This window comes from Ascidiella aspersa, chromosome 7, assembly GCF_963924565.1.
Source record: "Ascidiella aspersa chromosome 7, kaAscAspe10.2, whole genome shotgun sequence".
Lineage (NCBI taxonomy): Eukaryota > Metazoa > Chordata > Ascidiacea > Phlebobranchia > Ascidiidae > Ascidiella > Ascidiella aspersa.
In genome coordinates, this window is record NC_139453.1 from 1138432 (window position 1) to 1210520 (window position 72089).

Here is a 72089-nt window from a genome sequence, read left to right on the forward strand (position 1 = left end):
CGAAATTGCACAAACTTTTCCCCGCGCGTATCAAATTTGACTTTTAATTACGTTGGCGTTTTGATGTAGTCTTCTCACACCAAAGGTGACGTGCGCATGACAACTATAAGCATAGGAACTTTTTCGTAGCATGAAACTCTCTAAAATCATTTTTTTCCAAATTAATTCGTTGATGTATTATTTAATGATAAACATTAACAAAAAGAGCATAAGAAATATGTTCGTATTTTATGTAGTGTGTGGAAAATGCGTCACGTCTCCTTGTAAATTTGAAGGTTTGCCAATTTAAACATTTTTTTCGCGCTACGCCCGTTGCTTCCTTGTTGTAGTGTAACTAGAATCATTTTCACTGCGTCAAACATTTGGGTTTGTCCCTGATTAAGAGTTATTATATTAAAGTGCTTAGAGGCCACAAGTTTTTATAAAAAAATTGTTAGCGGAAATTTAATACGGCCCGCCGAGAACTTGCTGAGTTTGGTCTGGTCCGCGACTTGGTAAAGGTTGTCGACCTCTGTCTTAAAATTTATATTGCCCTCTGAAAAATCCTTAGATGTGAGCCTTATAATATTGAGTTTCCTGTAACGATTGCGATGAGACGTCCGTCATTTTTTAGTGATTCGCGCCAAAAAAACATTACACACCTTGCCAGTAATTATTGCACTAAGAAAGCGCAATAGCGGACGCTTGTTGAAGGGGTTATGGCGGGGAATTGGTGGGGGCTGCAAGCTCCATATTGGTTGCTAAATCATATTTGTCATCCGAATGAGACAACACAAGTAGTAAAACTCAAGGCTTCTTTTCAGTTGTGTTACAGAACCCTTTCTCTTTAATAACGGATAACATGTAGACCTGTCTTAATGAATGGAAACACAATAAATTACTGTGTTTTTTTAGCAAAGCTATTTTATTAAAAAAAATCGAAGTATCTGGGTCGCGAGACCTCGGTACTAGCAATTTTGGGTCGCGCCAAAAAGTATTTGCGGACCCCTGTATTAGGCACATAAACTTGTTTTATATATTGATCGAAACTACAGATTTAAACTCTGTTATAACTTTGATTGCTCGGACCACGCCATGGTAAAAAATTACCGAGTAAAAGTTGGCAAAAGCAAACCATGGACGTCAAACCATTTTAAGAGAATGATAATATTGGCTTTTTAAACATGTTTGCTGGCCAAAGTGTAATAACATGCTTGTACGCATTATCTACGTAAATTTATTTATCAAATATATGTTTCGATCATTTCCCAAATACCATGACGCCATATTTGAACCCCTTTCGCATCAAAGGCAGAAGTTAAGTGGGGAATTTTTCGGCCCATATCTGTTTTTGCTTGCAGAAACAAGTAAAGAAAAAAAATATAAAATATATAATGTATAATATAAAATATACAATACAAAATACAAAATACAAAATATCAACAAAAAAAAATAAAAGGTAAAAAAAAAAGTAAAAAAAACACTAAGCCCTGAAAATATACCCCTTGACAAAATATACAACAACCGCACCCCCGTCTAGTTCTTTTTTGGTTTCCTATGGTTTCCTATGGTTTCCTATGGTTTCCTATGGTTTGTTTCAGACCGACTTTTGTCCGAAGCTTTATAGAAAAAGTAGACATCGTAAAACCTTTAAATTTTCAGACATGGCGTAGAGTGGTATGTAGGTGCTTTGTAAAAGTTTATGAGGCTGCACTCCCAGGGGCCTTTGCTTGGGGGGTAAAAACCTGAAATATTGCGTTTTAGCACTTTGTAGCTAACGACAGCCATCTAGCAGCAGAAAAACTTTCATACAGAATTCGTTCATATTCGCTTGCTTTGTCCAGCTCGCGTCGCGACGAGGCGGCTGCTGGCATCCCTGCTGCACCCTATTGTCCCGCGCGTGCAACATTTGTGTTGGAAGTGGCTTGCCTAGTAAAACTATGCACATGCGACTTGCCTTTCATAAAGAGGCCTCTCTAAGTAAAAAAACCTATTGCTCTTACAACACAAAATATTTTACCACCGCAAATTTAAATGCGAATCCTGCAGGCAGTGTACACATCTCTGTTAGCACATGTTGTAATTGTTGCACCATTCAAACATATCAACACCAGGTCTAAGCAAATATAATTATACAAGGGCCGCAACAACAAAAAGCTTAAGTTTAACGCATTCTTAACGACGACGTTACAAAGCTACGTCATAACATGGCGTCATAAATAAATAAATCTTGCGTTTATTGGATTTAAATTGGCAAAACTTTCAATATAAAACGTGGCTTATTAGGCACATAAACGTGTTTGCATATTGCTCAAAACTACAGATTTAAACTCTGTTTCAACAGTGATTGCTCAGACCAAGGCATGGTAAAAATTTACACAGTAAAAGTTGGAAAAAGTATAGCAAACCATAGACGTTAAATCATTTAGAGAGAATGAAAATATTAACTTTTTAAACATGCTAGCTGACCAAAATGTAATAACATGGCCGTAAGCATTATCTACGTAAATTTTTATTGATCAAATGTATGTTTCGATCATTTGCCAAAATCTACGCCATATTTGAACCCCCTTCGCTTCAAAGCCATAAGTTATTATATTATTATACACAACTTATAATTGTGTGTAGATATGTTGGATTGGAGTAACATACAGAACAGGTGCAAATAGCAAATATTCTCCAAATACGATGTTTCCAATATTCTCCAAATCGTATTTTATCGTATTGTCGCGGTAATACACAAAGAGGTAAGGCCGTGAATAAAGTTTCACCCACCGTACAATTAACGGAGGGAAGCATTTCGAGTAGGGATGTTCAAGGCAGAATATCGGCGACACATTTATAATGCTTGCTTTAAATGCGGCGTCAGCATTTTTTGGGGCGACCAATTACTTCGCGATAAGCTTCGCCTAATAATTAAGTGTCAATAGGGTGTATTTACCGCCGCAAGTTTAAATGCGAAATCTTAAGGCAGTCTACGCCTCTCTGTTAGCACCTGTTGTGCATCTTGCTCCAACCAGCATACCAACATCAGGCCTAAACTTATCTAGCAAAACTTTCGATTTAATAGTTTGCGTATTAGGCACGTAATAGTGTTTTTCATATTGTTTGAAACGACAGATTTAAAGCCTGTTTTAACAGTGATTGCTCGGACCAAGCTATGGTAAAAAATTACCTAGTGAAAGTTTGCAAAAGTATAGCAAACCATAGGCGTTAAACCATTTTTAGTCTTTAAGAGAATGATAATATTTGATTTTCAAACACGTAAGCTGGTCTAATTTTTTTATGTTTTTACATTTTCCTTTGTGGTTGTTATGTATTGTTAATACTACAGGCATTTTTGAGAGAAACAAAAACACTTTGGAGAACAAAAATAATTACAGGAGAAGTAATTTTGATTAATATTATGCCTTGGAGAACAGGCATATATGTACTAATTAAATTTTGTTTGTAATGTCAATTAAAAAAATTATGAAGAGAGTTAACACATGTTGGCCAACCTATGGCAAAGTATATATATGCCTTTGTAGAATTATAACTTACTGTCTGTTTGTGACATCCTTGGCTTTTTTGTCAGTGATGACACCACCAGGTTTTACCAAGTTACTATTCCTTGCTTAAATCTGCAAATATATATATTAGTACATTAGTAAATAAATATAGCATATTATGCGAACTAATAAAAAAAGCTGTTTCAGATAAAAATAATTAACAAAATAACAAATTATTTTTATATTATAATACTTTAATAAAAAGTAATTTAATTATCTTTAAGTTATCCACAAAAACTGAACAGTGTAATTAACATTTAGTTATACTCTGCAATAACCGCAAACAAGAACATTTTTCAAATCCTTGTAATATCAGACAGCTCCAGATTACTTATCACAGCTACAATAACCTCTCCATCCATCCAGTTGTAACATTACTGACACACCCAAGCATAGTTGTTAACCATTAACAAAGCTAGCTTGCACCACCAGCACATTTCAGTTGCTGCCTAAAAGCTGGATGCTGAGTAAAACAAACAGTCGCTGACTAGTTGTGAGACGGGAACTGTATCACACCAAGACTTGCACCATTACAACCACACTTTGGCAAACTAAGTGTAATCAATATTTCAGTTAAACACAAATATATAATTAAGTTACGAAAATATGTGACTGTAGCATATAGCCTACTTTTACGTCACTATACACGTGACCATTGCGAGCTTTTTTACAACAGATCTTGGTAAAATTTCTGATTGTTTGGCCTTCCTACAAAACTTATCTAAACATATAAAATAATGATTTATTATTTAATTTTATAAAAATGTTTTACTGAAAGGCTAATCAAAGTTACAAACAGTCCGTCCGTTTTGCCCCGCTTAGGGGTCCGTTTTGCCCCAACACTATCAATCGCATGAAAACCTGGTTTCTTTAAAATCGTTCAACTTGAAACGCCAAATGTTTCGGATTATTGAACACACCCTTACCTGCAAATTATTTAGCAAAAAAAGTTACTCCGTCTTTACTTGAACTTTACTAATAAACGCATCATTTTACTGCGCTATCCTTATATCAATATCCCCCAAACACATTTTCTCCCCTCCCTGGTTTGTGCGAAATCGAATCAGTCTGATTTTTGGCGACAAACCTTTTTTCGACGATAGTCACTGTTCAAAAAACAAATATTGACGCTGGCAATTTTCGTTAACAAGAAAGGTGAGGGGTCCGTTTGCCCCGGGGGTTCGTTTGCCCCGCTTTCCCCTAATTATTTTTTCCACAAAAAAACGCTTATTGTTTTAACCCTCTCTCCTCCTTGCCCTTAAACCAAAAAAAAAAACAATTTATTTTCCCCTATTAATAAAAAAACCTACAATCAAATAAACAAACTATGTATTTGATGACCCTGAAGCAATAAACAAAAAACAGTCTCCACCCGGGAGTAAATATTTCATTAACAAAACAGTATTTTTAATTTTTTTTTCAAATCTTTTTCAAAAAAATGCACCCCCAACCCTTGAGCATTATTTTGGTCTAAATTCGAATTAAGAACAACCAACAGTTTTTTCTTATACATCAACATTTGTATTAATTTGCCATAAAACCACCCGATTGTTGGGTTGTTAACAAATGACAAGGGGTTCGTAGTATCATTTTTATGGTTTACTAGCGATTTGATTTACATAAATAGCATATTTGCAAACACTACAAAAGGGAGATATTGCTAGATATTACTGTAGCTAGGTTGGCGTAGAAAGCTTCAAATAACTTAACGCCACTTTGCCGCATCACTTAACTTAAGCTGCTTGTTTGTGCACTGTTGTGCGTGACAACAGCAAGAAGCTTAAAAATTTAAATCGTTCTGACGTTTCCGGCCTTTTCATGCCCCTTAAACCATCATGTTGTTTATCAGAGATTATGTAAAAAATATGGCAACCCTAGTAAATAGTGTTTCACGACAGATTTGTTTTGTTTACTTGTGAATACAAAATCATTTATCATCTTCATTGTATAAATAGATGATTGCTTTTACCATTATATTCAAAATATTTTGCGGAGTTTCGACAATAACATTCCCTTAAACTGTGAGATTTTAGTTTAGAATTTATAGGAATAATTTTTATCGTATTTCGTATTTGTTTATTCAAAAAAAAAAAAAAATGCGCACACAATTTTAAGGTGACGTTATACATTCCGATGAACTGGTTATTCTGCGAAATCTAAAGGCTTATTGAAACATATTAAACATTTTTCTTAACTGCATATACAACATCCAATGGCCAGGGAGACGTTTAGGTTTTGTCGGTGTTTGTTTGGCATACTGGCTTCTGGCGTTTGAAAAAAATACAACGCTTTCAGGTACCCTGTTTAGCTGCAATCAAAGTGCCCCTTTGTCACTTTTTAGCGCGAGACAGCCTCCACAACATTTTGCTTTTAACCTATTGTGGCTATTAAAATTATAGTCGAAAAAGCTGTACACAATGTTAAACTTGTATACTTCAAACTTACAATAATTTATCTTATTCAATATTCGACTTTTGACGTAACTTATGCAAAGCCGTTTTAATGTTAATCCTGGTAATGAAGATTGTAATGTTTCTTTAAAGTGTGTGTTTTGGTTAAAAGTTAAAATATTTTGCTCTGTATATTTATAAAACATTTAGTGCAGGTTTTACTTGTAAGATTGCGGCAAACTCGTTTTTTTTAAACGAAATCACAGGCTTAACCCGTTAGATAGGTTCAGTTTCGTTGGGACTTGCTTATTACAGGGGCTGATTTCTGCCAGGTTTCGTCGTTAAACCTGTTGGTGCTTAACGAAATTTCTAGGACCACAAAAAAATTTGTGGCATTCTATTCAAAGACTGATTTAGTTTTATATTTGCCCATAATACTCTACCATTGCAAGCGAAAAATTTTGCAGTTTTTGTGTAATTAATTTTTCCAGTTAAAGCTAATTCTTGCGAATAATTTTGTTTTCATGGCAGTGTAGCAATAAATAAACGTTGTTATGTAATCGCAAGCGCGTAAAAGGTTCCGGTTCCGAATAAGCGTCACAGCCTAATTCCTTTCGTTCAGTATGTAATGCATTTTCGTACCCTGTCTGCATTGGAGGTCACTAGAACCACATCACTGCAGTTTGTACGCGACAATAAACAGAAATCATTTTGCGTTACGCGGTGTCTGTTTAGGGCGGTCAGGCATCACTTTCAAGATAATAGAGCCAAACAATTATTATTTTATTCCGCAACAGAGCAATAGAAACTAGACGGGGGTGCGGTTGTTGTATACTTTGTCAGGGGGTATATTTTCAGGGCTTAGTGTTTATTTTCAATTTTTACTTTATTTTATTTTTTTTATTTTTTTTTTTTAATATTTTGTATTATGTACTTTATATTATATATTTTGTTTTTTATTTTCCTTAACTTGTTTCTGCAAGCAAAAACAGATATGGGCCGAAAACTTCCCCACTTAACTTATGCCTTTTATGCGAAAGGGGTTCAAATATGGCGTAGAATTTGGGGAATGATCGAAACATATATTTGATAAATAGAATTTACGTAGATAATGCGTATGGTGATTTTATTAAATTTTGACCAGCTTACGTGTTTGAAAAGCAAATATTATTATTCTCTTAAAGACTAAAAATGGTTTAACGCTTTTGGTTTGCTATACTTTTGCAAACTTTTACTCGGTAATTTTTACCATGGCTTGGGCCGAGCAATCACTGTTGAAACAGGCTTTAAATCTGTAGTTTTAAACAATATGAAAAACACTATTATGTTCTCAATACGCAAACTATTAAATCGAAAGTTTTGCTAGATGTTGGTAGTATGCTGGTTGGAGCAAGATGCACGACAGGTGCTAACAGAGAGGCATAGACTGCCTTAAGATTTCGCATTTAAATTTGCGGCGGAAAATACACCCTATTTGACACTTAGGCGAAGCTTATCGCGAAGTAATTGGTCGCCCGAAAAAATGCTGACGCCGCATTTAAAGCAAGCATTATAAATGTGTCGCCGATATTCTGCCTTAAACATCCCTACTCGAAATGCTTCCCTCCGTTAATTGTACGGTGGGTGAAACTTTATTCACGGCCTTACCTCTTTGTGTATTACCGCGACAATACGATGAAATACGATTTGGAGAATATTGGAAACATCGTATTTGGAGAATATTTGCTATTTGCACCTGTTCTGTATGTTACTCCAATCCAACATATCTACACACAATTATAAGTTGTGTATAATAATATAATAACTTATGGCTTTGAAGCGAAGGGGGTTCAAATATGGCGTAGATTTTGGCAAATGATCGAAACATACATTTGATCAATAAAAATTTACGTAGATAATGCTTACGGCCATGTTATTACATTTTGGTCAGCTAGCATGTTTAAAAAGTCAATATTTTCATTCTCTCTAAATGATTTAACGTCTATGGTTTGCTATACTTTTTCCAACTTTTACTGTGTAAATTTTTACCATGCCTTGGTCTGAGCAATCACTGTTGAAACAGAGTTTAAATCTGTAGTTTTGAGCAATATGCAAACACGTTTATGTGCCTAATAAGCCACGTTTTATATTGAAAGTTTTGCCAATTTAAATCCAATAAACGCAAGATTTATTTATTTATGACGCCATGTTATGACGTAGCTTTGTAACGTCGTCGCAAGAATGCGTTAAACTTAAGCTTTTTGTTGTTGCGGCCCTTGTATAATTATATTTGTTTAGGCCTGGTGTTGGTATGTTGAATGGTGCAACAATTACAACAGGTGCTAACAGAGATGTGTACACTGCCTGTAGGATTCGCATTTAAATTTGCGGTGGTAAAATATTTTGTGTTGTAAGAGCAATAGGTTTTTTTACTTAGAGAGGCCTCTTTATGAAAGGCAAGTCGCATGTGCATAGTTTTACTAGGCAAGCCACTTCCAACACAAATGTTGCACGCGCGGGACAATAAGACGTAGCAGGGATGCCAGCAGCCGCCTCGTCGCGACGCGAGCTGTATAAAGCAAGTGATATGAAAGCATTCTGTATTGAAGTTTTTCTGCCGCTAGATAGTAGTAGATAGCTGTTATGAACTAAAACGATGACATAACACTTTTGTTTTTTGTCCCCCAATTGGAGGTGCCTAGGGGTGCAGCCTCATAAACCTCTACACAGCACCTTCATACCACTCTACGCCATGTCTGAAAATTTGAAAGTTCTACGATGTTCACTCTTTCTATAATGCTCTGGACAAAAATCGGTCTGAAACATGCCATAGCGGGGGTGCGGTTGTTGTATATTTTGTCAGGGGGTACATTTTCAGGGCTTAGTGTTTATTTTCAATTTTTACTTTATTTTATTTTTTAATATTTTGTATTGTGTACTTTACATTATATATTTTGTTTTTTATTTTCCTTAACTTGTTTCTGCAAGCAAAAACAGATATGGGCCGAAAACTTCCCCACTTAACTTATGCCTTTTATGCGAAAGGGGTTCAAATATGGCCTAGAATTTGGGGAATAATCGAAACATATATTTGATAAATAGAATTTACGTAGATTATACGTATGGACATTTTATTAAATTTTGACCAGCTTACGTGTTTGAAAAGCAAATATTATTATTCTCTTAAAGACTAAAAATGGTTTAACGCCTATGGTTTGCTATACTTTTGCAAACTTTTACTCGATAATTTTTTACCATGGCTTGGGCGGAGCAATCACTGTTAAAACAGGCTTTAAATCTGTAGTTTTAAACAATATGAAAAACACTATTATGTTCTCAATACGCAAACTATTAAATCGAAAGTTTTGCTAGATGTTTGGGCCTGATGTTGGTAGTATGCTGGTTGGAGCAAGATGCACGACAGGTGCTAACAGAGAGGCGTAGACTGCCTTAAGATTTCACATTTAAACTTGCGGCGGTAAATACACCCTATTGACACTTAATTATTAGGCGAAGATTATCGCAAAGTAATTGGTCGCCCGAAAAAATGCTGACGCCGCATTTAAAGCAAGCATTATAAATGTGTCGCCGATATTCTGCTTTGAACATCCCTACTCGCAATGCTTCCCTGCGTTAATTGCATGGTGATTGAAAGTTTATTCACGGCCTTACATCTCGATCAATATATAAAACAAGTTTATGTGCCTAATACAGGGGTCCGCAAATACGTTTTGGTGCGACCCAAAATTGCTAGTACCGTGGTCTCGCGACCCAAATACTTGGAATTTTTTTAATAAAATAGCTTTGCTAAAAAAAAAAACAGTAATTTATTGTGTTTCCATTCATTAAGACAGATCTACATGTTATGCGTTTTTAAAGAGTAAGGGTTCTGTAACACAACTGAAAAGAAGCCTTGAGTTTTACTACTTTTGGTGTCTCATTCGGATGACAAATATGATTTAGCAACCAATATGGGTTGCAGGCTTGCAGCCCCACCAATTCCCCGCCATAACCCCTTCAACAAGCGTCCGCTATTGCGCCTTCTTAGTGCAATAATTACTGGCAAGGTGTGTAATGTTTTTTTGGCGCGAATCACTAAAAAAATGTCCGACGTCTCATCGCAATCGTTTGAGGAAACTCAATATTATAAGGCTCACATCTAAGGATTTTTCAGAGGGCAATATTAGTTTTAAGACAGAGGTCAACAACCTTTACCAAGTCGCGGACCAGACCAAACTCAGCAAGTTCTCGGCGGGCCGTAATAAATTTCCGCTAACAATTTTTTTATAAAAACTTGTGGCCTCTAAGCACTTTAATATAATAACTCTTAATCAGGGACAAACCCAAATGTTTGACGCAGTGAAAATGAGTCTAGTTACATTACAACAAGGAAGCAACGGGCGTAGCGCGAAAAAAAATGTTTAAATTGGCAAACCTTTAAATTTACAAGGAGGCGTGACGCATTTTCCGCACACGAAATAAAATACGAACATATTTCTTATGCTCTTTTTGTTAATGTTTATCATTAAATAATACATCAGCGAATTAATTTGGAAAAAAATTGATTTTAGAAAGTTTCATGCTACGAAAAATGTCCTACTTATAGTTGTCATGCGCACGTCACCTTTGGTCTGAGAAGACTACATCAAAACGCCAATGTAATTAAAAGTCAAATTTGATACGCGCGGGGAAAAGTTGGTGCAATATATTGCGTTTTAGCTCTCTGTAGCTAACGACTGCCATCTATAGCAGCAGAAAAACTTCCATACAGAATTCGTTCATATTCGCTTGCTTAATGAATTATTTAGCACTCTACCGAAGATATTACGCAATAGGTAACATTTTTTGGTTTTATTTGAGTCACAATCACTTTTTTTAATTATTAACACAAGGCTTCAACAAACTTCACGCACATGGTACAATAATATGTAAAAGTGATTAGGGGTCCACAGGTTGGCAGTTAAACTTTGTTTTAACCACCGAAAAATTAGGTAGAGTTTGCAAAATTTCGCGTTTATTGCAACAGAATTATTTCACATCGTCGAAACAACACCCAGTAATATTAGAACTAGTAAATACCTAATTAACCTGGGCAACTCGGGGTATTTCGTATAATCAATAAGTATATTAATAACTGGCATAAACTAATACTTATTTCTTTAAACCGATATTAAAGCACCCTAATCCTATAACAGAAAATCATTCTTAGGCGTAATTTTCTTATACTAAAAAGTTTTGAAAGTTGGCGCTATTTTATAGATTTCTTGCACAAAAGGTGTTCTTCCGCGGTCGTTTCGAAGGCAACGGCCCGCTTGTCGCCCTAACAACGCTCGTCGCTGATTGGTCAGTTCTGCAAGCGTTGTTTGGGGCGTGTGAGTCGGCAATATTTTGATGCGATTGTGACGTCAAAGTACTGTGTGTTACGCCACAAAGACAACCCTTCCCATGCTCAGCCAAGAATTGGGTTCCAAGCTAGCACATTCATCGACAAACGTCAATAAAGGAACGTTATTTCGTCACAAAGAACAACAGCGATCCAATTGTTGCAATCCCAACGTCCCGAGCGCTTCTATTTTGTGTAGAGTGACATCAACTGACGCGCGGTGGCGGTTTATTCTGAGCGCGCGATTTCTTTGTTCGAAAAGTTAGATGCTAATTAAGGGGAGGGCGTTTTGAATGACATCCAGGATTGTTGCCGAATGCTGAAGGCGGGTCACACTTGCCACATGGTCGGAGTCTGTCGCTTTAACAAAAATGTTTCCCACTAATGGTTCAACAGAAATGCACCCTTTGGAACTAAGAAAACGATTAGAATAAAATCTCTAAAGTATTTTCTCACACAAATAGGCATGGAAAAATCCGGCTTAAAAATTATATTACCAATATAATTGTACAGAAAAATATTAAAAGTATACGAATTTAGTAAAATACATTAACATTCAAATGCAGCCTATATGGTGTTGGTAAGTTAAATTATATTTTTTCCTTCGTTTGCTTTAGCGAATGTAGTGACTACCAGTTATTAATAGTGGCACATTTTGGGGCTGCGAAGACGGTTAAAAATTACTCGAGTCCGACTCCGACCAAAAAACTAACCCCGGGTCCGACTCCGGCCAAATGTGCAATTCCGTCGAGTTCCGAGTCCGGCACAGACTCTCCAGCCTATATATTCCGCCAATTTGCGTAACTAAGTGATATTCAGCAAACCACAGATAGGGGTGTCATATGATTCATCCACCCACACTACATGGTTGGAAAATACCCACCATATGCTATTCGGCACTTAAAATTTAAAGTTGGCAGTCATATCAGTTTCAAAATTTGGTACTGCGCATGCGCACACTTGTTTTTAAGTGGTCTTACTCGAGTCCCGATTCCGATTCGCAGTCCTGGTTAGAAATGTCGTTATTTATCAATCTAGTATCAAGCGCTTTTATATAAAACCACTACAGTTACAATGTTTAGACGTGCTTTGAATTCAGAGTAATGTTAGAGGTATACAGCACAACCCGTACAACTGTTGGGGTTTCGAAGCAAGGAAATTGACCCCAAACAATATAACTTTTGGCGTACTTATAGTTCTCCCGGCCCCTTAAGAAGAAAAAAAATTACGAAAGAATGTTTACTTATAGCTGCGCCTCGGTACACGACAATTGCACTTGTACAACGGAGCCCATACGACAGAATTACGACCCCAGTAAGAAACTAGACGGGGGTGCGGTTGTTGTATATTTTGTCAGGGGGTATATTTTCAGGGCTTAGTGTTTATTTTCAATTTTTACTTTATTTTATTTTTTTTATTTTTTAATATTTTGTATTGTGTACTTTATATTATATATTTTGTTTTTTATTTTCCTTAACTTGTTTCTGCAAGCAAAAACAGATATGGGCCGAAAACTTCCCACTTAAAATATGCCTTTGATGCGAAAGGGGTTCAAATATGGCGTAGAATTTGGGGAATGATCGAAACATATATTAGATAAATAGAATTTACGTAGATAATGCGTATGATCATTTTATTAAATTTTGACCAGCTTACGTGTTTGAAAAGCAAATATTATTATTCTCTTAAAGACTAAAAATGGTTTAACGCCTATGGTTTGCTATACTTTTGCCAAATTTTACTCGGTAATTTTTTACCATGGCTTGGTTCGAGCAATCACTGTTAAAACAGGCTTTAAATCTGTAGTTTTAAACAATATGAAAATCACTAATATGTTCTCAATACGCAAACTATTAAATCGAAAGTTTGGTCGCCCAAAAAAAAACTAACGCCGCATTGAAAGCAAGCATTATAAATGAGTCGCCGATATTCTGCTTTGAACATATCTACTCGCAATGCTTCCCTCCGTTAATTGTACGGTGGGTGAAACTTTATTCACGGCCTTACCTCTTTGTGTATTACCGCGACAATACGATGAAATACGATTTGGAGAATATTGGAAAAATCGTATTTGGAGAATATTTTCTATTTGCACCTGTATAGTATGTTACTTCAATCCAACATGTCAACACACAATTTTAAGTTGTGTAGGCCTGGTGTTGATATGTTGGATTAGAGTTGCCACCAGATTTCGCATTTAAATTTGCGGCGGTAAAATAAGTTGTTTCTTAACAGCATTAAGTAATTTTACTAAAGAGAAGCCTCTTTTTAAAATGCAAGTCGCACGAGCCCAATTTTGGACCTGCCACTTCGCACAATGAAAGTCTCGCGCGCGGGACAATAAAGCGCAGCAGGCGGTGAGTCGCTTCGTCACTTCACAAGCTGGACAAAGCAAGCGAATATGAACGAATTTTGTATGAAAGTTTTTCTGCTGCTAGATGGCAGTCGTTATCTAGAAAGAGCTAAAACGCAATATTTCAGGTTTTTACCCCCCAAGCAAAGGTCCCTGGGGGTGCAGCCTCATAAACTTTTACAAAGCACCTACATACCACTCTACGCCATGTCTGAAAATTTGAAGGTTCTACGATGTCTACTTTTTCTATAAAGCTTCGGACAAAAATCGGTCTGAAACATACCATAGGAAACCATAGGAAACCATAGGAAACCAAAAAAGACCTAGACGGGGGTGCGGTTGTTGTATATTTTGTCAGGGGGTATATTTCCTGGGCTGAGTGTTTATTTTCAATTTTTATTTTTTATTTTTTATTTTTATTTTTTTCAATTTTTTTTTTCATATTCATTTTTAAATTTTTATTTTTTATATTTTATTTTATACTTTTTATTTTTAATATTTTGTATTTTGTATTTTGTATTGTGTATTTTATATTATATATTACATATTTTGTTTTTCATTTTCCTTAACTTGTTTCTGCAAGCATAAACAGATATGGGCCGAAAACTTCCCCACTTTGATGCGAAAGGGGTTCAAATATGGCGTAGTACTTGGGGAATGATCGAAACATATATTTGATAAATAGAATTTACGTAGATAATGTGTATGGCCACTTTATTACATTTTGGCCAGCTTACGTGTTTGAAAAGCAAATATTATCATTCTCCTAAAGACTTAAAATGGTTTAACGCCTATGGTTTGCAATACTTTTGCAAACTTTTACTCGGTAAATTTTTACCATGGCTTGGTCCGAGCAATCACTGTTAAAACAGACTTTCAAACGAAAGTTTTGCTAGTTGTTTAGGCCTGATATTGGTATGTTGGTTGGAGCAACATGCACAACAGGTGCTAACAGAGAGGCGTACACTGCCTTAAGATTTCGCATTTAAATTTGCGGCGGTAAATACACCCTATTGACACTTCATTATTAGGCGAATCTCATCGCAAAGTAATTGGTCGCCCCAAAAAATGCTGACGCCGCATTTAAAGCAAGCATTATAAATGTGTCGCCGATATTCTGCCTTGAACATCCCTACTCGAAATGCTTCCCTCCGTTAATTGTACGGTGGGTGAAACTTTATTCACGGCCTTACCTCTTTGTGTATTACCGCGACAATACGATGAAATTCGATTTGGAGAATATTGGAAAAATCGTATTTGGAGAATATTTGCTATTTGCACCTGTATAGTATGTTACTCCAATCCAACATATCAACACACAATTTTAAGTTGTGTAGGCCTGGTGTTGATATGTTGGATTAGAGTTGCCACCAGATTTCGCATTTAAATTTGCGGCGGTAAAATAAGTTGTTTCTTAACAGCATTAAGTAATTTTACTAAAGAGAAGCCTCGTTTTAAAATGCAAGTCGCATGAGCCCAGTTTATGACGTGCCACTTCACACAATAAAAGTCTCACGCGCGGGACAATAAAGCCCAGCAGGCGGTAAGTCGCTTCGTCACTTCACAAGCTGGACAAAGCAAGCGAATATGAACGAATTCTGTATGAAAGTTTTTCTGCTGCTAGATGGCAGTCGTTATCTAGAAAGAGCTAAAACGCAATATTTCAGGTTTTTGCCCCCCAAGCAAAGGCCCCTGGGGGTGCAGCCTCATAAACTTCTACAAAGCACTTACATATCACTCTACGCCATGTCTGAAAATTTGAAGGTTCTACGATGTCTACTTTTTCTATAAAGCTTCGGACAAAAATCGGTCTGAAACATACCATAGGAAACCATAGGAAACCATAGGAAACCAAAAAACAATAGACGGGGGTGCGGTTGTTGTTTATTTTGTCAGGGGGTATACTTTCAAGGTTTAGTGTTATTTTTTTTTAATTTTTAATTTTTTTTTTTTTCAATTTTTTTTTTTAATATTTTTGATTGACTTAATTATTTATTTTTATTTTTCAATATTTTCATTTTTTAATGTTTGTATTTTTATTATTTCTTTTTTTGATTTAGTTTTTTTTGATTTTTGTTTTGATTTTTAATTTTTTAATTTTTCATTTTTCATTTTTTATGTTTTATTTTTATTTTCATTTTTGTTTTTATTTAATACTTTTTATTTTTTAATATTTTGTATTGTGTATTTTGTTTTTCATTTTCCTTAACTTGTTTCTGCAAGCAAAAACAGATATGGGCCGAAAACTTCCCACTTAAAATATGCCTTTGATGCGAAAGGGGTTCAAATATGGCGTAGAATTTGGGGAATGATCGAAACATATATTTGATAAATAGAATTTACGTAGATATTGCGTATGGTCATTTTATTAAATTTTGACCAGCTTACGTGTTTGAAAAGCAAATATTATTATTCTCTTAAAGACTAAAAATGGTTTAACGCCTATGGTTTGCTATACTTTTGCAAACTTTTACTCGGTAATTTTTTACCATGGCTTGGGCCGAGCAATCACTGTTAAAACAGGCTTTAAATCTGTAGTTTTAAACAATATGTAAAACACTATTATGTTCTCAATACGCAAACTATTAAATCGAAAGTTTTGCTAGATGTTTAGGCCTGATGTTGGTAGTATGCTGGTTGGAGCAAGATGCACGACAGGTGCTAACAAAGAGGCGTAGACTGCCTTAAGATTTCGCATTTAAACTTGCGGCGGTAAATACACCCTATTGACACTTAATTATTAGGTGAAGATTATCGTGAAGTAGTTGGTCGCCCGTAAAAAAACTAACGCCGCATTGAACGCAAGCATTATAAATGAGTCGCCGATATTCTGCTTTGAACATCTCTACTCGCAATGCTTCCCTCCGTTAATTGTACGGTGGGTGAAACTTTATTCACGGCCTTACCTCTTTGTGTATTACCGCGACAATACGATGAAATACGATTTGGAGAATATTGGAAAAATCGTATTTGGAGAATATTTGCTATTTGCACCTGTATAGTATGTTACTCCAATCCAACATATCAACACACAATTTTAAGTTGTGTAGGCCTGGTGTTGATATGTTGGATTAGAGTTGCCACCAGATTTCGCATTTAAATTTGCGGCGGTAAAATAAGTTGTTTCTTAACAGCATTAAGTAATTTTACTAAAGAGAAGCCTCGTTTTAAAATGCAAGTCGCACGAGCATAGTTTAGGAAGTGCCACTTCGCACAATGAAAGTCTCACGCGCGGGACAATAAAGCCCAGCAGGCGGTAAGTCGCTTCGTCACTTCACAAGCTGGACAAAGCAAGCGAATATGAACGAATTTTGTATGAAAGTTTTTCTGCTGCTAGATGGCAGTTGTTAGCTACAAAGTGCTAAAACGCAATATTTCAGGTTTTTACCCCCCAAGCAAAGGCCCCTGGTGGTGCAGCCTCATAAACTTCTACAAAGCACCTACATACCACTCTACGCCATGTCTGAAAATTTGAAGGTTCTACAATGTCTACTTTTTCTATAAAGCTTCGGACAAAAATCGGTCTGAAACATACCATAGGAAACCATAGGAAACCATAGGAAACCATAGGAAACCAAAAAAGAACTAGACGGGGGTGCGGTTGTTGCATATTTTGTCAGGGGGTATATTTTCAGGGCTTAGTGTTTATTTTCAATTTTTACTTTATTTTAATTTTTATTTTTTTTATTTTTTTTTTAATATCTGTATTGTGTACTTTATATTATATATTTTGTGTTTCATTTTCCTTAACTTGTTTCTGCAAGCAAAAACAGATATGGGCCGAAAACTTCCCCACTTAACTTATGCCTTTGATGCGAAAAGGGTTCAAATATGGCGTAGATTTTTGGGAATGGTCGAAACATATATTTGATAAATAGAATTTACGTAGATAATGTGTATGGCCATTTTATTACATTTTGACCAGCTTACGTGTTTGAAAATCAAATATTATCATTCTCTTAAAGACTAAAAATGGTTTAACGCCTATGGTTTGCTATACTTTTGCAAACTTTCACTAGGTAATTTTTTACCATAGCTTGGTCCGAGCAATCACTGTTAAAACAGGCTTTAAATCTGTCGTTTCAAACAATATGAAAAACACTATTACGTGCCTAATACGCAAACTATTAAATCGAAAGTTTTGCTAGATAAGTTTAGGCCTGATGTTGGTATGCTGGTTGGAGCAAGATGCACAACAGGTGCTAACAGAGAGGCGTAGACTGCCTTAAGATTTCGCATTTAAACTTGCGGCGGTAAATACACCCTATTGACACTTAATTATTAGGCGAAGCTTATCGCGAAGTAATTGGTCGCCCCAAAAAATGCTGACGCCTCATTTAAAGCAAGCATTATAAATGTGTCGCCGATATTCTGCCTTGAACATCCCTACTCGAAATGCTTCCCTCCGTTAATTGTACGGTGGGTGAAACTTTATTCACGGCCTTACCTCTTTGTGTATTACCGCGACAATACGATGAAATACGATTTGGAGAATATTGGAAACATCGTATTTGGAGAATATTTGCTATTTGCACCTGTTCTGTATGTTACTCCAATCCAACATATCTACACACAATTATAAGTTGTGTATAATAATATAATAACTTATGGCTTTGAAGCGAAGGGGGTTCAAATATGGCGTAGATTTTGGCAAATGATCGAAACATACATTTGATCAATAATAATTTACGTAGATAATGCTTACGGCCATGTTATTACATTTTGGTCAGCTAGCATGTTTAAAAAGTCAATATTTTCATTCTCTCTAAATGATTTAACGTCTATGGTTTGCTATACTTTTTCCAACTTTTACTGTGTAAATTTTTACCATGCCTTGGTCTGAGCAATCACTGTTGAAACAGAGTTTAAATCTGTAGTTTTGAGCAATATGCAAACACGTTTATGTGCCTAATAAGCCACGTTTTATATTGAAAGTTTTGCCAATTTAAATCCATTAAACGCAATATTTATTTATTTATGACGCCATGTTATGACGTAGCTTTGTAACGTCGTCGTTAAGAATGCGTTAAACTTAAGCTTTTTGTTGTTGCGGCCCTTGTATAATTATATTTGCTTAGACCTGGTGTTGATATGTTTGAATGGTGCAACAATTACAACATGTGCTAACAGAGATGTGTACACTGCCTGTAGGATTCGCATTTAAATTTGCGGTGGTAAAATATTTTGTGTTGCAAGAGCAATAGGTTTTTTTTACTTAGAGAGGCCTCTTTATGAAAGGCAAGTCGCATGTGCATAGTTTTACTAGGCAAGCCACTTCCAACACAAATGTTGCACGCGCGGGACAATAGGGCGCAGCAGGGATGCCAGCAGCCGCCTCGTCGCGACGCGAGCTGGACAAAGCAAGCGAATATGAACGAATTCTGTATGAAAGTTTTTCTGCTGCTAGATGGCTGTCGTTAGCTACAAAGTGCTAAAACGCAATATTTCAGGTTTTTACCCCCCAAGCAAAGGCCCCTGGGAGTGCAGCCTCATAAACTTTTACAAAGCACCTACATACCACTGTACGCCATGTCTGAAAATTTGAAGGTTCTACGATGTCTACTTTTTCTATAAAGCTTCGGACAAAAGTCGGTCTGAAACAAACCATAGGAAACCATAGGAAACCAAAAAAGAACTAGACGGGGGTGCGGTTGTTGTATATTTTGTCAGGGGATATATTTTCAGGGCTTAGTGTTTATTTTCAATTTTTACTTTATTTTAATATTTTTTTTTTAATTTTTTTTTAATATTTTGTATTGTGTACTTTATATTGTATATTTTGTTTTTCATTTTCCTTAACTTGTTTCTGCAAGCAAAAACAGATATGGGCCGAAAACTTCCCCACTTAAAATATGCCTTTGATGCGAAAGGGGTTCAAATATGGCGTAGAATTTGGGGAATGATCGAAACATATATTTGATAAATAGAATTTACTTAGATAATGCATATGGCTATTTTATTAAATTTTGACCAGCTTACGTGTTTGAAAATCAAATATTATCATTCTCTTAAAGACTAAAAATGGTTTAACGCCTATGGTTTGCTATACTTTTGCAAACTTTCACTAGGGAATTTTTTACCATAGCTTGGTCCGAGCAATCACTATTAAAACAGGCTTTAAATCTGTCGTTTCAAACAATATGAAAAACACTATTACGTGCCTAATACGCAAACTATTAAATCGAAAGTTTTGCTAGATAAGTTTAGGCCTGATGTTGGTATGCTGGTTGGAGCAAGATGCACAACAGGTGCTAACAGAGAGGCGTAGACTGCCTTAAGATTTCGCATTTAAACTTGCGGCGGTAAATACACCCTATTGACACTTAATTATTAGGCGAAGCTTATCGCGAAGTAATTGGTCGCCCCAAAAAATGCTGACGCCGCATTTAAAGCAAGCATTATAAATGTGTCGCCGATATTCTGCCTTGAACATCCCTACTCGAAATGCTTCCCTACGTTAATTGTACGGTGGGTGAAACTTTATTCACGGCCTTACCTCTTTGTGTATTACCGCGACAATACGATGAAATACGATTTGGAGAATATTGGAAACATCGTATTTGGAGAATATTTGCTATTTGCACCTGTTCTGTATGTTACTCCAATCCAACATATCTACACACAATTATAAGTTGTGTATAATAATATAATAACTTATGGCTTTGAAGCGAAGGGGGTTCAAATATGGCGTAGATTTTGGCAAATGATCGAAACATACATTTGATCAATAAAAATTTACGTAGATAATGCTTACGGTCATGTTATTACATTTTGGTCAGCTAGCATGTTTAAAAAGTCAATATTTTCATTCTCTCTAAATGATTTAACGTCTATGGTTTGCTATACTTTTTCCAACTTTTACTGTGTAAATTTTTACCATGCCTTGGTCTGAGCAATCACTGTTGAAACAGAGTTTAAATCTGTAGTTTTGAGCAATATGCAAACACGTTTATGTGCCTAATAAGCCACGTTTTATATTGAAAGTTTTGCCAATTTAAATCCAATAAACGCAAGATTTATTTATTTATGACGCCATGTTATGACGTAGCTTTGTAACGTCGTCGTTAAGAATGCGTTAAACTTAAGCTTTTTGTTGTTGCGGCCCTTGTATAATTATATTTGCTTAGACCTGGTGTTGATATGTTTGAATGGTGCAACAATTACAACATGTGCTAACAGAGATGTGTACACTGCCTGTAGGATTCGCATTTAAATTTGCGGTGGTAAAATATTTTGTGTTGTAAGAGCAATAGGTTTTTTTACTTAGAGAGGCCTCTTTATGAAAGGCAAGTCGCATGTGCATAGTTTTACTAGGCAAGCCACTTCCAACACAAATGTTGCACGCGCGGGACAATAGGGCGCAGCAGGGATGCCAGCAGCCGCCTCATCGCGACGCGAGCTGGACAAAGCAAGCGAATATGAACGAATTCTGTATGAAAGTTTTTCTGCTGCTAGATGGCTGTCGTTAGCTACAAAGTGCTAAAACGCAATATTTCAGGTTTTTACCCCCCAAGCAAAGGCCCCTGGGAGTGCAGCCTCATAAACTTTTACAAAGCACCTACATACCACTGTACGCCATGTCTGAAAATTTGAAGGTTCTACGATGTCTACTTTTTCTATAAAGCTTCGGACAAAACTCGGTCTGAAACATACCATAGGAAACCATAGGAAATCATAGGAAACCATAGGAAACCATAGGAAACCATAGGAAACCATAGGAAACCATAGGAAACCAAAAAAGAACTAGACGGGGGTGCGGTTGTTGTATATTTTGTCAGGGGATATATTTTCAGGGCCTAGTGTTTATTTTCAATTTTTACTTTATTTTAATTTTTTTTTTTTTAATTTTTTTTTTAATATTTTGTATTGTGTACTTTATATTATATATTTTGTTTTCCATTTTCCTTAACTTGTTTCTGCAAGCAAAAACAGATATGGGCCGAAAACTTCCCCACTTAAAATATGCCTTTGATGCGAAAGGGGTTCAAATATGGCGTAGAATTTGGGGAATGATCGAAACATATATTTGATAAATAGAATTTACTTAGATAATGCATATGGCTATTTTATTAAATTTTGACCAGCTTACGTGTTTGAAAATCAAATATTATCATTCTCTTAAAGACTAAAAATGGTTTAACGCCTATGGTTTGCTATACTTTTGCAAACTTTCACTAGGTAATTTTTTACCATAGATTGGTCCGAGCAATCACTGTTAAAACAGGCTTTAAATCTGTCGTTTCAAACAATATGAAAAACACTATTACGTACCTAATACGCAAACTATTAAATCGAAAGTTTTGCTAGATAAGTTTAGGCCTGATGTTGGTATGCTGGTTGGAGCAAGATGCACAACAGGTGCTAACAGAGAGGCGTAGACTGCCTTAAGATTTCGCATTTAAACTTGCGGCGGTAAATACACCCTATTGACACTTAATTATTAGGCGAAGCTTATCGCGAAGTAATTGGTCGCCCCAAAAAATGCTGACGCCGCATTTAAAGCAAGCATTATAAATGTGTCGCCGATATTCTGCCTTGAACATCCCTACTCGAAATGCTTCCCTCCGTTAATTGTACGGTGGGTGAAACTTTATTCACGGCCTTACCTCTTTGTGTATTACCGCGACAATACGATGAAATACGATTTGGAGAATATTGGAAACATCGTATTTGGAGAATATTTGCTATTTGCACCTGTTCTGTATGTTACTCCAATCCAACATATCTACACACAATTATAAGTTGTGTATAATAATATAATAACTTATGGCTTTGAAGCGAAGGGGGTTCAAATATGGCGTAGATTTTGGCAAATGATCGAAACATACATTTGATCAATAAAAATTTACCTAGATAATGCTTACGGCCATGTTATTACATTTTGGTCAGCTAGCATGTTTAAAAAGTCAATATTTTCATTCTCTCTAAATGATTTAACGTCTATGGTTTGCTATACTTTTTCCAACTTTTACTGTGTAAATTTTTACCATGCCTTGGTCTGAGCAATCACTGTTGAAACAGAGTTTAAATCTGTAGTTTTTAGCAATATGCAAACACGTTTATGTGCCTAATAAGCCACGTTTTATATTGAAAGTTTTGCCAATTTAAATCCAATAAACGCAAGATTTATTTATTTATGACGCCATGTTATGACGTAGCTTTGTAACGTCGTCGTTAAGAATGCGTTAAACTTAAGCTTTTTGTTGTTGCGGCCCTTGTATAATTATATTTGCTTAGACCTGGTGTTGATATGTTTGAATGGTGCAACAATTACAACATGTGCTAACAGAGATGTGTACACTGCCTGTAGGATTCGCATTTAAATTTGCGGTGGTAAAATATTTTGTGTTGTAAGAGCAATAGGTTTTTTTACTTAGAGAGGCCTCTTTATGAAAGGCAAGTCGCATGTGCATAGTTTTACTAGGCAAGCCACTTCCAACACAAATGTTGCACGCGCGGGACAATAGGGCGCAGCAGGGATGCCAGCAGCCGCCTCGTCGCGACGCGAGCTGGACAAAGCAAGCGAATATGAACGAATTCTGTATGAAAGTTTTTCTGCTGCTAGATGGCTGTCGTTAGCTACAAAGTGCTAAAGCGCAATATTTCAGGTTTTTACCCCCCAAGCAAAGGCCCCTGGGAGTGCAGCCTCATAAACTTTTACAAAGCACCTACATACCACTCTACGCCATGTCTGAAAATTTGAAGGTTCTACGATGTCTACTTTTTCTATAAAGCTTCGGACAAAACTCGGTCTGAAACAAACCATAGGAAACCATAGGAAACCATAGGAAACCAAAAAAGAACTAGACGGGGGTGCGGTTGTTGTATATTTTGTCAGGGGATATATTTTCAGGGCTTGGTGTTTATTTTCAATTTTTACTTTATTTTAATTTTTTTTTTTTTAATTTTTTTTTTAATATTTTGTATTGTGTACTTTATATTATATATTTTGTTTTTCATTTTCCTTAACTTGTTTCTGCAAGCAAAAACAGATATGGGCCGAAAACTTCCCCACTTAAAATATGCCTTTGATGCGAAAGTGGTTCAAATATGGCGTAGAATTTGGGGAATGATCGAAACATATATTTGATAAATAGAATTTACTTAGATAATGCATATGGCTATTTTATTAAATTTTGACCAGCTTACGTGTTTGAAAATCAAATATTATCATTCTCCTAAAGACTAAAAATGGTAACGCCTATGGTTTGCTATACTTTTGCAAACTTTCACTAGGTAATTTTTTACCATAGCTTGGTCCGAGCAATCACTGTTAAAACAGGCTTTAAATCTGTCGTTTCAAACAATATGAAAAACACTATTACGTGCCTAATACGCAAACTATTAAATCGAAAGTTTTGCTAGATAAGTTTAGGCCTGATGTTGGTATGCTGGTTGGAGCAAGATGCACAACAGGTGCTAACAGAGAGGCGTAGACTGCCTTAAGATTTCGCATTTAAACTTGCGGCGGTAAATACACCCTATTGACACTTAACTATTAGGCGAAGCTTATCGCGAAGTAATTGGTCGCCCCAAAAAATGCTGACGCCGCATTTAAAGCAAGCATTATAAATGTGTCGCCGATATTCTGCCTTGAACATCCCTACTCGAAATGCTTCCCTCCGTTAATTGTACGGTGGGTGAAACTTTATTCACGGCCTTACCTCTTTGTGTATTACCGCGACAATACGATGAAATACGATTTGGAGAATATTGGAAACATCGTATTTGGAGAATATTTGCTATTTGCACCTGTTCTGTATGTTACTCCAATCCAACATATCTACACACAATTATAAGTTGTGTATAATAATATAATAACTTATGGCTTTGAAGCGAAGGGGGTTCAAATATGGCGTAGATTTTGGCAAATGATCGAAACATACATTTGATCAATAAAAATTTACGTAGATAATGCTTACGGCCATGTTATTACATTTTGGTAAGCTAGCATGTTTAAAAAGTCAATATTTTCATTCTCTCTAAATGATTTAACGTCTATGGTTTGCTATACTTTTTCCATCTTTTACTGTGTAAATTTTTACCATGCCTTGGTCTGAGCAATCACTGTTGAAACAGAGTTTAAATCTGTAGTTTTGAGCAATATGCAAACACGTTTATGTGCCTAATAAGCCACGTTTTATATTGAAAGTTTTGCCAATTTAAATCCAATAAACGCAAGATTTATTTATTTATGACGCCATGTTATGACGTAGCTTTGTAACGTCGTCGTTAAGAATGCGTTAAACTTAAGCTTTTTGTTGTTGCGGCCCTTGTATAATTATATTTGCTTAGACCTGGTGTTGATATGTTTGAATGGTGCAACAATTACAACATGTGCTAACAGAGATGTGTACACTGCCTGTAGGATTCGCATTTAAATTTGCGGTGGTAAAATATTTTGTGTTGTAAGAAAAATAGGTTTTTTTACTTAGAGAAGCCTCTTTATGAAAGGCAAGTCGCATGTGCATAGTTTTACTAGGCAAGCCATTTCCAACACAAATGTTGCACGCGCGGGACAATAGGGCGCAGCAGGGATGCCAGCAGCCGCCTCGTCGCGACGCGAGCTGGACAAAGCAAGCGAATATGAACGAATTCTGTATGAAAGTTTTTCTGCTGCTAGATGGCTGTCGTTAGCTACAAAGTGCTAAAACGCAATATTTCAGGTTTTTACCCCCCAAGCAAAGGCCCCTGGGAGTGCAGCCTCATAAACTTTTAAAAAGCACCTACATACCACTCTACGCCATGTCTGAAAATTTGAAGGTTCTACGATGTCTACTTTTTCTATAAAGCTTCGGACAAAACTCGGTCTGAAACATACCATAGGAAACCAAAAAAGAATAGCGGCAAAAACAATATATGTCCCGAAAATAAATTTTCGGCCCATATAATAACGGCAAAAACAAGATATGTCCCGAAAATAAATTTTCGGCCCATATAATAACGGCAAAAACAAGATATGTCCCGAAAATAAATTTTCGGCCCATATAATAACGGCAAAAACAAGATATGTCCCGAAAATAAATTTTCGGCCCATATAATAACGGCAAAAACAAGATATGTCCCGAAAATAAATTTTCGGCCCATATTATAACGGCAAAAACAAGATATGTCCCGAAAATAAATTTTCGGCCCATATAAATAGCGGCAAAAACAAGATATGTCCCGAAAATAAATTTTCGGCCCATATAATAACGGCAAAAACAAGATATGTCCCGAAAATAAATTTTCGGCCCATATAATTACTCACCCAGACTGCAGCTGCGATCTACACGTCATACGCTTGTGCGCCCAACTGTGACATAATGGATGAACGACGCTGATAAATTGCATTTTTATTTCAAAAATTAATTTTCCTAAAATTGCAAGACTGCAATTGACTTATTAGGCTGATATTACATTTGAAAAAATTGTTTTACATTTAAAAATCATTTTCTACTCATTGCCTTAATTAAACATTCGAACCAGAATGGGTAAGTTTGTTACAAAGGGCCGCATGAGATACACCGTTAAATTTTGTAAATCTTACAGAATCCTACTAGGGCTACAAGGTTATACAATTTTAGCTTTTAGTGTAGGCTACAATCCATAACATACCGTAGCCGCTACATACCGCAGTTCGTGTTTTTAGAGAGACGTGTTACATTTCAAAGAATTGATTAAATTGTGGTTTGCCTAGTGCATTAATAATAAAAATAAAAATACACAAATCTAAAGGCTTTTAAAATCATGATGGACAATTTTCATAATTGCATATAACAGTCAATTGCCCAAAAGACTTAAGTCAAGTCATTTGAAAGCAGTGACTTAAGTGCACTTAAATCAAGTCATTGACTACAATACTGGTTTATTCTGCATTGACTATTGATTTGAAATCCAGAATTCTAATTTAAACATTTGTTTAGCTTAAATTATTATTAAAAAAATATTGCTTTAAATGGGAAAAAATTGAAGACGACCTTTCAGCAATTTTGGCGATCATTGTTATTCCGATATGAGTACCGTTTCTAGTGGAGAAGAGTTAGAGTTAAGGATGAAGAGTAAGAGGAAAACAGTTATCTCAAAACGTGCTCACATTTTCACATTTTTTGCAGATTTTCGCATTAACATTTTTGCACACATTGTCCCAAAAAAAACTTTTGCATCCACGTCTCCTATATTCGGTATATTTAAATCGAGTTTACACAAAATCGTAAATGTATGTCTTAGCTGAAGTTACGGAACTAAATTTAACTACAACTCAATCAATATACAGGCGGGTTAGGGTTGGCAAATATGAAGCTTGTCTTTCACAGAACATTTCCTCATTTCATTCTTTGCTGGTAAAAACAAAACATCATGAGGGTCGAGCGAGAGGAAATTTATCCCTCGACAAGCCTATACAAAATATGCCATTTTTTTTGTTACAGTAAAGTACAAGTTGGCCTGTGCTCGGCTGCTACACAACAACCTCATTTAAGCATGGTTTCATCTAACTAACGCCTGGCTGATTTACGGTAACACATAACCTCGCCCATTTAATTATAGCGTTAACTGAACAGGTCGGCTTGTGGTTGACTGCCGCACTACAACCCAAGGCAGAGGCGTAGCTACGGGGCCGGTTGGGCAGATTTACCCCCGGGCGCCAAGTTATAGGGGTGCCAAAATGAGGCTTACAAATGCAAAAATGAGACTGTTTCTTCCTTAAATACAATTGTTTAAATGAAATTTGAAGTGTTTTTTCTATGAAGTAAGGTATATTATGTTAATGCAGGTGTGTCCAACATGAGGCACGCTTGCCAAATGTGGCACGCGACCTAATAAAAAATGGCACGCAAGCCCCCGAAATTACAGACAATTGCCAAAAAAGCTAGATTTGTTATACAACCGATTGTCGTTGTTTATTCACAATACAAAACAATCCCAGCAATTATGACAACAAACAATTAAAAAAGCCCTTTTAATATTAGAAAAAAAATAGTTGCTAAACTTTGACAGGGGAAGAAGTTATAAGATAAAAATTACGTTGAGTTAGACAACCCTGTGTTAATGTAATAGAAAATGTGGTTAAACATGGATGAGGGCTCATATTTAATAGTTTTTCCCCGGGCGCAAAATACCTGGCTACGCCTCTGATCCAGGGTTAATATTAACTATCTGTTTGTGCTCTCCAATCAGCACTAACCCAAACAAAATAACATTTGCCAAAGACATCTGCACACCGTCTGCGATTTTTCGTTCTACCATTTGTTTTTCGCCAATGACTAAACCTGCCTTTTATGTCTCAGCGCAGTGCATTTTAACCCGTCGGGTGGTATACGCACTTGTGAAACAAAATGGAATGCGGAAGACTAAGCTCGTGCGGATGAATGTGCGGATGAAAATGGTCCACGTGGAGGTGGAAATTTTCCAAAATGAAAAACGGTTCTTTTAGACTAAAAGTTGAAAAGCACTGTATTATCGTTTACATAGTTATTGTATGAAACTCACAACGCTCTAACTTTTGCAAATGAAGTTTTTTCTGTTTGAAAATAACTAGAAAATCTTTCGTGCGAATTAAATTTAAAAACATAAATTCCTTCTGTTTAGACCAGCGGTTCCCAAACTGTTTTTTAAAAACATTGCCTTGTGAACCCGTTGCAATTATTTTGACATTTCGCGGCCCTATTAAAATTCAAGGGTCAGTTGACCAATGTTTCTTACAGTGCACTATAGTGCAGTCTTAATACAACAACTTTTGCAATAAACTGTTTAACTAATGCGAACGATTCGCTGATAACACGTACTACAGCATAATAGATGCTTTATGATGTCACAAGAGACATTTAAAACACGCTATATGATCGAATAGTAAAGCATAACTGACAAGCAATAACGACAACATATAATGTTTGAATACAGACTAAATCACTGGTTTAGACCAACTTGGAATATAAATATATAATAAGGACAAACAAAACGTATTCTACAGCAAAATACATTCGCTAGATTTAAACTAAGTTTTTAGCAAATCGTAAATCTTTATGCTGCCATAGTTGAAAGTACGAAACCCAATTAACATAAATTAAATCAGCATACGGGCGAGTTATGGCTGACAAATACGAAGTTTGTCTTCCACAGAACAGTTCCTCATTGCCTTCTCTAAAGGAGAATATCCTATGGTCGAGCAAGCGCCAAACATTTTAGTCAAGCGAAACATCGGCTTCTTTTTTGTCACAGTGAGGTCACGTTCGGCTGTGCTTGACTGCTACACAAGAACTCCACTGAATTACACCAGCAGGCGAACTGGTTGGCTTGTTAATAAAAGTCTCAAAGTTGGATTGAATCCTACAGGAATCTGTATATCAATGAAACGTTTTAAACTTTTAAATAAATGAAATTCGCAAAACTGCCAACTGCCGGCGTTTCTCGGTGAGTTTCAATGAAATGAACAAATAAATTGTGAATAAAAAAATTATATATATAGAGGTTTATATAGAGATGAATTTGTAAAGTTACATCTAATGTCACTATGCTTCCAGGGGTGGTCAACACGTGGCTCGCGACCCGCATTCGGCTCTTCATCCAGTTATGTGCGGCTCTTAAGTTTATGTTGCACAATTTTTTTAAATGTTTGAATTTCGTTTGGTTAAGTTGTGGAATTTTGTCGGTTACCACTCAGACTATTTGCCTAAAGGTCATTATATTTTTAGTAGCACTTTTGAAACAAGTTTAACGCAAACAAGATGCCGAAATAATATTGATAAACCACAATATATCGAGAAATGTGTATTTTTTCATTCAATTCGTCGCGTTGTCTTCTAAATTAAAATTTGTCTATTTAACGAAATTAAGACACTTTTTTCGCGCTTTCTGCGATCACATTTTGGGAGTAAGTAAGAAATGGGGTGAAATGCTATTCTTCTCGTTCCATGTGTGTAAGGTGTGGCTCTTAGCGGTTAACCAAGTAACAAATGCGGCTCTTGGTATCTGAGTGGTTTGCCACACCACACCTAGAGCTTCATGACCGGTTAAGAAACGGTGTAGGGCGTTTAGCTCAGCAATGTACAAATGCGACTTGGCCCCGTCAGAACACTATGAGTGCTGTGCTGAAGAACGAGCCTATATCACGTCATTGGGGATTGCCTAATACTAAGAGCATCGCAACAATAAACTGGCTGGCCAACATCTGCCCCAAAATCTAGCTCTCGATATTGGAAAATAGTGGTCACACAAAACCGTATAACATAGATGTCAATAAGTTGTCAATCGAGCAAAGCTAAAAGATGCCTTTGTATCATTTAAGTTGCAAAAACTTTCATTTCCGATGGCGCGATGAGTCGCATGACGCCTTCGAAATAAAGCCTTTTCATCAAAATAGGTTATATCACACTAGAAATGTAATTTAATTTTGTTTGCAGTTACGTTGTTATAATTAGGCAGCAAAGGCAGTTTCGATGAGATGGCTTCGTGGCCCGCCACCGCGTTTGCTGCGCTCCAACGCGTCATAAGCTCTGTAACAAAACACTTGAGTCACGCTGACATGGCAGTCAAAAACAACACAGATCCACATCGATTCGCAACCTTGGATTCCACGAAGCGGGCGTAAAACTAAACGCCATTTATCCAATGGTATCTGAAATTATTACAGTGTCAACATTTTTCCAGTCGCGGCCCAAATTCAAACTGAAAAATGTCTCGGTGAACTGTAATGCATTAAAGATTAAATGGAATTTTTATGTGAAAACATACAGTTTTTAGGCTTTTTAAAAGAAAACTGTCAATCAGAAGCGGACCTAGAATTGTATTACAAATGAAAATAGGTCCAATTAGATTCAACAAAATCGTTTGCCCAACGTTTCGTATTTTTGGTGTAAAATTTAATTCCACACGGCTTCGCTTTGATCACAATGTAAAGGTGTGAAACATACTTTGGGAAACGCAGCTTTGATCTCATTTGTGGTATGGTTTGAATGGGACCCTTAAACGTTCAATGTTATCACGTTAACAGCTTTATCTCACGCAGCAATATTTTACCAACACGAACTCAAAATGTCAACTGTTAGTTCTTTAGTTTAGCGTTTAGCAATCCGTACTTTGTTAAACAGTAGCCATAATGAGTCTGGCATTGCGTATTTCCGCAATAACGTGTTTGGCTCATGTTAACGAAGGTGGGAGCCTATAGTTCCTTTGGCGTCTCGATTAGTCATTGTGAATCTGACCAAATAGAACAACAGTTGCGGTAAACAGGTTAAACAGATAACGGTTGCGGTAATTTTTAGGGCTTATTTTCATTGGTGGTGCATTAATTGGGTGATCGTTTTTTTTGTTAATATTAAGCAAAAATCATTTGTTTCAGTCCTATCAACCCCGCACCCTAACAAATCTCCTTTGATAGACAAATACACCCCCCGAAACTTTTCCTTGACTTGTTTCTGCAAGCAAAAACAGATATGAGCTGAAAATGTCCCGCTTTTACTTACGACGTAGATTCAAAAGGGGTAGTTTGCGTGACAACAGCAGCCAGCAGTTCCTTAAAAACTTAACAACGTTATAATATCTCTGAACTTTTTTTGTGCCACTTAAAAATTAAGTTTTATGCCCCTTTAACCATAACTTCTCACAGAAACTGTAAGATTAGTCTAAAATTCATTCGACTGTTCCATACTGTATTCCGTGTTTGTTTATTCAGACATAAATTAGATCGCTCACACAATTTTAAGGTGGCGTTGTACATTTCGAAGAACTCGTTATACTGCGAAATCTAAACGCTCATGGAAACACATATTAAACAAACTACATATAATTGCATGTAACAACCGATGTACAGAGCGACGTTTAAGTTTTGTGTGTATTAATTGTTGGCATACTGGCTTCTTAAGTTTTAAAGCGGAATACACCGCTTTGGCGTAATCTGTTTCGCTACTATATCGCAGTGCCTCTTTGTCAGGTATTAGCGCATGACAGCCTCCGCAACGTTTTCCTTTTGACCTATAATGGCTATCGAATAGTCCCAAAAGCTGTACACAATGTTCTAAAGTTGAAGCCTACTACTACACACTTACAATTGATCTTGTCCAATTTTGGACTTTTAACGTAAATTTTGCTTAGCTTTTACGTTATAATAATCCTGGTACTAGAGAATGTAAATTTCTTTGAAGAGTGTATTTTGGGTAAATGGGAAATGTTTTTTCTTTGTAGTTATATTTAGTGCACTTAGTGCATGTTTCTCTTGTAAGATTGCGGCAAACTGGTTTATTCCTTTCAAAACAAGAACACAGACCCAACCCTAACTCGTTATATAGGTTCTGTTTCGTTAGGACTTGTTTACTACAGGGACTGATATCCACCAGGTTTCGTCGTTAAACCTGTTGGTGCTTAACGAAATGTCCGGCACTACAAAAAATTGCGGCAATATTTTAAAATACTTAATTTCCTTTTACAACTGCCCATTATGTTTTACCATTGCAAGCGAAACGTTCTGCAGTTTTTGTGTAATTATTTTTTTCAGTTAAAATTCAAAGTTTAAATAAATGCAAATCCTTGCAAATAATTTTTTCATGGCGGTGTAGTGATAAACAACCATTGTTGTGTACGTCAAACGTTTGTGCGCCCAAATGTGACATAATGGATGAACAACACTGATAAATTGTATTTTTATTTTAAAAATAATTTGCCTAAAATGCAAAGACAGCAATTGACATATAAGGCTGATATTACGTTTGAAAAAAATGATTTTACATTCATTTGAAAATTATTCCACTTCATGCCTTAATTAAACACTTTAACCAGAATGGGCAAGTTTGTTACAAAGGGCCGCATGAGATACAAAGTTGAATTTTGTAAATCTTATGGAATTGCGCAACGATTCCCTTGAAACGAGCTAAATCATACTGCGGCTAAAAGTTTATACAATGTTAGTTTTTAGTGTAGAATCCATAACATACCGTAGCCGCTACATATCATAGTACGTGTTTTTCAGAATGACGTGGTACAATTTAAAGATTTGGTTATATTGTGGTTTGTCTAATGTATTAATGATAAAAATATAAATGCACAAATCTAAAGGCTAATGCACAAATCTTAAGGTTAAATAAAAAACATAAAAGAATTCGAGCAAAAACAAGATCCCGAAAAATAAATTTTCGGCCCATATAATTAATAGAAAATTTATTTAAATTTTTGATTTACATATCTTATTGAATATGGTCTTCAAATTCCTTGGTGTGTTTTGTGCATGGAAACATTTTTAAACAGTACCATGAAACATGCTCCTTTAAAACAACACCTAGCAAATGCTCATCCAAGTATGAAGAGCAAACACTGGTCCTTTTTTGAGTCAAAACTGTGCAGTCTTAAAAGACAAAAACTAGACCAAACTGGTTAGATTTGCACGCGCACACACACAAGCACGCATCTGTTGCGCATGCGCTTGTCACAGAGGTGTGTGTGTGGGGGTTTTGTTTTGTGTGTAACATGGAGAAAGGATAGTGCTGGATCGCCGCTGACCCTATACAAAGGTAATTTCCACATTTCGGTCAAAGTTCACAAACCAACTGAACGTTTCCCACTTTAAACTAATGCTAAAAGTAAAATATTTTTTACCGTGAAAATTTCCATAAAAGACGTAATTTTATTTTATCTTTCGTTTCGTCCGATATGAAACTGAAAACCTAGTTTGAATACATTAAAGGAGATGTCGGAATGGCCTGGTGAAAAAAGAACATTTTTTACACATTTGAAATTTTTATTACTTTTAGTTTTTATTACCGGTACCTGCAAAAATTCTAGTAACGTCGTTTGTGACTGTTCCGGCCCACGTGCTTAAGAGATTCATATTTACGGGAGGAGAAAAAAAGCCTTTACATGTTGAATTTGATTATTTTTTAGCTTAGTATTGACGTCATTTGGTCGGATCTCACGATCGTGCTTTAGACTAAAACATCAGATGTTGGGATCAATCACAAAACATCACACATCGCTAGAGTTTGCAAAACCACCACAAACCACTTACACAGAGGTTCTTAAACCTTTTTTACACAGCAGACCCGAAAATATTTTGTTGCCTCGCGTGGACCACGGTAAGCGAAAACATTTCAACAATGACGTCATAAATTTACGTCGCAATACAAATAGACTTCATAAATTTGCTGACTTCGATCAAAAAATGTGTAAGTGAAATTGATTAAAATCCATTCAGTAATAAAACGTTTTATTTTAGTTAAACTTTTTTTGGAAAAAATGATTACTTTTTAAATATGATCTTGTAGCGAACCTATCGATGAGCATCCACGTTCATCGAAGCGTGCAGATCGCCTTTTTTCCTATTTCGCAATTGTACATTTATAAACGCGTGTTTGTGCTTTTGCTACCTCTTTACCTTAACTTAACCATGTCGCAGCTACGCAATAAAGCACCAACCGCTTTACTGGTGACCCCGCGTCTTCAAAACGTTTTTTGAAGGTCAAAAGAAGAAATTGAACAACTGGAGTCTAAGCAAAGTTAGTTGAATGACTATCGCCTGTTCTACAAAGCTTCCCACGTTCTGGGAAACACAGATATGATTTTGGCTGCTTGGCTCGACACAACGCAATCGAAGAGCGCTTGCTTTCGGCATCTGCGCTTTCCCGATAGGAACGCGCAACGCAGCAGCTAATCAGCGTGCCTTCACTTTGGGACAACCGAGACGCAATGCTCTTCGCTTTAGTTGTTTATTCTTTCCCGGCAGGAACGGCAGCGCAACTATTTAACTTTACTAACTGGACAATCAAGAGGCAGCGTTCATTTCTTCCATTTTCTACCCGTTCCCGGTAGGAACTTGAAGCGCGACTTTTTTGTTTATAAACACGTTTCCTCGGGCGAACAGAAACACTTGTTTCACGAGAGTAGATGCCCGCTCTACTTGAAACGTTTTCTCGTTGGCACACTCGTCCCTGGTGGCTACAACACATGCCGGAGGATATTCGATTGGCAAGGCCGCTGAAGAAAGCTGCTGCTTTCACGCTCGTCTTGAACGTCGCACCAATCCACAGGGTTCCGTTCTTAAGACCGCTTATGGAAGCTAGCCTACCTGCGTTTGGTACTAGCTGTTCCTCGCTCGTCTCGAACGTCGCACAAACCCTTCACAAAGGATCCGTTCCCAAGACAGCCTATGCAAGCTCGCCAACTATTTTCGCCGTCGATGCAACCCGCAATATTCACTACGTCACCGACATGGTGTAGTTGAGAGCGAATTAAACTCGCCCACATGCATATAGTCGCTTGACCATGGCCAATGTTCTCAAAAGTGACTAACGAAGCAACCCGACGAACTTCCCTGCAACCTACGCAACTTCACACGTGCCCGCTTCTGGAGGGGGGTTCTGTAGCGAACCTATCGATGAGCATCCACATTCATCGAAGCGTGCAGATCGCCTTTTTTCCTATTTCGCAATTGTACATTTATAAACGCGTGTTTGTGCTTTTGCTACCTCTTTACCTTAACTTAACCATGTCGCAGCTACGCAATAAAGCACCAACCGCTTTAATCTAACGTTATAGGCCTTTAAAAAACCCCTAAAACTTGTTCACGGACCCCCAAGAAGTTTATGTTTAAGAACCCCTACATTGTCTGTTTATCACAGAACGAGGAGGTCGCCAGTCCAAAGCTCGAGCGATCGCCATGCAAAGACGAATATTCCGTCTAGTGGCAAGCAACCTCGCCTGCTGGCTACCTGTCACTGTCCTGGCACTTGTCAAGCTGGCAGGTGTCAGCATGTCACAGCAGGTCTACGCTGCCGCTGCCATCATCTTGTTGCCAGTCACCAGCGCCCTTGACCCGCTGCTCTACTCCGACTTGCCACAGCTGTGCAGTCGCACTTTGTGGACTTCCCCTGCCCTGAGCAAGTCGACAACCGCAACAAACACTTGAAGTTCATTGTTTGTGGTATTGATAGTATTGATATTTAATAATACTTGACCCAGCCACACCCAAACGCTAACCCGCACCCTAACCCGAATATTGTGCGTTGATTTAACAATTGTGGTAGGATTGTAGCGCCGGTAATAGTTGTCCTGCTACTAAGTCATGGAATTCACATTTGTATATACTGTGGTCTAGCTCTGCTGAAGTAATATTGACCAAAGATTAGGTCACACTAGTCGTAAGATATGACTCATAACCTCACCGCAGGCAGATTTTCTAGCCTTGTCTTGCCTTACACTAGAATCGTGATTAGGCCAACTTATTTCGGTAATGGTTTTTCCGAAGGCGCCCGGTATATTGTTGTTCTGCTTCGTGTATTTATTTAAAGTTTGTGAATGCGCCTGATCAAAGTTTGTTTCTCTGTATTATTCCTGTCTTATTATGCGAGTTAAATGGTGCATTGTGACATCATAGTGGTGCGTTGTGTTTATGACAATGGTTTTCAAAGCGAATCGTTTGAGTTTTTTGTTTTCTGTGAGAAGTTTAACGTTATAGCGGTGTATGACCATGATCTAGCCACTTCACTGATTGGCTGCGTTGCTTTTATAAGTCAAGACGATTTTTCAGCCTTCAGGCGAATTAAACAGCAGCAATTTTTGTGATATTAATCTATGCGTTTTTGTCACTTAACTAATATTAAAAGTGTTGCCCAAAAAATGTTAAACAATTCCGCAACGAATATTGTCAAAAACTAGTTCTGGAGATAGATCTAAAAATTTTAGACGTGTGTTGTAAAATAAGCTTGGATCATTATATTGGCAATTATTTGTTTTCTCTCTCTTAAAAGTTTGATCTCCACTTGTGCTGCAATTACAGTGTAATAAGGCTCTATTAAGCCAAATTTTTGTCGTAAGTAAGCTTAATTTAAAACCCACGTCACCCGATCATCGCTTGAAATAAACACAAGTGACGCTATACGTCATTTCATGCACCGATAGTTTGTTGCAAACGTGGCTCCCGCTAAGTTTCGTTGGCCTGTATAGCTTGTTTACTTGTTTGTCTAGTTTACTTGTTTTGTTTACTTGTTAGTCTACCCCTTGATTTCCAATGATACCCGTTTCGTAATCCTAGCTACGTTAATGTGGAATATTTATCGCCTACTTGTCTTTAACTTCTGCGAAAGAAACATGGAAATAGACTCATACACGCTTGCTGACAATTTTCCCGAAGCTTGATTTGTTGTTAATGTTCCCATCCTATTATAAAAATAATTAACCACTTGTGTGGCCTAATTGTGAACATAAAGTCGAAACATCAAGAAAGTTGTAAATCCAAATCGAAAAATAATCTTACTTAAAAAATTACGACCAGGCCACAACCTGGCACTTGGTGGCGCTGGTGAGAAAAAGCTAAGAAAGTATGAATTTTTCGTCAAATATTTTGTTATTTTATGCACCGACCAAAACAGTATTAGTCGCTGGTTTTGCTACTAAATTCTAAAGGTTTTTTTATATGCCGAGTCCACCTCACAATTTTGTTTAATTTACTACATATAAGTGTTTTAGGGCAGGGTTTCCCAAACTGTGGTCCGCGACGACTGCACAGGTGGTCCGTGGCGATATGACAAGAAATTTAAAACTTACACATATACGTTGTACAGCAGGGGCGACAACCTACGGCCCGCGAATGTAATTTATCCGACCCGCAGCCTCTTTGACAAACTACACGAGTCCATTTCTCATACTTTTTGCCCATTCTAACTACGTAAGTGCGAAAACGTTCGCGCTTTGCGTTAACGATTATACAACAAGTTTGTTTACGTTATGATGCTGTCATTTGAGCTAGATTAGCGCTTCTTGCGCTGTGGAAGACTGACTGACTGCCAGGTGCCAAAGTGCGTCGCGTACAAACGGAAAACGTTTTTAAAAATATTGGACATACATTTTTAATTTTTATTTTTGAAATGTAATAAAAACTTGCAAGAAATGCCGGTATATCCCAAAAAAAATCGCGGTCGCTCGCCAGGTGCGCCCGGACTTAAATAGGTTAACATACACTCAACTAGATAAACTATTAAGGTTATCGCGTTTTTTCAAAGTAGTTTTATTACACTTTTTAATATCAATAACGACATGTGGTCTCTCGAATTTTGAACCAAACAAACGCCTTTTTTCGCGTTTTGCGCCAACACTTCACTGCCTTCTTAAAAGTAACTAAACACGATTTTAAGTGCAAAAACATATTCGAAGCCCGCCTGATTTACACTTGTTCTAACATTTTAATAACATAATTCTTAGAATTGTGAGGCCCGCAAAGCCCTTGAGTTTGGTTTTAGTTTAAGTAGAGGAAAGCAATCTCATCCGTCCTATTGATGTTGTCAGTTTTTGTAAATATATAAGATTTGGTTTTATTTATTTTTTGCTTTGTATTGCGGTCCGCGAAAAAACAGATTCACAAATAGTGGTCGGTGGTCCATAAAAGTTTGGGAAACCCTGTTTTAGGGGACGTAATTAGGGGTAAATAGTGGGTTTAGAACATTTTAGCCGTTTTAGCTTAGATACCCTGAACACACGGCAATTAGTTGGTCACTCCGGCTTATAGGGAGTCTACAAATAGTAGCCGATAAATTCGCTGGTTTAAGGAATTGTTGCAAGTGTACATGCATGGGTGGTGGGGATCCCCCTGTAACACAACTCTAAGTAACCACATAAATGCAAAATATAAGGTTTAAGGCGGTCAAACGAAAATAAGTGTTGGTTGCAACTATTTATGTTACAACCTGCACCTCGTAGCGATACCGCCAAGCAATGCACTTGCCCGTATGGAAAATACCTGAACAGAAACGGTCGCTGCGTTTCGATTCTGGGATCTTATGTAGGATACGGCTGCCAGAACCGCTATTGCTCAGGTTACTGAGGTTTGGCAATAAAAAGTGAAAAAGGTAAATAATTTCGCTTTGTATTCGTCATCGTCTTATGTTTACGACTTGGTTTATCGCGCGAGATGAGATTAACGTAAGATATATGTTTCCTGTTTTAAGCGATGGTAGGCGACGGCTTAGCGTTAAATTTGAAAATATTCAGACGGAGATGTTAAAACGGTTTGCTATTTTCGAATGCCAAAACCAACGTTAAATTTTCGAGGTTTAACGTGACGCAAATGAAATTGTTTATTGGCGTAATTTCCTTAAAGACCAGTTGGCTTATCTGTTTTGATTACGCATGATCTGCCTAAGTCAGCGGTTTCCATCCGGGCGCTGCGGCAACCTGGGCTGCCATTTCTAACGCTCAAGGAGGACAAATGTTAGTAAAATTTGAACGTGTTAATACAGACACAAACAAAATATAATATACTAAAAAGTTATAAAATCTGCAAAACACAAAGTACAACACAAAAAAGGTAGATCCAAACACCGGAAAGCAAAATGATCTGGCGAAATTGCGTCTTTGCTGCTTCATTAAACTTTGCTTTGCATGAGTGATGGAGTGGGAGGCACAGGAACGGTGTTCCCTCTGCTGCACACTGATCTGTTGCAGTGAGCAATCTACGCCGTTAGAATTGTCCAGCATTGTCTCCACCTTAGCACCTGAGTTCCTGTGCCGACTCCTGTTGGAGTAAATATACATTAAACAAGAAACACAGTGTGGAGCATAATGGCTGGAGGTCGTAGTAAGACGTGGAAGAAATACCAAAGAATATTCGTGATAAGTAGGGCCATTTTTATTTCAACATAAAAAAAAAATTTTAACTTATTTTTGTCAAATTTTAACTTTATTTTAACCTAACGAAATTGCTTGTTTGTAGAGGCCACAGTTCTTCCTTGAATTGATGCCAGTTAACCAAACATAATATTTTGTCGATTTCAGACTCAAACGTAATATTTTGTCGCAAAGTCAAGGTGTTTTATGGATTATAAAAAGTGCATCGGGTTTTCTGGCGATATATTTAGCTTGCTTATTTTTGTATTACAGAATGTCAGTAGGCTATTCCTAAAATCCAAACTGTTGATATTCGAAAAGACCACGTTTATGAAGAGGAAGTGTTTTATAAGAAATATTTAAATAAATAAAAAATGTACAATTTGCGATAAAAGTTACTGCTGATCCATGTGGTCATTGTGATATTTTCCTGCTTTTATGGGTTAATATGGTTTAATTGTGTCGCATCTCCTGATTTACAATGCTTCCACGACAATTTTTACAAAAATTACTCTCAAGAAACAAAAAAACTTTGTCAAAAGCCATAATTTGACAAATTTTGACAAATTTATTAAAAGGTTTTAACTTTATTGGAAGTTTTAACTTTATTTTGACCTATAAACTTCTTAGAAACAGTCCCCTAGGTGCTGAAAACAACTTTATTCTTCAATTCGTGGACAGACGAGGTCCTTAACATTTTTTAACTTTATTGACTTTTGCGGGCCCTAGTGGTGAGGTAACATTTTGTTCAAATAACATCGTCTATAAACAATTGCGGCAAACATTCACAAAATGTTACCTACTTTTGTATGTTATTCAATATTCAAGCAACAAATTACTTTTGCTTTATTACCAAATCAAAATGCTTGTTTAAATGAACCTGGATGTAATTTCAAATGAACTTCAAGTATTAAATAACGATGTTAAGTTCGGCTTGTGTGCGCCAGTGAGTGGATATTACGTTGAAGGAGAACTTACAAATATTCTCACATGCCATCGTCAGCTTAATCCCACCAGCTCAGAAGCTTGCTTATGTCTTTTTCCTGCGTTTTGGTTGTTGGCAATCTGGGACGGTGCATGTCATAAGAGCAGTATTGTCCCACTGATCCTCATTAAATATTGCAACATTTGCGTCTTTGTTCCGGTTCTGACGTTGATTACGCAACTTCATGTGAAAATTGGCTCTCTTCATCGGAAGATTGGCTTTCTTCATCGGAAGATTGGCTTTCTTCATCGGAAGATTGGCTTTCTTCATCGGAAGATTCGTATCCCTCATATTGCTGTAAATACAATTTGTAACAACAACTTAAAACCGGATTCACAAAGTGATTTACTTGCCTCACAGGGGAGCAAATATACCGAGGCGGGAAATTGCAATTAAGGGGTCAAATAACCCAATAAACTTGTTATTTAGGATGTGGACCAAAACCGATAAGAAATGCTTTTTTACAATGTGTAGCGAGTTTTAAAGATGGAGATTTGAGTCGTAGTACAGAATCTGTTTCAGTTAAAGATGACATTGTTACACCAACACCGGGTATTAGCGCAGACAGCGAACAGCGATCAACTGCGCAAAACTCGGCGTTTTTAACGAGACAAAAAGAAGGCTTTGTTTAGTAATGTGGGTTGTGTACTGTCCTTCTTCAATCCCAATTTTTTGTTTGGGGCTGCCATGAAATCTTTAAAAAACCTGTTGTTCTCGAGCGAACTCGTGCGCAAATGTGCAGCTGAAATCAATCTAATCGCGCGTACGTTTTTATAATATAGGGGCCCTCTGATGCAACATTGTGCCAAAATATAAAATCTTCGCCACACAAACTTTTTAAAATACAGTGAAAGTACGGCAATCACGCGGCCCACAACTATATGATATAACTGAAATAATAATGGATCCGCGGTTCACTAAAATGACCAAGGCCACATTTGGGACGCGGCCCACAGTTTGCCGGCCACTGGTGTAGTGCATACAGTGGGGTACAGACGGGAAATACCCCGGATATCAAACCCAGGGGCATCAAAATTACACAAACGACCAGCGTTGTCGGTAAACCATTGTTTTCACCCCCAACATCAGTTAAGTCACTGTGAGAATACAAAAAGTGGAAGACAACTCACTGTTATTAATATAATAAATTTGTAACAATTTATACCCATTCATAAATCTAAAGTTGCTAACTTTTTAAGCTTAATAACTGTTTATAGCTTGGGGGATTTTGTTTGTTAACAATTCTTATTAAAGTACAGATAGCGCTTCATTAAGTAGAATTGAATGTTATTACAACGACAAACATCTTAAAGTCTACGGTCCAACCGAATTGAACCTGATTAAACTTACTACTTAAGTTCTGTTTGTTCACTTACAAAGTATTGCTGTATTTGTTCGACGCCGCTATGCTTAATGACTGGTTCACAATGGAAAGGTGTTACGTCACAGTCAGTTAAACAAGTGACGTCACGCGTATGTATTTGTTCCAACACAATGCCACTTATATTTGTGAGCTACCTTGAGCAGAGAATCCACATCATGATAATCGATGCCGCATCCAAATAACCCCAGATCTTGTACATTGTGGGCACAAGTTCGGAGGAAAGCGAGTCCTTGCGATCCCAACTCGTTGTAGCTTAGAGGCAAATACCTCATCTACATAAGCAAAACATAATGTTAGATACAAGCACGTGTTTGGCTGCATTTGGGTTTCTAACTAGAAACAGATCGTATAATATCAGCCCGTAATATCGGCACTTGTCCGATGCTGATATAATAAAAATGTTGCTGAGGCTTCCAAAGAAAATTCGTGCCAATTAAAATTACATAAAATCAAGGAATTTAATTTGAAAATAGCCAGCTAAATGTTTGGCTGCCATCAGAGCCACCAAAATGGCGACAGGTACGGGGTCTGCTGGTCTGCCCAGTTTATGGAACCAACCAAATCACAATAAAATAATTGGAAGTTTAAGTTTAATTTTACAAATGATTCCACGAATTCGTCGCAAATGTTAAAAGTGAACACAATTTATAATTAAAACAAAACATTTATAGGACGTATACTTTTACCCTGTTGTGTGTTTTGGACTGATTTTAGTGATTCATTTTATTGTTTGATTAACACGTTTATTAGGAATATACGGTGTTGTAATAACTAAAGTTAATGACTAGCTTTGACTTTAGTCTTTTGGACAAATGACTTGGATTGAAACAGAGTGTTTTATTAAGCATTATTTTTTTAAATATAATTTTTACTTCATACTACTCATACTCGGACGAGTTACCAGTTTTACAAGGACATGGCTTGCTATAATTGCAACTTAACTAGGACTTTTTTGTTTACTCTAAAAGATTTGCTGCCGCTTTCGGTCAATAGAATAAAATAAATCACTTATTTCTTGAACTTAAAGATTCGACTTAGGTTGCTTCACGAATGACTAGAATGACTAGATTTTTTCTCTTTAAATGAACGCCAGCTGGTTTGTATTGCGGCAGGAGCGCGTAGGAACAACAATCCCATTACATTTTGTTTACCTATTCCCTGAATGACGTAATTAACATGTAGTGACGTCACACTTTCAACAACCGCAACTCTGTTTTATATTTTACCGGTCGATCCATTCGTGAGATGGCGTCAGTCAGAGGTTGCAGATCGGATCCAGCGATTTCGCAATTCCTCAACATCAGCTTGTTTATGTTGCTTACACTTGTTGCCAGGCAACTCAACCCACGTGACCCCAACTTGTTCCAACTCAGGTTCAAATGCTCCATCTATGAAACAAGAAAGTTGAGTTATTACACACTCGCCCTCTACAGATGCGCCACGTTGTCTGAAAATAACCACGACATTTTGAGTTGATGACGTCATGATTTATTGTTCCTTAATTAATGGAAATAAAAACATTTAATGAATGCGTCGCTATTTACTTTTAACCGATACATTCCATCTAACCATAAAATTATAAACAAATAATTTTCTCATTTATAAACATTCCAGTTTTTCCAAGTAACGAGTAACTAGGATAAGTTAATAACAGGATACAAAAGTAAAAGATGCATTTTTAGACCTTGCTGAAAACATAAGACATGTTACACATATATCGTCGTAAACATAAAAAAAAAACTTAAAAATAATGCATATGGCAGACTAATAATCGTTTAATTGTAGGTTAGGAAAACAGAAAGGCGGTGCCGAAATTCCAGCGATTAAATAAAACATTAAATGTGTGAAATTCAATAAAAATTGTTGATTTCCAAGTAAATGTTTGGCTGCCATAAGAGCGGCCGAGAGTGGCGACAGGTACGGGGTCTGCTGGTCTGCCCAATTTATGGAACAAACTAAATCACAATAAAATAACTGAAGGTTTACGTTATATTTTACTAGTTTGTATTTTTTGAACTGATTATTTGATTTTTTTCTCAATTTAAATGAACACCAACTGGTTTGTATTGTGGCGGGATCGCGTAGGAACAACACTCCCATAAAGTTTTGTTTAGCTAATGACGTAATAAATGTAGTGACGTCACACTTTCAACAACCACAACTCTGTTTAATATTTTACCGGTCGATCCATTCGTGAGATGGCGTCAGTCAGAGGTTGCAGATCGGATCCAGCGATTTCGCAATCCTCCAACTCCAGCTGGTTTATGTTGCTTACACTTGTTGCCAGGCAATTCAACCCACGTGACCCCAACTTGTTTTTACCCAGGTACAAAAGCTCCATCTATAAAACAAGAAAGTTGAGTTATTACGCACTTGCCCTTTACAGATGCGCCACGTTGTCTGAAAATAAGAACAACATTTTTATATAATTAAGATACCACTTTATCTTAATAGTAAAAACGACATTCAATGACGCCATGGTCTATTTTTCACAATTGCTGGATATAAAGAGATTTGTTGAGTTTCATCGAGAGTGGCGACAGGTACGGGGTCTGCTGGTCTGCCAAGTTTATGGAACCAACTAAATCACAACAAAATAGTTGGAGGCTTACGTTATATGTTACGCTATATTTGGTGGATTTGTCGCAAATGTAAGAAACGTTCAGCTGCTGAGACGTAAATAAATGTTGGGTCATTTTGATGCCTGATAATTAATTTGTGTTGATTTACGGGAAATATCAACAGGAATTCCAAACTAACAAAGTCACTTTGACCGTAGATGAACACAATTCATGCTTTTGCAAAATAAATTATTATTGGACATCGGATTTTACTATTTTGTACGTTTTGGAACTCATTATTTTATTAAAATGACACCAGCTGGTTTGTATTGTGGCGGAAACGCGGAGAAACAGCATTGCCAGATAACAATTGCTGACACATAAACTGAATGACGTAATTAACATGTAGTGACGTCACACTTCCAACAACCGCAAATACTCTGTTTAATATTTTACCGGTCGATCCATTCGTGAGATGGCGTCAGTCAGAGGTTGCAGATCGGATCCAGCGATTTCGCAATCATTCAACACCAGCTGGTTTATGTTGCTTACACTTGTTGCCAGGCAACTCAACCCACGTGACCCCAACTTGTTTCTACTCAAGTCCAAAAGCTCCATCTATAAAACAAGAAAGTTGAGTTATTACACACTCGCCCTCTACAGATGAGCCACGTTGTCTTAAAATAACCACGACATTTTGAGTTGATGACGTCATGATTAATCTTCCTAATTAATGGAAATAAAGAGATTTATTGAATGCGTCGCTATTCACTTTCAACTGACACATTATATCTTCACATAAAATTGTAAACAAACAATTTTCGTATTTTACGTATTATAGTTTTCCCATGTAACGAGCAACTAAGATAAGCTAATAACAGGATACAAAAGTAAAAGATGCATTTTTATACCTTACTGAAAACATAAGACATTTTACATTTTACACATATAGCGTCGTAAACATAAAATAACTTTAAAACGACTGCAAATGGCATACTAATAATTGTTCAATTGTAGGTTAGGAAAACAGGAAGGTGGTGCCGAAATTCCAGCGACTAAATAAAACATTAAATGTGTGAAATTCATTATAAATTGTTGATTTTCAAGTAAATGTTTGGCTGCCATCAGAGCCACCAAAATGGCGATAGGTACGGGGTCTGCTGGCCTGCCCAGTTTATAGAACCCAACTAAATCACAACAAAATAATTCGAGGTTTACGTTATATTTAAAAAAAAAATTTCATGAATTTGTCGCAATTGTAAGAACGTGTAGTTACTGAGACCTAAACAAATGTTGGGTTATTTAAAGCATGATAATTTGTTTGTGTTGATTTTCGGGGAAATAAATAGAGCTCTAAACTAAAAACAACAATTTGTTTTCACACAACCTTAATGACGTAATTAACATGTAGTGACGTCACACTTCCAACAACCGCAAATACTCTGTTTAATATTTTACCGGTCGATCCATTCGTGAGATGGCGTCAGTCAGAGGTTGCAGATCGGATCCAGCGATTTCGCAATCCCACAACACCAGCTTGTTTATGTTGCTTACACTTGTTGCCAGGCAACTCAACCCACGTGACCCCAACTTGTTGTTCCGACTCAGGTCCAAAAGCTCCATCTATAAAACAAGAAAGTTGAGTTATTACACACTCGCCCTCTACAGATGAGCCACGTTGTCTTAAAATAACCACGACATTTTGAGTTGATGACGTCATGATTAATCTTCCTAATTAATGGAAATAAAGAGATTTATTGAATGCGTCGCTATTCACTTTCAACTGACACATTATATCTTCACATAAAATTGTAAACAAACAATTTTCGTATTTTACGTATTATAGTTTTCCCATGTAACGAGCAACTAGGATAAGTTAATAACAGGATACAAAAGTAAAAGATGCATTTTTATACCTTACTGAAAACATAAGACATTTTACATTTTACACATATAGCGTCGTAAACATAAAATAACTTTAAAACGACTGCAAATGGCATACTAATAATTGTTCAATTGTAGGTTAGGAAAACAGGAAGGTGGTGCCGAAATTCCAGCGACTAAATAAAACATTAAATGTGTGAAATTCATTATAAATTGTTGATTTTCAAGTAAATGTTTGGCTGCCATCAGAGCCACCAAAATGGCGACAGGTACGGGGTCTGCTGGTCTGTCCAGTTCAGTTTATGGAACCAACTAAATCACAATAAAATAACTGGAGGTTTACGTTATATTTAAAAAAAAAATTCATGAATTTGTCACAATTGTAAGAAAGTGTAGTTACTGAGACCTAAACAAATGTTGGTTTATTTAAAGCATGATAATTTGTTTGTGCTGATTTTCGGGGGCAATAAATAGAGCTCTAAACTAAAAATAACAATTTGTTTTCACACAACCTTAATGACGTAATTAATGCAGTGACGTCACAGTTCCAACAACCGCAACTCTGTTTAATATTTTACCGGTTGATCCATTCGTGAGATGGCGTCAGTCAGAGGTTGCAGATCGGATCCAGCGATTTCGCATTCCCCCAACCTCAGCTGGTTTATGTTGCTTACACTTGTTGCCAGGCAACTCAACTCACGTGACACCAACTTGTTTTCACTCAAGTCCAAAAGCTCTATCTATAAAACAAGAAAGTTGAGTTATTACACACTCGCCCTCTACAGAGGCGCCACGTTGTCTGAAAATAACCACGACATTTTGAGTTGATGACGTCATGATTCATTTTTCTCAATTGATAGAAATAAAAACATTTAACAAGAAAGTAAATTAAATATCTTTATAAAACAATCAGCAATAAATATACGTGTTCTACACGACCACTATTCAAAGTATAAATCGTCGCGAATTAAGTTTACTTTATTAATATCGTGCTCGCACAAGCAAAATATCATATTTATACGTAAAAGCTCGATTTTTTAACTTATCTGGCCAAAATTATCTTTAACTTTAAAAAATATATTTTTTACATTTCAAGATAGAATAACTGCATTTCCGCAAATACAAATACATTCCGATGGAAGAGTGAAGTCATTGCTAAGGCCAATTAAGCAAAAAAAATAAATTAATAATTGCAATTAATCTTCGGTGTAGGCTATTACACAAAAAAATATTTTGCCTTACAAAGTCTTATTATCTTGTTTTTTTAATGAACTTTTTGTATATTTCTTTCTTTAAAAATAGAAATTCACGTTGCAAAACACGGAAAAAGTTATTAGGTCAAAAAAACACCATGTAAACATTGAGCTCTTTCAATAGAGGATAACAAAACATTGCTTGTACTACCCTTTAATAAGTTGAAAAGACGATTTAGTTTGAGTAAATATTTTTTTACATTATTAATATTTCAGATTACGTCACTGGAATTCATTCATGCGTAACTGGCACGTATTGCGTTGGACAAACCTTGTGATTGGTGTGCGCCATTGTATCCATAAACATTTCCAAACCGTTGCCGGTAAATGTGACCGAGCCGTAACCCCCGATGCTGATGACCAGCTCCCTTTGTGTTGCTCGAAGCACGTGACAGAGACTGGACACTTCGTTGGGAACAATCGTTCCACCCTTTATATGAAGCTTTCCAGGGAGGGAATCAGCCAGAGACCTGGTGATGCCTTCATCACTGGATTCCTGTGCTAAACTGCAAAGCTTAAACAATTGGGAGTTAAAGCTGTAATCACCACATGTTGAAAGTTGGGACCCAAGCGAAGTGATTAGATCTTTAAGCAAACTTTTCTTCCTGGCAACATCAGCAGAAGAGATTTTAAATATGGGCTTTAGCTTACGATGGACTTCCGTGTTCAGCAACCCGAAAAGAAATCGTAGAACCATCTCCCACTCATCACTTTCCATGCTTTGAAGCTGTTTAGAAAAAGTGTCAAGGTCTGTATCGAACATCAGATGGAGTGCTGCAAAAAATTCATGCCAAAGGAGGTGGATAAAGAAGAAAACTTTGTCCCCCTCCAGTATTTTGAGGTCAGGGTCTATGGAAGAAACTTGCATGTTGATAAAATCTTCCAACCCAGTAGCATCAAGATTAGCTTTGGCAAAATCATCCATGTCAAAGTTAACCTTGTCATTGAGCATTCCGATAACAGCCAAGTGCGAAAGTTTATGTAAAATATTTGGGTTATTTTCAAACTTTGGGGAGCGAATGCAAGTGTTAACAAAGGAGGCAAAAACATCAGTAAGAGTGAATGAGCTATCATTTGTACAATATTTTATGATGTATGGTGCGATGGTTTTGGCAAACATTGGAATAAAACACAAAGCATTAGCTGATGGGTTTTGTTCGAGTAACTTTTTAATTTTTTCATAATCCTTGTGGCTCGGATAAATCTTTCTGAAGTACCAATCTTGGGAGCTTTCATTAAAGCCAATTACCCGTACTGGAAAGTGGGGCTTGCAACTTGGGTGTAGCTTGTGATAAGCCCCCGGTCGTGAAGCAAGGAGCTTGTGAGCATTTGGAAGAATGTCGCCTCGTAGAAGGTTTTGGAGAATGACAACTGGCTTAGCGCTATCGTACAAACCGATCACTGGAGCATTCAATGAAAGGCCTTTAAACCTACATTCGTCCATACCATCCATTACAATATATACGTTATTGGATTTGGAAATTCTGGCCAAAAGTTGATTCTCTAAACCTGCTTCACTCTTCCAGTTCAGATTGGAATTTCTGGTTGAGGTTGTAAGAAATTCAAGAACACTCATAACCTTATCATTATCTAATTCCTTAAGATATAGAAATGCCAAATATGAACTATCGTGAGCTGTTATTGCATCTCTGACATGCTTTTTTAATATGTCTCTACTATGCTTGAAATACTGCTTAGCAAATGTAGTTTTGCCAATTCCAGCGGAACCAATCAAAGTAATAATGTTTCCATACCTTGTAACATAATCTTCAGAAGCAGCTTTGTTGCTGAATTTCTTACTTTTAGCCTCTTCAACTGCATTTTTCTTTGCAGTATCACCCAGTTTATCCACTGTAACCCTGGTAGAGTTTGATGTTATGCTGGGAATCAATCCTTTTGCACCAAACATCTCCGGTGTTGATTGACGCTCCACTATTGCCTCAAGTTCACACAGATCAGTCGGCAGAGATCCAATGATCTTCTCAGCATATTCATTGAGGGCTTCTCTTAAGGCTGCATCTGGAAACACAAAATAACATTCTCTGTAAACTGTTTTCAAACAATAACAAGTAAATTTATAAAGCGAGTTTGAATTTAACACTTGTTTACTACATGAATGCTTGTACAATTATGGTTCAATATTATTAATAAGCTAAAACACTGTGAGTCGAACCAGGGGTAAATCTATTGAGCTCAGGCAAACACAAACCGACCAGATGCCATTAGTTGTTGGCACAAATCACCATAATGTTTGTCTTTCAACACTCTGTTAACCTAACGTCACTTTCAATATCTTGCTAGCAATGCTGGGAAAAACACAGAACATGGCTGCTTTGTTGCAAACTTTTTTAATGCTGTTATTACACAATTTCTAATTGGCGAGCTCAAACTGAATAACTTGTTGTTTAGCGCTAATTTTATTTGTTGTTAGAGTAACCACTCACACATATAACATCTGTTTACCAGTATAGTAATGTTGCAAAATGGATAGCATATATATGCCTAGGTATGCCAGCAGTAATATGTTGTGGCACAGTGAATAAACAAAACTTTGTTTTTCATAAAAAATGTGATTACAGGAGTTTTGTTGGCATTTTTGTTTCACTGCTAGGTTATAGGTTCATGTTATAAGTCCTGGACCACTTAGTCTTAGAACTGACAAAAAAATAGAACATTTCACCCATAAGACAATGAAGTTAAAGTGTTATTAATTATATATTTTTTCACTATTTTTCTTAATTTCTGACTTGCTCGTGTATCAGTGTTTTCTAAATGTATCGACTTAAATATGATAGATATTTAAAAAATGGAAAGTATAAATGCCTGGCAGTGATATGTCATAACACAGATAACCAAAATGCAATTTGGTTTCGAAAAAACATGATTAAAGAAGTTGGTGATTGCCGATTGGCTTTTTGTTTCACCGATACTTTATAGGTTTATGTTACATGTCCTGGACCACTTGGAATTGATAAAAATACCATAAAACGATGAAGTTAAAGTGCTTTAAATTGTGATACTTTTTCACATATTTATAAGTAACATTATTTAACAGTGAAGATTTGCAATATGTCAAAACATATCTTCATTATATTAAACTGTGGTTTAAACCACAATGTCCATATCCAGTGGATGCTTGCCACAATCCCACCTCACCTATTAACTAATGTTTTAAACACAGTAAAGTATCTATGACTCACCTGCCTCTGCAATGGAGCATTCATCAGGTTTGCCGACAGCTAGAAATATACAATACCAAGGTTTATAAAACGTCATTAACCACATAAACATTACAGGCCAATCTTATGTGTTTACAAATGTTAGTGACTGTTCAGGTTTAAAAGGTTATGTTTGCTGATTGTGCAACTAGATTATGTGAACTACATACACTAAACACCATATAAGAGTTAACAGAAACATTAATACAGTTTACTCAGCTCTTAGCAGTGCTGATTAGCAATTTTGCTTTAAATATGTAAAAATCTAAGTTAAAATTGGCTGATATATCTGAATGCACAATGCCAAATACATGAATTAATATTAAGTAAATCATAAGCATACAATTTTTTTGTTTTTCAATCCGTTATATGTGTGACACAGTGCATCACTTTACTCACCATTAGGTTGGTTACTGATGTGGACATCATTGGCGAATATACTGTTATTGATGTTGGCGTTATCTGAATGAACAACAAGCTTAGCAGATTAGGATTTATTTATTGTTGCAAGTTTTCAACTACAAGTCAATAGAACAATACAAACAGGAATTTTGCTTCCTAGACAAAGTTACATTCGAAAGATGGCATACAGAACTGCTAGTCATTCTCAATGTTTGACCTTAGCACATACTTCTAAACAAGTTGGTTACCACCAATCCATTTTACTTTATTGTTGAGCAACAATAAGACTGGTCAACAAACTTTCACTGTTTTTGTAAATAAGAATGTGAGTATTTCATCTTAGATGTATTTCTCATGTTGATTCCGAATATACCTTTAGTTTTTCTCTAGCATATCACATTTGTAAGATATCGACGAATTTTAATTTTCCGAAAAAAAGCGCTTTGAAAAAAACACACAGCTGTCATACATGGCCTTAAAAACGTCTGACAAATAATTTTTTATACACATATCTCGATTCACCACAATAGTATTTCTCTGATGCAATTTTTAACTATTCCCCTTCATAAAATCCTTGGTGACGGGGTTTTATAGCTTCAAATGTTGTTTTTGTTTGTCACTAACTGAAACCAGGTTTTCTGGAAATAAGTTTAACTAAGTGTTCAAAAATACAGTGTTCAAAGAATGCACTTTGAGTCTATATGCTAAGCTAAGAATTTTGTACAGTGGGTTATGAGAAAGAGACATTTTCTTTTCTTTTATTAAAAGCAGGCAGTCGGGGAATACGCCGTGCACAAAATTTAATGGATTTTAAAGTGGTGTCTGATAGTTCTTGGGTCTGTGTGGGATGGCCATGGTTGCTTTCAAAGATGGCGTCACAAAGTTTTGTCGTAACATAACCGAACAAATGCTAAGCTAAGCAGACTATCAACACCGACTGGAAAAAGATGCAATTTGCATTTTTTAAATAGTTAGCACACAGTCACTAAATGCCAGCCAAGCATGTAGTTCCACAATTATATATTGTGCATCCTTTTGAATTTTACTAATATTTTGTTTCATCAAGATTCCTATTGTTTGGCTTTGCTTAGTAGTGAAAACTTTTTGTAGAGGAATGCTAAACATAGAACCCCACTTTTCTATTCCTATAGCAAAAATATTTCTAAGGGGTATAACGTCTGTGATATTAGCCACTTAAAGTTCCTTATAGGCTGATAGTCTCTTAGTGATGCCAAGAAGGACCATCTACTGTAGGTTGTCTAAGTTTTATTTCCGTTGTCTTATTACCTCATCAATCTTAAGCAAACTGTTGTGTTTTAATCCTAATACAAGCAGTTGTGACTTTTATTTAGAAAAACATTCATCTATAGTCTGTTTAATTTTAATTGATTTTGAACTTATGTTTTTTTCTATTAACTCCGTTCATCAACATCTTCAACTTTATCAGGGACAATTCAAGACTTCCATGAGAAGGAAGTGAAACATGCATTGGGGCATTATGTGTGGTACAGGTCTTCTTGATAAATCTAACAGCCCAAGTACAATTGTCTAACTTTTATCTAAAGTGATTCATTCCTTTCTTTAGTCACACAAATTTAAAAAGGATTAGCAACAACATTACTGATTAAAATCTGGCATTACTGAACATTTATTCGTTTTGTTCTGCTGTAGTGCTATGAGAACTTGTTTAAACAACATTTATGTTCAGCTCAGGAGGTGATTTCACATCTGGAGTTAACTACTTAATAACAAAAAACATTAATAAAACATCTTTTCTATGCTGCTTTTTTAGAAATATCAGTAAAAAAACAGATAAAATGATGTGTGAGTCACATTATGGTTCGATAAGGTCACAGTGCGCAATGTGCCTATATTAATAATACAGCAAAACGTCGAAAAAATAAAATGTGAATATTTCAAAAACCTGATATACTAGAAAAAAAAATGGCATTTTCAGAATCAGTGTTGAAAACACATAAAGACTCAATCTATTACATATCGTTTAAAATTTGCTGTAGACCAGTGTAATTCACCTCTTGCTTGAAAAGCCACTCCTCCAGATTGATCGGAGATTTCATTTCGGGTTTTTGAGGTTCCAGCTCCTAGTTGAAACATTAATTAACTTCTACACACCAATGAATTTGATATATTTTTGTCAACTTTTTGTAATGATTGTGCGTTAACTTTAAGGGATACAATATTTTGGCAAGTTGGTTGCTGATGCCAATAACACAAAGCTAAATATTGAACAGGTAATTATATTGGTGTTCAATGGCAATGTTGGAATATGATTCCAAGATTTTATACAGGTTTTCAGAAATCAAAGTGAATTTAACAAATTATTTTGGTTGTTTTGAGGCATTCTGGCTGTAGATTAGATTGTAATAAGTTGTAGAAGTTCTAATCAAGCTCATACAAAGGTAGGGATCATTAATACCTCTCCAGTGAGAAAATTCAAAGTGACAATATAAATAAAACACAAGTTACTTACTGCTGCTGTCGTTTGACATCTTCAAGTCTGTCTTTTTGACGCCAATATCTTCTCAAGTTTTATTGAATTTACTTACTAAGGTAACTTGGCTCTGTTTAGGGCACATAATATAATTCTTTAATCCCTATAGCTTCACATTTAAGTTAAATTTGTTAAATATATAATGTATCATAAACCACTTGAATGTGTTTGCTTGCAAACCATGTTTAACCTAAAAGGCGCTGATCTAGAAGCCTACCACAAGGCACATTATTAGGGTAAGGGTTTGGGTTAGGGTGGGTCAAGTATTATTATTAAGTAATTAATTTAACAATACTTGACCCAGCCACACCCAAATGCTAACTTGCACCCTAACCCAAATATTGTGCATTGATTTAATAATTGTGGTAGGATCCTAGACCAGCGCCACTTAAACTCTAGGTGGAAATTCGACTTTTAAAATTGTTTATTTAAATATATTGATTGCGTAATTGCAGACTATAGTAACCTAATGCTTTATCTATTAGTCTTATTCAGTTTTCAATTAAACCACGGAAGCCAAAAAAATAAATCAAACAAGAATTGCAACCACCTTTCTAAACTAAACACTTTAGTTCCCTTTTTTACGGGTCATTGTTGTAGCATTTATCATGCAATATTACTTGATATTGCCTAGTTCGACGTCACTATACACGTGACCGTTGTTCACTGACGCGTGACCTAACGCCGAATTGTGCGTTTTCAGCGTTTCGCATTCATTCTATTTTATACGTCTTACTAATAGCGGGTTGAATCATCGCTCTGTTTATCGTGTGTTTCTGAGATTTGTGAATATACTCTAAGAGCAACTATCTACTGAGTGGATTGTCTTTGCTTAGAGTACAAGAAGTTAAGGACAGGTATTCTAGCGGCCTGCTCCTTTGGAGTCGGATTAAGAACTTGTAAGAGACTAGGCGGCCATCGGCTCTCGTCTTCAGAGCCAGCAGCCTTCTTACCCCTAACTAAACACCCCGATTCGCCACAATTGATTTTTAACTTGCGCATTTTTAAACAGACAAACGACATAGAAACAACTCTTTATGTGTCGTTGGTCAGACGCAAATAATCCCTTCAACACTTAACTTAATTGAAAAAAGTATGACCTAAAGTGTGAACTGTTTGGCTCTTCCAGAACAGGTCATATTCTGAGAAACTTTGAACTAAATATTTCACTAACTGCGCCGAACGTGAAACACTGACCATCGCATATCATCTGACTTAAATGAAATTAAAACTAAACAGACTGTATCGCCAATTCAACGTGCATGTTGTCAGATGGTGTAGTTGGATTACGATTAGAAAATAGATTAATAACGCCTTTAGCGATTTTAACTCGCAGCACAACACGCCTCGTATGAAGGGTTAGGGCTGCTTTTGAACCACATACTCGGTATAACTCGACTCATTCAAGTATAAGTTTTAGCGCCATCCTTAAGCAAAAAAGTCAACCGCTTTTTAATGGAATATTATATTGTCTTTTTAATATGGTCAAGATCAGGGTTGGGCAATTGTCTTTAACAAGTGGCTCACAAGAGAGATCAGAAAATATCTAGGGGGGTTGGCTTAAAAAAGGGATTTCTGATTCATTTTAAAAAAGTTGTAAACATCCTTCTTTTGACAAGTTGGTTAGAGTAGGAATAGTTCAATAAAATATCTTAAAATCAAGACAAAATCGCAAAGGCTTATTTTTATTTTACCACGGTTTATGGCAAACTGATCCGCGGGCGACCCAAGCCTCAAAGTCTTAAAAAACACGGTGAACTTTTTCACAAAATACTAGAACAGCTCCAAGTTCACTTTCTGTACATTTATACGAATGTGTTGGTGTATACCGCCTACAGGTATCGATATGCATATATCGAACAAAGAAAACTGTTTCGCAAACACGGCAGTTTATTTTTAAGTGAAAAATACAGATGCAGAAAAAACAACAAAACATAAAAAACACATTTTCCCAGTAACGCTGAAAAGTACCTGTCGCACTTGTAGGCCTAATTACATAAATCGTACCGATGTGATAGGTATATATTGTATTTTCAGTTATGTTTTTCTATGTTTCGTTCATAAGAATACTTTTGAAGACATAGGATTACTGCAAAACAAAACAAAAATCTCTCTTGCGAAACTTGGTGAAGACATAACGACAAAAACGACAATCACTTAATTAAGAGTAGTAATCCGTTTAAATCAACTCTTAACAAAACAGAGACTCAACAAAGTCCGGATTGGTGAAGTGGTTCTAATACTAACGATACCAGGGTGAGATTCGAACTCTTGACCATAAGACTTTATTCTGAAAAGCTCAGTAAATCCACAATACGTACAGAAGTCTCAAGGTCGCAAGTTCGACTCCCACCCAAGCATATTCAATTCAGTGTCTTACACCAAAGGTTGCTATGAAATATGCGATATTTTTGCAAAGTGTCTACGCAGTTGAACACTCGCAGAATAATTGCTTTATAAGTATGGACGGGCACGTTTATCAAAAACGTTTTTCGGTGCAACCGGCTGATGTTAAAATGTTTCAGTGCGAAAAATTACATAAATATACGTGACTAGCGGTTGTAGCGTCCAGCACAGTTGAAGATTGCGAGTTGAACTGCATATTCGGAAAATAAATGAAACTTTAACGGCAAGAAATAGAGAATTACACAAAAAGCAAACATCACACCATTTGCTAACAATACAATGCGGTTGGACAAAAATGTAACATACATACACATTGCTAACATGGTAACATAACTAATTTAAAGCAATGCAAGATGTTCCAAATTACTTTTTCTTTATTAATTTAATACGTATATTCACGAGGTATTGGTCTTAAGTGTTGTCTACCGTGTACCCAATGAAAAAATTAATTACAAATATAAGTAGACCTACGTAAGTCTGTAATATTAGGTACAGGCGTAACGGATCATAAAATGTAATAACAATATCAAAGCCCATACAGAAGTAGGTAGCATTTTGAACGTTTCGAATAAGTCTTTATTTTCAACATCAAAAAATGAAAATGAATAAAGAGTGTTGAAAATGAATAAAGAGTTATTCGAAACGTCCAAAATGATACCTACTTCTGTATGGGCTTTGATATTCTTATTAAGTCTTACTACAACCTCCATTCATTATGCTCCAAGGATTATCAAATGTTTTGGTTTGTGAGTCAAAAATCTAGTGAAAATAATGCAACTGGCCAGCTACTGAAAGGTTTAGGCATGGAAAGAATCACAAGCTTGGTAGGAAATCACCAACCTTCGAATCAAGTTAATGTAAATATATGCTTTCTCATGTTAACACAAAGTTGTTAACACTATGTCAGCAAACAGTTGGCAAGCTTGAACGGGAAGTACAGAAACAGTAGGCTAAACAATTTCTGGTGGCCATTAAAACGTTTTAGCATATGTCTGTACCTTTGCTAGCACGTGTGATATTTAGGATACAGAAAAGTATGTAACCATTATTCAACATGATAAACATGATAAATACATACACAACACTGTAAGAAACTGACATTTTTAAAGGGTCAATTCACAGGATGTAATGCTATGGCACTCCTTTATGCTTTAAAATCCATTACATTCGCTACACGCGTGTACAGATAATGGAAGTTGATTTCGCATATAAAGCCCAATTTGGTTATTAACAACCACATGCTACATAGTTAATAAATCAAGTCTGTGAAAATATTTCCAAGCGTTGAAAATGATTGTTATAAAAAAAAGTTACGTATTTATTGTAAACAGTCCAATAAATTAATTTGAAGATATGTCGCTTTCCATCGCCCTTCATAGCAAAAGTTTGTAAAGTATTTCATTATTCTGTGCATACAACACTTTTGTGTTAATTTTGGCGTTATTTGTGTGAATGTTATGAAAGATAGTTGTGTAAGAAATAAGAATTATGTTCTGCACGTAACAGTAAATTGTGTGTTTTGCATCAGCAGAAAAAGTTTCATGGTAAATTTATAATACCACATAAACTAGGTTATGGAATCCATATGGGTATGTACTGCGATGTAGACCAATTAAAGTAGTGCAAAAAACATTGTCAGTTTCTTGTCATGTGAATAAAGCATCGTGAACTCTCATAACTAGGGCGAATATTTTTTGATCAAAAAAATAGGAAATTTTGACAAATTTTGACGTGAAAATAATTTATTTTGACAAAATTTTGACCTGTTAGAAATACATTGATTTAAATAACCTTGGTGTCGTTAATCACACGTTTTTTATACTGTATATTGCTCTAATAAAGATATAATACGGTTAAAATGACTTTGAACTTATATCAAAACTAATTTTTTTTGATAAAATGAAAGATAAATTTCAAAAAAAATGAATGACCTATTTCAAAAAGCTGACTTTAGTTTTTTTTTTTAATTTTGTAAGCGACTTATGTGTAATTTTATTCCATTTCAACCTAAAAAATTTTGACAATTTTTGACCTAACGTGTAAATTTTGACAAAATTTTTACTTCTTTTGAAGTCGAAAAATATTCGCCCTACTCATAACAATTAACAGAAAACAAAAAGATTTTGTGTAAGTGTTAAAGAAAAAAAGTTGTGGAAAGTTAACACTTTTTTGTGACAATAATCTTTTAAGGACTCTTATTTATCTCTGTAGCTTGCTTTACTGCAACTTTAGCTATTAGCAAACTGGACGGTATCATGTCATGAAATTATAAAAATACAATGCAACCAGAATGAGTGTAACAGATTCTGCAGATTAAGTTGTGCAAATTACAAAATATTGTGCTACTACCCAAAAATCGTAAAGGATTAGGAATTAATTAAAAAGTTGATACATTTAATCATTAGCAAATTTAAGCAGGTATTTGTTATTAGTTTATCATATCACTATCAAATTTGCTATTTTGCAAAGAGAAGATGTAAAAACTCTTGTGTCCGCTTGAAGTTAACCTGAAGAATGATCCATAAACAGCATTCGATGGTTGTGTTTGCTACGATATTACGCAGACGGTTTCGTAAACTCCGCAGCAGGTACAATGGTCGGGTTTGCGGAAATCGCTCGGCGGAATAAGGTCCAGGTCCTCGTCGTCCGGAACCTCGTCCAATTGGAATCCGTCCTTTTGTAGTTGACGCGACATCTCGTTGTTGACAAGACGTGACGATGCTCCTCGCTCATACGACAGAAAAAGTTCATCTTCACTACAAATTGTTTTAAAATTTAATAAATGTGTCAAGTCACAATGTGCTTTATAATAGATTGTCAATTAAAAAAAGTTGCAAACAGACAGAATAGAAGTCCATGAGGTAGTTTTAAAGGGCCTACGAATGAAAGGTTTAAATAGGTACATAAATGGAATATAGCAAAGCTAGTGAACTTATCTAAATAAACTGACCTATATAGTGATTAGTTTAATAAGCTCTTTTTTCATCAGTATAAAATGAATTGAAGTTTTTCCTTTTCAGTGAATTTTATTACAAAACACATAAATGAATAAAAAAGTTATTTTTGAAGTTATCTTTTTTTATAGTTTACAAACCACTATCATAAGAACGAAATAGTTAAATGTAGTGATACTTCAAACATGCGTATATAATACATACTATATATATATATACCACATTTCTAGCCCTACGCTTAATGCACAAACCTGTCAGATTGCAAGGTTACAAGTGGCGAGCTGTCCAGTTTCTGGTATCCACCTTTAGGGATATGTAGTCTGCAAAATATACAGGTGTTATATACGTAGCGATTAACTTTTAGGTTTCAAAAGTAAATAGAAAAATAAAAACAGGTGAAAATTGAATTACTCCATTTTAAGATCAACAGAAATATATATTGTTCAATAAAAAACAAGCAAAAAGCTAACATCGTGTTTCACAAAGATATAAATAAAATAAAAATGGAAAATATCACATTCATGCAAAAGCTTTAGTCAAGTAGAAACCGTGTATGGCCCAATTATAATATTTTACAGTTAAATAAAAATAATGCATTTAGGCCATTCGCCACTTAAAACAGATAGAAATACAAGTACTAAAAGACAAGTGTTTACATTATAAAGAAGTTAAGCATATTACAATTTTATGTTTAAATAACAGCCAACTATGTGGCTATGGCGACAATGAGGAAGTTTTACCTTGATGCTGAAATAAGCGATGTTTTCTTTGGAGCTCTTGTGATCGGAGCACTTTTCATCGAGGAACTTCTGATTTTGTTGCGCTGTTTTTGAAGTTTCACTTGTAATCCAGAAGGTTCGTAACTGAAAACGAAACAAAAATTTAGGTAACAACAAACAAAATCTTTAACCAATTTTTTTTTACTTTTTTTGAAAAAATATATAAAGTTTATTGCTTCATTTATAATTAGAGGTTAACTTACTTAACAAACATTTAGAGAGTAGATATATCAGTTAGATAACAATAATCTGTTTATATACCACGTATAAAAAAAGAAACCGTACCTTTTATTCAGTGGTTGCTTTTCTTGGATCTAAAACACATACTCCCTTGTAAGAAAGTTAATACAGCTATAAAATATTTAAGAATACTTTTATACACAAAATAAAGAATGTAAAGTGTACCTTATGTGGGTCTTCCATTGTGATTGACCCACTCATTTTAACAAGTCACTTCGAAACAATAAAAAGGTTCCGTTCCAAGCTGGATTAATACATTTACCTGGTATAATAATTTGTTAACATGTACTAGTTAACAACATTTGAACCTGAAATAAACTTTGTATTGAAAATACTGATTTTAAGATACACCAACCAACTTTATTTAAAATTAAGGTGCTGGTCTAGAATCCTATCACAGTGCACATTATTTGGGTTAGGGTGCGGGTTTGGGTTAAGGTGGGTCAAGTATTATTATTAAATAATGAAAATAATAATACTTGACCCATCACACCCAAACGCTAACTCACATTCACAACCTAACCCAAATAGTATGCGTTGATTTAATAAATGTGGTAGGATTATAGACCAGCGCCAAAATTAAATATACCAAATGGTATAGTCATTTAAGTGTCGAGTATAGAGTGTTTAATAAAAAGCAGTGACAAATGCTCTTAAAAATAGATCATGAATAACACAAGCATTATACTAACAGTGACGCACTTTTTAGTAACTTTATCGGCTGCTGGCTGCTCTAACGAAATACTTGTTGAACAAGCGTAAGCATAGCATTCACTAGTCATAACACTATAATACACAATTTAAATTATAAAAAGTTTAAACGTTTTCAAGCAATTACTTTTAAAGAGCGTCTTAAATCTCATACAGCCAAAGGTAACAATCTTGTCAGATCGTATGTGTGTAACGAATGCTGGTCATCCCGTGATTTTAATCGCGTACGGTTAAAGACTGGTTTTATTTTGTTCAAGCTTTGATAAAATTTTTAGGCAGCTTTATATGAGAAAATATCAAATAATATAAAACTCTTCTTTTAAATGACTTTTATTTGTATTAAAATGTTTAATGAATTAAATATTTTTTCAATATTGGTTTCACCATAGGGGATTTTTGTTGTTTTTGCATGTGTTGATGATTTTTATAAATATTTTTTTTTAATATTTGGAATCTTAAACAAAGTTATACAAAATTCCCTGTAGATAAATTTCGTATATAACTGCGTTTAAAAAAATAGTGGAGACATAAATACAGGAAAAGTGGTATAAATTTAGTGTAGCCTTCTTAACCAAAAGCTAGTCAGCAAATAATTTCTGGCAGATTATTTCAACGTCAAAATAAACTTAATTACGTATATTTTTTTCGAAAAAAAATTTTACCACCGTCTTGAGAATGGACTATGTTTCTTAGATTTTGAAAAAAAAAATTAATATTCGAAAAAATATTAATATTCAATATTAATATTCGCCATAAAAATTAAATTAAAAATTTCATCCCAGGTTGAAACTCACTTTTTTAAGTAGCGCAGGAGTAAACCTTTCCAATGATGCCTCGCTTGCTATAAATTTGTTGGGGAGTAAGGGTTTAATTCGGCAAAAACCGATATTAATATTCATGACATATCGCGATAATTTTTGAAAGTCTCTAGTACCCTTATTAAAAATCACAATCGAACGAAACTTTCACACGTTCATTTTCAAAGGCGTAGTTTGCCAAAGAACAAAAAAATTTAAAAAATTTCAAAGTTTTAAAAATTTCATATTAATCTATTAATAGTCCCGATATCGCGATTTTTCACCCAAAAAACATCCGACCACAATAGGCACAAATAATTTTCATCCCACCATAAAACCAAACACATTGCATAGACATTGATCTCACCTTTCCAATGATGCCTCGCTTGCTATAAATTTGTTGGGGAGTAAGGGTTTAATTCGGCAAAAAACGATATTAATATTCATGACATATCGCGATAATTTTTGAAAGTCTCTAGTACCCTTATTAAAAATCACAATCGAACGAAACTTTCACACGTTCATTTTCAAAGGCGTAGTTTGCCAAAGAACAAAAAAATTTAAAAAATTTCAAAGTTTTAAAAATTTCATATTAATCTATTAATAGTCCCGATATCGCGATTTTTCACCCAAAAAACATCCGACCACAATAGGCACAAATAATTTTCATCCCACCATAAAACCAAACACATTGCATAGACATTGATCTCACCTTTCCAATGATGCCTCGCTTGCTATAAATTTGTTGGGGAGTAAGGGTTTAATTCGGCAAAAAAACGATATTAATATTCATGACATATCGCGATAATTTTTGAAAGTCTCTAGTACCCTTATTAAAAATCACAATCGAACGAAACTTTCACACGTTCATTTTTAGAGGCGTAGTTTGCCAAAGAACAAAAAAATTTAAAAAATTTCAAAGTTTTAAAAATTTCATATTAATCTATTAATAGTCCCGATATCGCGATTTTTCACCCAAAAAACATCCGACCACAATAGGCACAAATAATTTTCATCCCACCATAAAACCAAACACATTGCATAGACATTGATCTCACCTTTCCAATGATGCCTCGCTTGCTATAAATTTGTTGGGGAGTAAGGGTTTAATTCGGCAAAAAACGATATTAATATTCATGACATATCGCGATAATTTTTGAAAGTCTCTAGTACCCTTATTAAAAATCACAATCGAACGAAACTTTCACACGTTCATTTTTAGAGGCGTAGTTTGCCAAAGAACAAAAAAATTTAAAAAATTTCAAAGTTTTAAAAATTTCATATTAATCTATTACCGGTGATAGTCGCGATATCGCGATTTTTTACCCCAAAAGGGGTAGTTTGTCAAAGAACAAATGCTACTTATTGAAGATAGTTTCCACAAATATAAAAGATATATTACACTTATTTCCACGCAACAACAGAAATAAGCAAACATACTTTTAAATTTGGGTTATTTTTTGTTGTTCATTTTTTACCAATTTAAAAGTTTACAAAAAATATTCTTACCAAATATTTGTTCATCATGTGTTGTTGTTTTTTAACATTGTTTGCAAAACCAGGGTTCGTCGTTGTTATCAATTGCCCCTTGAGGAACGTGTGTTTGAACACATTCCCTGTGGAACCATTCCTTACAACTGCTGCATTCTATTAAGAAAAGCGCTTTGTTATCGGCTAATCTACAATTACAGTAAATGCTAGTGTGTATAGCTAAAGGTTTCCATAAATTCGTTGAATCTCTCTGCAAAAATAATAATCTGTTAAAGCACTCGTGGGTTCGAGCTCATTGTTCGATGGAACCGAGGTCGTTGCTCCAACGGTCCTCTACAAGAAGACAGAGTTAGACGATCCAATCTAAACTACTAAAGTATTGAGGACAATATAGAGTTGAACCACAGCACTTACCACAGGCTTGGAGTCCTCCTGTTTTAGCCCGCTGGTCGAAGGAGCACATGTCCGTGCTCCAACGGTCCTCTACAAGAAGACAGAGTTAGACGATCCAATCTAAACTACTAAAGTATTGAGGACAATATAGAGTTGAACCACAGCACTTACCACAGGCTTGGAGTCCTCCTGTTTTAGCCCGCTGGTCGAAGGAGCACATGTCCGTGCTCCAACGGTACTCTACAAGAAGACAGAGTTAGACGATCCAATCTAAACTACTAAAGTATTGAGGACAATATAGAGTTGAACCACAGCACTTACCACAGACTTGGAGTCCTCCTGTTTTAGCCCGCTGGTCGAAGGAGCACATGTCCGTGCTCCAACGGTCCTCTACAAGAAGACAGAGTTAGACGATCCAATCTAAACTACTAAAGTATTGAGGACAATACAGAGTTGAACCACAGCACTTACCACAGGCTTGGAGTCCTCCTGTTTTAGACCGCTGGTCGAAGGAGCACATGTCCGTGCTCCAACGGTCCTCTACAAAAAAATATAGTTAGATGACTCAGCACACCTACTTTGACAACCAAAATTTTTGCAACAAAACTTACCGCAAGGGTGGGTGTGACTTTTCTTGACCTCCTTGAACCCACGACTATCCACCCATTTTCCTCCCCCTGAAAGTAAATACATTTGTGATTTAAACTAAGCATTGACAGATAATTAAAGTTTTGCAAAAGAACACACTTACCGCAGGGGTAGGTACCTTTTCCGGTGGCCCGCTAATCGAAGAAGCAGATGTCTCTGCTCCAACGGTCTTCTACAAGAAAATATAGTTAGATGATTCAGCACACCTACTTTGACAACCAATAGTTTTGCAAAAAACACTTACCGCATTGGTGGATACCATTTTCCTCGGTCCGTTGGTCGTTGGAGCAAATGTCCGTGCTCCAACCGTCTTCTACAAGAAAATACACAAAGCAGTGTTTAGAAATTGTAAATTACACAAGCTTATTCACAGACATACCACGTTCGCGGGAAAACCAAAAACCAACTTCGATACAACGGACGATGCTTTATTCCTTGGTGCCCCTGGAATTGTCTATAAAATTCAATATAATTATTATTTTATACAGTTATCGAAGGTTTTTCTTTTGCAAAAACACTTACTGCAGGGGTGGATACCTCTTTCCTCGGTCCGTTGGTCGGTGGAGCAAATGTCCGTGCTCCAACCGTCTTCTACAAGAAAATACACAAAGCAGTGTTTAGAAATTGTTATACACACAAGCGTTTTCACAGACATACCACGTTGGCGGGAAAACCAAAAACCAACTTCGATGCAACTGGTGGTGATTCGCACATTGGTGCCCGCGGAAAGGTCTAGAAAATTCAAAATCATTAGTGTTTTTACAGTTATCGAAGGGTAACATTTGCTTTACCCACCACAGGCTTGAATGAAGCTTTTTTCACCGCGCGTGTCCCACAATCTTTTAGACATACATTACTAACCTTCGTTGTGGGAAGATGCGGGAAGTTGGCCAGTGTTCGCAATGGGTATTGTCGATCTGGTTTGTGGAGCATCGTCGTAATGATGCCCTCCATCTTTGAAAAATAATCCCGGAGGGCACTTAAGGATAGATGAAGACCGTCGGCCCACGTCCCATTCGCAAAAGGGACATCCAACCCCAGGAACTCCGCCTCTTCTTCCTTAACTGCTACCTTAATTGCCCGGTTCAGTTGCTCCACCACGCAACCCTGTGGAGTCAACTGGGGCAACACCCCGGTGTGGAAGAAGTTCAACAAATTGCAATGATTAGTTTACAAACAAAATATTATATATAAACGCACATAATAACACAAACAACAACCTCCGCTCCAGGGTACAATGCCTTGGTGAGGCGGATCAGCGCTCTCGTATCCTCCAAGATCTTTGAAATCAATCTAAAAAAACATAATGAAGAAGTATGTGGTGTAAACTAAGTTTTAATTTTATTAAACTATTTTTTCTGGACTTTTAATAAAAGACTTTCAAATCATACCTTGAAGGATAGGCTGATGCTTCCTCCGGGCTGCTGTTGACCACGTCGTTAGTGCCAAGGCCAATAACGACGACAGCAACTCGATCCAGTATTCTGCTGTTTGACAGCTCGGTAATACCATGCCTGGTGGTACCCCCGGGAATACTGACGGCGCATACATCGAACGCGAAGTTCGACGATGGCCTTACGAGGCAGGGCTCAACCAAGTTCCGAGCATTGCTGTCGGAAACATAGAGGAGCCGTTTGCGGGAGCTCGGTACAGGAACTTTCCAGTTCACTTGCTTCCCGCAACTGCCTCTACCATATTGCTTCGCTGGAGGTCGGTACCCTTTCAACAGGGAGCCAACCTGTAACAAAAACAAAATTAAATAAGTATGCTATTTTGTCGATAAATCAAACTTATCATGACGCTTAAATTTTACACGGAAAAATACCCTCTACCAGAATAAACATTCAGTTTAGATTATCAACCATATAACTATTAGAAAATATTCTATTCTTTTGAAGAATAATATAATATGCAGTGTGCATAATCTTACCTTGCTCCAGCGGAATGTCTTTTCGTCTGTTCGAATATAAGGCATTCTTTTTCACAGAATGTTATAGAAATTCAATAATTTTGACAGTATAATGGCAGTACTTCGAGGGTCTTAAAGACTAGAATTAGAAAGTACTTACACTCGCGTTATATGGAAGGTCTCTGGTTGATTGCTTGAGCCATTGATTACAGGCGCTTGAGCCCGAGCGGGCCGATCAGTCGCTGGTACCGCCGTTCCTAACAAACAACTTAAAAACTGGTAAACAACTTTAGAGTAAACAACTTCTGGCAAACAACTTCGAGGTAAACAAAATAAGTTACACTAAAACAAATTCGAAAATACTGTTTTGTAATACCTATAAATTTGCTTATGTCGAATTTTAAAGATAATCTAATATGTATACTGATTTTCCTGAAGCTAATTGAATGTTTACTTAAAATACGGGTGTAAAATTTAATTTTTTTATTGCGTTCGTTAACGATATTAGGACATGCCTGAGAGTTCTTACTCATTAAAACACCACTGGTCAAAGAGCAAATATTCCTTGAATTAAATTATCTATTTCAATGCGCATTTGACAAAAACACTACTGGATTCCACTTATTTGAAAATAGATTTCAGCAACAGTTCCTGCCTGATTAAACCATGCTTTATATAATGTATACTCATCACGATCTTAAAACTGAAATGAAATGACCATGAAATTGAACTTATAAAAAGCTGTGGTCCATAAGAACTTTTTCGCTTCATACCGACAGTGCTAAAATTGGTGCGAAGTGATAACACATCCTTTAGCTTTTAGAAGAACAATAGTATCTTGCAGAGACAGAAAAAAACTCGCAGAAGGACAATGAGGGCTAACAATTGATTAAACAAAGGAATTTTTTAGCACTACGCGCTTGAATCAAAACAAAGGCAACGCGATATGTCATAGAAACTTTGGAAAATTATTGGGATATGTCATGAATATTAATATCGTTTTTTTGCCGAATTAAACCCTTACTCCCCAACAAATTTATAGCAAGCGAGGCATCATTGGAAAGGTGAGATCAATGTCTATGCAATGTGTTTGGTTTTATGGTGGGATGAAAATTATTTGTGCCTATTGTGGTCGGATGTTTTTTGGGTGAAAAATCGCGATATCGGGACTATTAATAGATTAATATGAAATTTTTAAAACTTTGAAATTTTTTAAATTTTGTTGTTCTTTGGCAAACTACGCCTTTGAAAATGAACGTGTGAAAGTTTCGTTCGATTGTGATTTTTAATAAGGGTACTAGAGACTTTCAGAGATTATCGCGATATGTCATGAATATTAATATCGTTTTTTGCCGAATTAAACCCTTACTCCCCAACAAATTTATAGCAAGCGAGGCATCATTGGAAAGGTGAGATCAATGTCTATGCAATGTGTTTGGTTTTATGGTGGGATGAAAATTATTTGTGCCTATTGTGGTCGGATGTTTTTTGGGTGAAAAATCGCGATATCGGGACTATTAATAGATTAATATGAAATTTTTAAAACTTTGAAATTTTTTAAATTTTGTTGTTCTTTGGCAAACTACGCCTTTGAAAATGAACGTGTGAAAGTTTCGTTCGATTGTGATTTTTAATAAGGGTACTAGAGACTTTCAGAGATTATCGCGATATGTCATGAATATTAATATCGTTTTTTGCCGAATTAAACCCTTACTCCCCAACAAATTTATAGCAAGCGAGGCATCATTGGAAAGGTGAGATCAATGTCTATGCAATGTGTTTGGTTTTATGGTGGGATGAAAATTATTTGTGCCTATTGTGGTCGGATGTTTTTTGGGTGAAAAATCGCGATATCGGGACTATTAATAGATTAATATGAAATTTTTAAAACTTTGAAATTTTTTAAATTTTTTTGTTCTTTGGCAAACTACGCCTTTGAAAATGAACGTGTGAAAGTTTCGTTCGATTGTGATTTTTAATAAGGGTACTAGAGACTTTCAAAAATTATCGCGATATGTCATGAATATTAATATCGTTTTTTGCCGAATTAAACCCTTACTCCCCAACAAATTTATAGCAAGCGAGGCATCATTGGAAAGGTGAGATCAATGTCTATGCAATGTGTTTGGTTTTATGGTGGGATGAAAATTATTTGTGCCTATTGTGGTCGGATGTTTTTTGGGTGAAAAATCGCGATATCGGGACTATTAATAGATTAATATGAAATTTTTAAAACTTTGAAATTTTTTAAATTTTTTTGTTCTTTGGCAAACTACGCCTTTGAAAATGAACGTGTGAAAGTTTCGTTCGATTGTGATTTTTAATAAGGGTACTAGAGACTTTCAAAAATTATCGCGATATGTCATGAATATTAATATCGTTTTTTGCCGAATTAAACCCTTACTCCCCAACAAATTTATAGCAAGCGAGGCATCATTGGAAAGGTGAGATCAATGTCTATGCAATGTGTTTGGTTTTATGGTGGGATGAAAATTATTTGTGCCTATTGTGGTCGGATGTTTTTTGGGTGAAAAATCGCGATATCGGGACTATTAATAGATTAATATGAAATTTTTAAAACTTTGAAATTTTTTAAATTTTTTTGTTCTTTGGCAAACTACGCCTTTGAAAATGAACGTGTGAAAGTTTCGTTCGATTGTGATTTTTAATAAGGGTACTAGAGACTTTCAAAAATTATCGCGATATGTCATGAATATTAATATCGGTTTTTGCCGAATTAAACCCTTACTCCCCAACAAATTTATAGCAAGCGAGGCATCATTGGAAAGGTTTACTCCTGCGCTACTTAAAAAAATGAGTTTCAACCTGGGATGAAATTTTTAATTTAATTTTTATGGCGAATATTAATATTGAATATTAATATTTTTTCGAATATTAATTTTTTTTTTCAAAATCTAAGAAACATAGTCCATTCTCAAGACGGTGGTAAAATTTTTTTTCGAAAAAAATATACGTAATTAAGTTTATTTTGACGTTGAAATAATCTGCCAGAAATTATTTGCTGACTAGCTTTTGGTGCCTTCTTAACCCGTCAAGTAATAACGTTAAAGTTATATCGGCGCTCGTCTAGAATCCTACCACAACGAACATTATTTGGGTTAGGGTGCCGGTTAGCGTTTGGGTTTGGGTGAGTCCAGTAACAGTGTTAAACAATATTACTTAACCTACCCACACCCAAACACTAACCGACACCCTAACCCACATATTATGCATTGCTTAATAATTATTTCAACGTTGTGGTAGGATTCTAGACCAGCGCCGTTATATCAAATTGCATAAGCATAAGGATACAATTTTATAAATATTCAAAACGTTGTTTTAGTAGTTAAACTTATAAAAAACAATTTATTTCGTGACTCTTGATTTTCACAGCACTAAATTGATTTTAGAAATATTTTATCATTTCAATGTAACAACATATTGCCTTATTATGGACGTCAATTCCCAGGTACGATTTGTAATAACTACAAAATGTTTGTCGCAATTTCCTCATGTTATTATTTTATTACTTATTCGTTTGTAATTGCAATCTGATTTTTCTTCCAGATGATTCTTATGCGAAAAGACTTCAAACGAGCAAAAGTTCGCGTCATTTCAAAACTCGTTCGCCACATTAAAAACTTGAGAAGTAAAAAGTAAGTTTAATTTGCAAACTATAATCCAAGCAACACAAGTTTAATAGTAGAAGACAAGTTTTGTTTAAAGGATCATTGAAGATTAAAATTTGCTAGTTTATGTAATGTATTATAGTGATAGACAGTATTTTGGTTATTTTTTAATATTTCATCTACAGTTTGTTTATTTTAAGGGGTACAGATATCCAGAAAACAAAAAATGCAAATCGCGCAAATCGTTTGGTTCAAGAAATACAAATCATCAAGGTTTGCTAAACATATTTACTCCTACGCTAATCCAATATCATTATTATAGTGAATGCACTGTTGTTTATGTTTTTAGGGCATGATAAGTTGTACATTGAAAATTGTTTTTACTTTTATTTTTTATTAAAGTGCGATTATGTTTAGTTACTTTCACCCTAAACTTGGGGTGATATTATTTCAACTTTTATTAAAATTCTGTATGTTTCTCAGACAACAGATTAATGCACTGTTTTGCAACTGGTTTTTGCTTGCGGCATCCTACAAAAATTTGAATAGTTCGCGGCACCCTTGCTCATATTTTTGCTAAGTGGTTAAGTGTAACGTTACAATAAACGAGATTGAAACAGCACATGAACTGTGCAACAAGGTTGAAAATAACTTTTTAATTTTTTGCTCTTTTATCGTACACAAAAAATTCTATTAAGAAACTTACGAATGGAGCAAAAACGGCATCCCGGTTATGAACCACTGGATTAAGGTAATCTTAAAAAAAAAAACATAGTGTGCCTTGGCCTCACCTTGACTTATTTCTTCATAACAGCCTACTTCCAATATCACAACAACAATAATGGAATGCTACTGTTTCAGTTGTCAAATTAAATTTAATGTTTTTATATTTCCCATGAAGGACTTGAGACCAGATGCTGTCTTCAAGTTTCTGCTTACTTCTTCATCGACTTTACAAGAGATAAGCCAAGACTTAAGTGCACCCCTGAACGACCGAGCTTGCATTCGAATTGGAGATGTGCCGTTTATCAAAGAAAAGTAAACAAAAATAATTTTATGTTTGCGATAAGATTAAAAGTTTGTGATCTGGATTTATGTACTTATTGTTTGTATAATTTTCTGCCTAACGACAAATCTTTTACACATTCTATTTGTGTAACATTACTACTTACTTTATTTATCCTACTAAATCACATCAGATCTGTTTTGTTTTTTATTTATGGGTGCTAGGTGTTATTAAATCACCTGTAGCATTTCAATTAGGAAGCTAATGATGTAACTCTTGGTGGAATAAGCCAGGGTTATCACACATTTTTGAATCTTAAAAACTCTTTGAATTTGACTTTTAAAACACCAACGTTTTATTTTTACATTTCATTTAAGCTTAATTTGTGTAACATTCTAGTGTCATGCTAGGATTGTCATTTTTCATATTGATCACAGATTTTTGTGAACTTTTGTTGCAGAATGCAGGAGATAAAAAATCAAGTGTCCAGTTTTGATTCTGTTCGAAGTGAGAAAGAAGATACAACTTCGATAAAGATTGCGACCAAACTTGCCAAACTGGAGGGTAATAATTACTTTTTAGTAAAAAATGCTTTAGCACAAACATTTGTCCTAAATTTAAAAAAAGATTCTAATATTACAAAAAAAAACTGATAATTAAAACTCCAAAAGCAATTTGTTATCACTTTTGTGTTTTACAACAAAAATGTCTTGCTTCAAGATTCAAATTTGGCAATATGTTTTATTTAAAGTGTGTTTAGGTTTTGTATATTTGTAAATAACTTCAATAAAGCAACCATTTTGTTTGGTCCGGCCTTTTTTGTGTGATTGCTCCTGCAAATATTTTCATTTAAACACTTTGTGTAAGATTGTTGTTAATATGACATGACCCACAAAACTTTGCGGACACCAATGTTTGATTCTGGCCTCAGATAAACTTCGATTAACAACACATCTCATGCATGAACAGAGTTTAAACTCAGTGTTTTAACCAGGGCTGGGGAGCCACCGTAAAATAGCATTAGCTCCGGCTCCAGCTCCGGAGCCATCAGGCAATTATTAAATGGCTCCGGCTCCAGCTCCGGAGTCGTAAAACTCAATCCTTTGGCTCCGGCTCCAGTTCCGGAGTATAAAACTCATATCCTTTGGATAATAAAAAGGGCTCCGGCTCCACAAAAATAATAAAAATGGTTCCGGCTCCGGCTCCAGATCCACAAAAATAATAAAAATGGCTCCGGCTCCAGCTCCACAAAAATAATAACAATGGTTCCAGCTCCGGCTCCGGCTGGAAAATGCTTAGCTCCGGGCTCCAGCTCCGGCTCTGGCTCCCCAGCCCTGGTTTTAACCGTTTGTTTTTGTAAAATTGTTGTTTTGACTCAGCTTCAAGCACAAAAGTGGAAACTACATCTACAAAAGACAAAGAAGAACCAATATTTAGCAGTGATCATGAAAAACCTGCTGAAGAGATCGAAGAAGAGGCTTCTGAACCTGATTATGACATTATTCAAAGTGAACCACCCCCAGAAACCGTCTCCAGTCCTCAAGAGGATAAACATTTTTCTGCCATTACCAATAAACCCGAGAAGCCAAAGGAAACTTCTGTTGCAAAAGATGTTACGTTAAACATTGAAACAAATGACGTTATTTTGGAAACAAAAAGTGCTCAGGCTCAAGTGGAAGAAGAAACAATTGAAGAAGCTGGGATAAAAGTCGTTTTGCCCGAATACTACACA

General features: G+C 35.9%; 3 protein-coding genes across 4 annotated transcripts in view; 1 reads left to right on the forward strand and 2 right to left on the reverse strand.

Annotated features, from left to right (window-relative positions):
* Nucleotides 1–38874: 38874 nt before the first annotated feature.
* Nucleotides 38875–53487, reverse strand: LOC146137188 (NACHT, LRR and PYD domains-containing protein 3-like). 2 transcript variants are annotated; one of them, XM_083393983.1, is made up of 11 exons: nt 53374–53487; nt 52916–52984; nt 50880–50942; nt 50463–50501; nt 47534–49281; nt 46588–46749; nt 45584–45748; nt 42791–42952; nt 41699–41836; nt 40186–40475; nt 38875–39103 (listed from the first exon to the last, which is right to left on the reverse strand). In XM_083393983.1, the coding sequence occupies exons 1-10, from the start codon at nt 53390–53392 to the stop codon at nt 40353–40355; spliced, it is 2688 nt and encodes an 895-aa protein (XP_083250109.1). In that variant the 5' UTR covers nt 53393–53487; the 3' UTR covers nt 38875–39103; nt 40186–40352. The 2 variants fall into 2 exon arrangements, with proteins under 2 accessions (XP_083250109.1, XP_083250108.1); XM_083393982.1 differs by having other exon boundaries at nt 40174–40475.
* Nucleotides 53488–56414: 2927 nt separating this feature from the next.
* Nucleotides 56415–60173, reverse strand: LOC146137189 (protein FAM219A-like). The gene is made up of 5 exons (XM_083393647.1): nt 59939–60173; nt 59819–59847; nt 59495–59617; nt 59006–59074; nt 56415–58556 (listed from the first exon to the last, which is right to left on the reverse strand). The coding sequence occupies exons 1-5, from the start codon at nt 59972–59974 to the stop codon at nt 58349–58351; spliced, it is 465 nt and encodes a 154-aa protein (XP_083249773.1). The 5' UTR covers nt 59975–60173; the 3' UTR covers nt 56415–58348.
* Nucleotides 60174–69119: 8946 nt separating this feature from the next.
* LOC146137190 (uncharacterized) overlaps nt 69120–72089 on the forward strand; it is a 5645-nt gene continuing 2675 nt past the window's right edge. Inside the window, exons 1-6 of the mRNA XM_083394157.1 lie at nt 69120–69191; nt 69290–69378; nt 69552–69624; nt 70253–70389; nt 70818–70921; nt 71737–72089. The exon at nt 71737–72089 is cut by the window's right edge and continues 26 nt beyond it. Of these exons, the coding sequence (XP_083250283.1) occupies nt 69174–69191; nt 69290–69378; nt 69552–69624; nt 70253–70389; nt 70818–70921; nt 71737–72089 (774 nt within the window). The 5' untranslated portion in view covers nt 69120–69173. The remainder of the gene's footprint in view (nt 69192–69289; nt 69379–69551; nt 69625–70252; nt 70390–70817; nt 70922–71736) is intronic.

Bases quoted from the DNA above. Each gene is read 5' to 3' on its own strand.
- LOC146137188 (XM_083393983.1), bottom strand. The intron at 50,943-52,915 runs GTGAATTACACT...TTGTTCATTCAG, and splicing joins AGTGGCTTTTCAAGCAAGAG to ATAACGCCAACATCAATAAC. The intron at 42,953-45,583 runs GTAAAATATTAA...CTTGTTTCATAG, and splicing joins TCTCACGAATGGATCGACCG to ATGGAGCATTTGAACCTGAG.
- LOC146137189 (XM_083393647.1), bottom strand. From the start codon at position 59,974: ATGAGTGGGTCAATCACAATGGAAGACCCACATAAG. The intron at 59,848-59,938 runs GTACACTTTACA...TATGTGTTTTAG, and splicing joins CAATGGAAGACCCACATAAG to ATCCAAGAAAAGCAACCACT. The intron at 59,618-59,818 runs GTACGGTTTCTT...TTTCGTTTTCAG, and splicing joins AAGCAACCACTGAATAAAAG to TTACGAACCTTCTGGATTAC.